The following is a 70512-nucleotide window of genomic DNA, read 5'->3' on the forward strand; positions in this document are numbered from 1 at the left end:
CGGTCCACCACATCTATGATTGGGCGGACTTTCAGAACAAGTTCAGCCAACAGAGGAAATATACTGAAGAACAGTGGACGATCCTCAACTGCGTTAGAGAGGAGGATGAATCTTTACTAGACTTCATCACTCGCTTCAACTCCAAAAAGCTGAGTCTGGGCAACATAAGTGAAGATCTTGTTCGCGCCGCTTTCATCCAGGGCGCCGAATACCCAGAGCTTATCCGCACGTTGACGGGTAAGGACGGCATGCCATCCACATGGGATGCCATCATGACGGCGGCCAAGCGCTTTGCTGAGACAGAGAAGCAACTGGGTAGGGATCTCCCCCAGAGTACACACCTCTACACGCAGAGGACCAGAGAAAACAATGTTCGGATCGCCCGGCAGAACAAAAAGAGGAAGCTAGGTATTTGGCAGTCAAGGGTAAACTTTGACACCTCATCCAGCTCTCGCCCTCTTGTTGGCGGAAGGGATAACACACACCCTTCAAGCCAAAAACACCGGTGGACGCCACTCACCAAAAGCGTCACGAGAATATTTGCCACCGAAAAACTACCATGGCCAAAAGCTCCAATGATCCGGCAGCGACCTAATGCGGATCAAAGCAAATCCTGTGACTTCCACGGGGCAAAGGGTCATAGTACGGAGGAGTGTACATCCTTGAAGGATATTGTCGAAACATTCGTCAAGGATGGAAGACTTACACACCTCGTGGCATCAATCAAGAAGGGAGGAAGGAATGATAACCGGTACAGAGGCAACGGACGAAAGCCCGTTGACATCAGCATCAACATGGTTCATGGCAACATCAGAGGAAGAAAAAGGCGAGCGACAGAACCATGCGCGTGGAAGGAAGCTGAGGTGCGCTTCCCGCGAGTGTCAGGAGGACCCAGCAAAGAAGGCCCTATCGTCATCAAAAGCCAGCTGGGGCACTACATCACTTCTCGCACTCTTGCTGACAACGGCGCCTCGTCAACGGTGATGTACAGGCAGTTCTTCGACAAGCTAGACGACGAAGACAAGGAACGCCTGGAAACGGTCTACGCCTCGATGGAAGGGTTCGACGGCAGCACAAACACCCCCCTGGGTATCCTATCTTTCCCCGTCACTCTTACGGACGGGAATCACTCACGCACAGAAGATGTGGATTTTGTCGTGATGAGGAAGCCACACCACACATACGACATTCTCTTCGGAAGAGACGGGATGGCAAGATTCAACGCCGTGGTATCTTCAGTCCACGGCATGATGGGATGGCCAACAGCTGAGGGTGTAGCGATGATCACCGGCATTCCCCAGGTATGCATCGCATCTGTCTCATCTAAACCCAAACCAAAGATGGCTAAACCAACCATCACCGAACCGGAAAGATGGGCCTTCAATGGCAAATACCCTGACCAGGCCGTTACCATTGGCCCAACAGTTGTTGATCCCACACGCACCTTACTCAAACGCTTACTACAGAAAAACGCTGACATCTTCGCGTGGACACCAGCTGACATGACTGGTGTACCCCGAAGAAAGGCAGAGCATAAGCTCAAGTGCGATCCGGCTGTTACGCCAGTCGTACAAAAGCGCAGAGTAATGGGGCCAGAACAAACTAACGCGTGTAGAACCCAAGTCAATGAACTCCTTGACGCAGGCATCGTACGCGTTAGCAGATATCAAACATGGGTTGCAAATCCCGTTATGGTACCGAAGAATAACAAACAATGGCGCATGTGCATAGATTTCAAGGACTTAAACAAAGCATGCCCCAAAGATTGTTATCCGTTACCCGAAATTGATCTTAAGGTGGATTCGTTAGCACCGTTTCGCCTAAATGCTTCCTGGATGCGTATAAGGGGTACCATCAAATCCACATGGCCGTTGATGATCAGGACAAAACCGCTTTTCGGACGCCCGATGGCACATTTTGTTATCAAATGATGCCATTTGGACTTAAGAATGCCGGGTACACATACCAACGCCTGATGGACAACCAGTTTCATGCCCAAATTGGGAGGAACTTGGAAGTCTACATGGATGACTTGGTCATCAAAAGCCCTGACGCAGAAGCGATGTTGAAAGACATCGAAGAAACTTTCAACACGCTCAGGAAGATAAACATGAAGCTCAACCCGAGCAAGTGTGCCTTTGGAATGGAAGAAGGGAAGTTCTTGGGGGTCATCGTCACTAAAGATGGCTTCAGAGCGAACCCTGAAAAAGTCGAAGCCATTATCAAAATGGAATCACCTACTACCATCAAACAGGCTCAGACACTGAATGGACGACTAGTCGCACTTAATCGCTTTTTGGCAAACCACGCGGATAAGTCGTTTCCTTTCGTGTCAACGTTGAGAAACTGTTTAAAGAAAACGCACTTCCGCTGGACACCAAAAGCGGAAGCAGCTTTTCAGGAGATTCGGTCACGCTTGATCGAACTCCCAACGCTCACAGCACCAAAAGCGGGGGAGGAGTTAATCCTATACCTTTCCGCAACAGATAGAGCAACAGGGGCGGTCCTGCTAGTTGAACGGAAAGGCATCCAGATGCCAATCTATTATGTCAGCCGTATCCTAACAGACGTAGAAACCCGGTACTCTACCCTCAAAAAATTAGTCTTAGCACTTATACACGCTTCACGCAGGTTAAGACGATATTTCCAGGGTCACCCAATCACCATTCTCTCCAACTTCAAACTGGCAAAAGTTCTACGCAAACCCGAGTTATCTGGACGCCTAGCCAAATGGGCAATTGAGTTGGGGGAATACGCGATAAAGTATAAGCCAAGACCAGCCATAAAAGGCCAGGTTTTGGCCGACTTTATTGCGGAAGTGCCTGCATCGCGGGAAAAAGAGTGCCAGGAAGAGGCTCAACCCTCTCCAGCACAGGACATCAATGATGTCTGGCGACTCTACACTGATGGAGCAGCCAGTAACGAGGGTTCAGGCGCAGGGCTGAAACTAACCAACCCAGCAGGCCAAGAATACACTTACGCTATTCGACTGGATTTTCCAAGTACGAATAACGAAGCCGAGTATGAAGCATTCTTGGCCGGGCTGAGAATTGCGCGTAAGATGGGAGTGAAACACTTGGAAGCCCACATGGATTCCATGTTAGTAGCCAACCAAATCAACGGGATGTACACGGCTGTGAACGACACAATGGCCCTGTACCTCGCACAAGCAAAAACCCAAATGCGCGATTTTAACGATTGCAAAGTCATACACGTCAAGCGTAGTGAAAACAAATCTGCGGATGCGTTAAGCAAGCTTGCATCATTAGCCTTCACCCACTTGGGAAAGGACATCCGCATTGAACTCCTCGAGGCACCTTCAGTCCCGCACAAGGAAATTTGTGTCATCCAAACCGGCGCAGAAACGTGGATGACACCAATAATAAATTACCTTGCGGCAGGTACACTACCAGAGTCAAAAACACAGGCAAGAAAACTACGCTGTAAAGCACTGAATTATCAACTCATCGATGACATCCTTTACAGACGTAACTTTCTTGGCCCACTCTTAAGATGTGTGGACAACTAAGATGCTGGCTACCTCCTAAGGGAAGTACACGAAGGCATCTGTGGAGTACACGCAGGTCCACGCGCTGTTGTAGCTAAGCTAAACAACGCGGGATACTTTTGGCCGGGGATGCATACGGATGCGCTGGCATACATCAGAAAGTGCAGGTCTTGTCAGCTCTACGCACCCAACACGCATCGCCCGAAGAATGAACTTGTTCCAGTCACCTCTTCATGGCCATTTCAGAAGTGGGCCATCGATGTGACAGGCCCATTTCCTACAGCAGCAGGAAATGTTCAGTTCCTAGTGGTAGCCATCGACTACTTCACCAAGTGGATAGAAGCAAAACCCTTAGCCCAAACAACCGCGAAACATATCAAAAAATTTATTTGGGAATTTATTATTTGTCGTTTTGGACTTCCACAGAATTTGGTGAGCGATAACGGCACCAACTTTGCTGACAAGAAGCTACAAAAGTGGCTGGAAGAACTTCAAATCACCCACACTTTTACCTCAGTGGCGCACCCGCAGGGTAATGGTGAGGTAGAAAGAGCAAATAAGAGCATCGTCGAAGGCATAAAGAAAAGACTCTTGGAACACAGATCCGGCTGGGTGGACGAGCTTCCGCACGTCCTTTGGGCAAACAGAACGCTGAAAAAGGCCAGTACGGGAGAAACCCCGTTCAGTCTCACTTATGGCACTGAAGCCATGGTCCCGGTCGAAATTGGTTTACCCTCACCAAGGGTCTTGATTCAGCCAGAAGACAATGATGCGGAAAGACGGTTAGACCTTATGCTAACCGAGGAACGCAGAGACTTAGCCGCAGTGCGTGAAGAGAACTACAAGCGACAAATGCAAAAGTACTACAACACGCGGGTAAAACTCTGCAACTTCAATGTAGGAGACTACATACTGCGTAACAACGAGGCTTCGAACCAACAACGCCCAGGAAAACTGGCCCCGGTCTGGGAAGGGCCATACATTATCAAAGAAGTTCTGGGAAAGGGCGCATACCGGCTCGAAAGGCTCGATGGCACTCCCATCCCAAGAACATGGAATGGAGCTCAATTACGCAAATGTTATATGTAGATCAATTCCAAACTTGTAAAGAAAAGGCCTAGAGCCACTTCTAATGGAAATGATTCTCATTTCACAATGTGTTGATAGCCTTACCTTTATACTTATGAACTTCCCACACTGATGTGCCGGTATTCACCGCATAAATATGGGAAGAAGTAAGTCGTTACGTGTAGAAGGCGGCAAAACCCGCATAAACACATAAAACGGTAAAAATTTCAAAAGGAAAACCTTCACGCAGGTCAGTCATAGGTAAACTTTGGTCATCCCACTAAATGAAAGTGCCGGTCCTAACCGCACAAATCATGATAGAGGAAACTGAACTAACCTATTGACAACCGCGCGTCGAACGGTTAACTTATTCAAAATGCTTAGAAAATTTCTAACAGAATGATGAGGAAAAACTCCACGCAGGTCGGATGTAGGCAAAGTTTAGCCATCCTACTAAGTGCAAGTGACAGTCTTACCCGCACAATCACGAATGAGAAAGCAAAACTTCAACCTATTATCTACCACGTTCAAAGGTTAACTTATTCTGAACACTTAGAAAATTTCAAAGGAAAAGATGAGGAAAACTTCCACGCAGGTCAGATATAAGTAAAGTTAAGCCATCCTAAGTGTAAGTGACGGTCATACCCGCACAATCATGAAAGAGGAAGCATAAACTTATAATCTGCCACGTTAAAAAGTTAACTTATCTAAGTACTAAAGAAATTGTTAAGTTAAATCAAAACATGCGTAAAATAAACAAGGCAAGGAATTAGCACATAATCTTTATTCCATCAAAATTCAAATATTACAAAGATTGCTGGGTGCATACCCGCATACAAAAGAAGCTATACAAAAATAAAAATCTACTCTAATGGTGGAAAGGGATCTTCAGGATCAAGCTTCAGGACCACTTCCACTTGGATCCGCACCATCAGTAGAGCGTGGCGGTTCAAGGAAAGCTTTAAGGATAGCTAGCCCATCATCAGCAGCAGCAACTTCGTTCACCTTCTCCACCACCGGATGCGGGAAGACGGCATACTGGTTCACTGCTTGGTCATAAACAGCTTCAGTATCCACATCATACAAAGGGAAGTTGGAAGGCGGGATGCCTTTCTCAACGAACCCTAGACCAAGCAGGAAGCCGGCCTTTTCCCCATCCTCATGAGAAGCGTTGAGGGCTGCGCTCATGGCATCGTCGTATGATGTGTCCGTGAAGACTCGATGCACAACCTACAAGAAAAAATACAAGTGAAAACCTTTTCTATGTGCAAATAAAAGTGTAAAGATATGAAATTACGCATACCTGAGACAACGCTTCTCGAAGAAGCCATTCCTTGGTAACCAGAGCTTCCTGGAGGGCAGCTTGAGCTTGGTTACGGGCGCGTTCAGCTTCACTTTTGTTGAGGTTGGCAAGCAACACTTCTTTAGCCGCAGCCTCTTCAACGCCCTTTAGCTTCCGCTCAGTGTGGTCAAGCACCCCCCTCTGGTCCAAGATCTCTTGGAGCTTCTTGGCGTCTTCCATCACCAAGGCATCATGAGCCTGTTGAAGCGCCTCTAGTTTGGCTTTAAATTCCTTATTCTCGAGGCGTAGAGGCTCAGCAACAGCTTCAGCCTTGGTGGCCCTTTCAGTTGCGTTCCGAGCAGTTTCCTTAGCCAGCCGAAGCTGTTCGTTAACAGCTTGGGCAGCCTTGGAACGGGCCTCGAGACGGGCCTGAACTTCAACTTCAAGGGCCTTGAAGGCCTTCTCCTTCTCCGCAGCAACGGCGGAGAGCCTCCTATTCTCCTCCCGGACAGCCCGCACCTGAGCTACTTCTTGGATACGAGCTGCTTTTAACTTGTCGTTTTCACGACAAAGCAGCTCGACGCGCGGCTGCATCCGGGCCAGGAGAACCCGAAGCTCATTGGTTAGCCTACCCTCCTGGTAGCTAGCCATGGCTTCCCCCAACGCACCACTGGGAGCTGCGTGACGAGCCCACTCCACGCACTCCACAGGCGTGCGAAGGGTTGTTCCTCGGCGGATGTTCCATCGTGGAACATACACTTCATTGGAATCCGACACTGCAAAAAACAAAAAGCACTTAGGAAAAGATGATATAAAAAAAAAAGAGGCCAAAAGAACCCTACGCACCTGTAGGGTCGACAACAGGCCGATAGCCGCCAAACCCATCACCTGAACCCAAGGGAAATCCATCCAAGAGGTCAGGCAGATGGGAAGGAGGCGGAGGTTGGTGAGAAGCCCCAAGCATACCTGAAGGATCGGCCGTAGCTGCCGACGTCGGAGGAGGCATGGAGGCCGCCGCGGTAGAAACCAACGGAGGTGAACTCACCGGAGGTGAACTCACAACCGTGGTCGCCGCTGCGGAAGTACCCGCAGGAATAGTCACCGCCGGCTCAGTAACAGATTCGGTAAATATGGCACTGACAGCCGGCGGAGATGTCACCGCAGTTGGAACAGTTGGCTCAACTGGGTGAGCAACTGAACCAACTGAAGCAGGCGCAACCGCCTGGGTCATCGCCTCAGGTAGGTTGACCAAACCTACCGTCATGGCTCCGGAGGTGCTCCTCCCCGCTCTACCCTGGAATGCGGTAGCATCCACGCCTGCACAAAGAAGATATAAGTATAATGGCGGAAATATATGAAGTTAAAAAGTAAAGTTTGTACTTACGGGTTTTCTTGAGCCTAAAGTGCGAACAGGCGGGGACGAACCCGATGGAGCCGGCCTCTTCATGCCGCTCACCGTCGTTGTCCTGGGCTGCTCGGAGGCGACGGTCGTCTCAGCCTCCGGAGCAGTGGTCTTATCACCACCAGGGTTCCCCGCCACCTCCTCGCTCTCGGTCTCTGAATCAGACCGAGGCACCGGATCGGCAGTGGAGGCAACCTTCGCCTTCCCCTTCCCGCCGGCAGCCTTCTTCTTCCGCACCAACGGAGGACCATCTGCGGATTCCTCATCAGAACACAAGATTAGAGGAATTCCAGCAGAGGTTTCAGCATTGAGGGGTCGAGGGTTGAATAACTCCTTACCTGGCCGCCTGGCGCTCAGGATCTCGTGGCCTGGCGGGTAGACCTCCACGAACCGATCCGCCGTCTGTTCAAGGATGGGCAACTCGTTCTCATCTAGAGCACGAGTACCCATCCGAGCGGGACTATCAGCCTCCCGCGGATGCAGGAGCGACTGCAAGTCGTTCCCCTCTGAAACAAAAGAAACAAACAGTTAGAAGACAAACCTATATAAACAAAGAAGACAGAGCATACCGTAAGGGACAGAATTCAAACCGTATTCGAGGACGATGGGAACCTGTGACGCCTCCTTCCACACCCGGCTCATCCCAAGCATCACCATCCCAGACTCCGCAAAGCGGTATACTGGAGTCTGGACCCGGGAGATCTTGGCGAACCACTCCGCCTCCTGGTAGTTGAGGGCGTGAAGGGCGGGGAGTACTCTCCCATTCTTAAAGGTCATCGCAAGGGGGATGACGCGAGCGGAGATATAAAAAAACTCACGCTTCCACGACCGAAGACTGCGCTCGGTAGAGCAGATCTTCAACCCCTTGATCCGATTGACCAAGGTGTACCACCCGTGGATGCACCTCCAAGAATAGAAGGTCATCAACCGGTCAGCATGGGGCTCCACGCCCAGAATGAGGCACACCCACTCAAAGTGGCGGATCTTGGCGATCGCCATCGGGTGTACCTCCGTCAGATGCACGCCGTGCCTCTCCAAGACACGGTATACAAACTTCGTCAATGGGAACCTGAGATTCCCATAAACGAAGAATGCAGCGTACACCCCTATCTTGCCCTGGGGGGCATCGTACACCGTCTGGTGTGGCTCCGGAAACTCAGGCTCGAACGACTCGAGCATGAACTTCCGGACGACGTACCGATAGAGGTCGGCCGGAAGAGCACACTGGCACTCGCCAGCTGTACTCTTATCGTCCTTATCAGAAGTGGACGAAGGATTCTCGACGAACACGTCAGACTCCTCGGCAAAAGAAGACATGTTTGGATGTACAGAAAAACGATTTCAGAAGAATGCTCGACGGAATAGTGAGTACTCGCCGGAAATCGTTTAGAAGATGAAGAGAAGTGAAAGTGTGGATTGCAAAGGACCCTCTCCCCCTTTATATACTCATCGCAATTAATGCGATGAATTTAATGCGGAAGAGAGAGAAATCGCAGGTGCAATGAAACTATGACACGTGGCAATGAGCAAGCTGGCAACAGCTGTTGAAAGGACGCGTGCCATTAATTTCGCGGCCACGCGCCCGAAAAATCGCGCCCACGCGCCTGAAAAAGCGCCTGGAATGACCATATACTGTCACGTCGCCATAATTTCCTGCACGTCATGACACTGTCAGAAGAAACAGTCGGACGACGTTTCAACAGTTTGGACTTTTCTTATCCTTTCACCAACTCTTCGAATTTCAAAATTTCAAAAAGATTCAAAAGTAAGCGGGAAAATACCCCTTACCTTGGCAACCAAGTAACTATAAGACAGGTGCGAGTACAGTGTTAAGGCAAAACCCTTCACATACTTAGCACCCGCAGGGAATTGACGCCAGGAATACCTTGAAGTAAAGTAACCGTAAGATGAGTTCGGGTACAGTGTCAAGGCAAAACCCTTCACATACCTAGCGCTCCGCGGGGAAGGATCTTCTGGGCCATGCTTGCGGAAACGGGAATAACATCCCCGCACAGCGGGAACGTCGAGAACTATATTGTTTGAAGCTCCAAGATGGAATTGGTGGTTTTAACATAATTGATCACTATGTTCAAAACTACCAAAACCTCATGGAGAATCCACACAAGTGGGACTCAACGCTCCTGACTTGCGAGGAGGTTACAGACCTACCCGCTTCATACCCAAAGATCAAGCAGAAAAGTCGGGAATTTCTGCGTGACATTAGGAAAACCGCGGGAAGAATCCCCACGGAAAACCTTAAAACTAAAAACCCTTTTCAAAACCCCTTGCTAAAGTCCAAAAGTTCACCTCACTTATTAATAATTCATAAGAAGAACATTGGACTGGGGGGACTTGAAGAGGTAGGTCCCAGCAGAGCCCAGTTGGACCCGCAAGACTCACCTTGAAGAGGGACGTCTGCGCAAGGACCAACTGCTTCCGCAGGACCCACCATGCTCAGAGAAGACCTTACGCGCAGTACGCCAGCTGTTCCCGCAGGGAAAGCCTCCCAATGAAGTACCCCGCTTGTTCCCGCAGCTGCGGATACAAGCTATCAGGGAAGGCTACCCGCACTGATAGCAAGGCTACACGCACAAGGCACTAACTCGATACTTCAGTAATGTCACCTGAAGGAATGAGCAAGGCGGGAATACTCCCGCCCAAATGAGCCAGTCCGTATGCTTCTGGAAGATCTTTTGTACTATACCTGCCAAGGTATGGGCAAAATAGACGATCTGACCAAAACAGCCCATGAACCAATCACAGGGTGACAGCTCACCGACAACAGTACGAGGAGGAGCACCCTCTAGTACTGTTTGTCACTATTAGCCGCTGCCACTCACCAACCCTCACTGTGGGACGTGCGTAGCCTACAGTTGGTGGAACAGTGCATAGCCGGCAGTAAAGGAACAGTATACAGCCGGCCTTGTCACTATCGGCCGCAGCCTATCCATCAACCAGGGCTTGTGCGTAGCCCACTGTTGGTAGAACAGGGATACTATTCAGCCGGCTGTACCTTCTTGGAAACCTACCTTCGGCTATAAATACTCCAACACCTTGGAATGGTAAGGATTATCTGATATCTCATTATCTTATCTTCTCTAGCAATCTCTTAATATACACTTATATTCAGAGCAATCTAGTCTGATTCTCACGCCGGAGGGTGGTCACAAGGAGGAACCCCCCCTGCTCAGTGACGAGCTTACGGTGTCTGTTTTGCAGGTCACCTGAAGAACAACTTTCTTTGCTGGATCTCATCCTCGTGGGAAACATCTATTTAACCCCCAGATTGTCCGTAATCTGCCCGGGGTCGATTAGTGTTTCTTCAAGTTATCATTATTATTATTTCACAGTAAGAAGTTTAACACATTATCAAAATTAAATCGGAAATGCCATGAGCAACTTAATCTTGTATCTTTTATTTTAACTATGATATATTAGACAAATATGTAAATATTAACTTTACTGAAAATTGTTACTATAGTCTATTTTATGTTTTTCACTTAAAAATATTATACTTTTGGTCTTATTGTGAGGAAGGTAATTTACAAAAGTATCTTACGAGCATAAAATTAATTCATACAGCGTATAACACGTATTTTATGAACGTTAAGTTAAACTTCTTAATGAATGATTTAGTCGATAACGTTATTTTATAACCAAGTTTTAAACAAAATAAATAATACTAATATTAATAATTAATACAAAAGTATAACAATAATAATAACATTGATATTGATAAATATAATAATAATGTGGGTTAAGATCCAATCCAACTAAACGGCTGTATTTCACGTTCTTGATACTTGGCTGGCTAAATATAATAATACCCCATAATCCATGTCTCAGGATTCTAGCTACGGGACTACTGATCCAGTTTTAACTTTTAAGTATATATTAAGTTAGTTGTAATTATCAAAAAGAATAAATATAATATCAATGATCTTAATCTTAAAAAGATAATATTACAAAATTAAGGAGTCTTTTGGACGTAGGTTAGAGATACGTCTTTCAAAGAAAATCATAAAGCACTTAAACGGATTAATTGTTTTTCATGTGTGTGTTTGAATTGGTCGATTCACCGCTTCAATTGACATATTAATCAGAAATTAAATATGATTTCTTTCAAATCATAGGATTAGAATGTTGATTAATTTCATTATATGTCGGCTTTGGAGTATCGGGCCATCCTTAAGTATCGGCTAATGATTTATTTGTTTCCCGTAGATGAGCCATGCCCAATTTGCCGCAAGGTTTCTTTGGATTCTTTTGGCGAGCATGCAATTCATTGCAAAAAGGTTTAAGTACGAACATGATTTGATGAGGGATATTCTATGCGATGTTCTTAAACGAGCAGGAATTTCGGCTAACAATGAGGGCTCCTTAAACTTTCTTACTGATCCTCTTGAAGGATGTCTACTTTACGACCGACAGATATTCTTGTTTTTGGGTGGGTAGGGGGGACCACGCTTGTGTGGACCTCACAAGAATGTCCCTTCTTGTTGAGCTTAGGGACAATGAGTTTGTAGCAAGCCAGGCAGCGTTGAAGGCAGCATCGGGGAAAGGCTATTAAACACGAGAAAAGTTTGCTTGGAGAATTAGCACGTGTTTATCCCTTTTGACTTTGACACATTTGGTTTCTTAGTTCTGGATGCCGTGGACTTTATGAACAGAGTTCAGTGGGTCGTGCATATTAATTTATCGACCCTTAAGAACCAAAACTTTGTTCTTAGTAGGATTGAACTTGCTATCCAAAAGAGGGTTGTGACGTAACTTGTTGTCCGTTTACATGTCACATTATTGTAAATCGTTTGAATGTTTATTAATGTTTACAAAAAAAATCACTCACTTGAATAAATTGATCCAATTGTTAAATACTAATCGACATGTGTTTAAATAGTCTTAAAAATATTAGCTGAAAACTTTAATAAATTACTGTAGTAGCTTAGGGATCGAGAGGCTGGGGCTGTGAAAACCCAACAACCCATAGGGTCATTTTAACAAACCACTGCCTGCTTTTCGAACTCCGTGATCATTGGCGGCGGTGTTCATGACTACCCGTAAACATTCTCTCTTCTCTTTACCAACCTCTGAGATTTCTCTTGTAGAAATTAGGTTCACATTTTTACTAAAATAGTGATTAAATAAGGCAAATTTGATTTTAATCATCCAAACTTAATGCCGTTGACCGATAATTATTCCAACTTAGAAATAGTTGTCACCAGTTCTAACTTTCACATCATTGTTTTCAGTGGACCTCTGTTGAAAAAAACTTAACGGCGTTAAGTTTTTTTAAAGTTTCAAATTGATGTTTTAAGGCTTTTGATCGAAATGAGAATGCGAATCGATTGATGTAAAGCTTAATTCGAAATGGCGCTCCAAACAACTTGATTTTTGTTAATTAAAAGTTTAAACACCTAAATTGAAGCATCCTTTAGTCGTTTGGACTACCGTTTTGAGGTAATTTTACATCAAATGACTCGTATCCTCATTCCGATCAAAAGCCCTAAAATATCAGTTTGAAATTTGGATAAAACTTAACATCGTTAAGTTTTTTTTAACGGGGGTCCAATGAAAACAAATAGTGTGAAAGCTGAAACCGGTGACAGCTATTTTCTAAGTTTAGATTATTAAAATCCAAGTTGCCTATTATTTAATACAAAGTACTCGCTTTATTCATGTGGAAATTATAGTACGAAAAACGACTAAGTATAATTAAATAAAACTTACTTAAACGTAAAATGATTCAACCTATTATTGTCTTCTCCAAGTTGAGTCCTCAGGTTTGTTCTTGACTACAACAATTGAACAAATGAAATTCATTAGCGTTGGTTGAGGTTTCGTGTTCAACAACGGTCACTTAAAAACATATTTCACCTCTTCTTAAACGAAAGCATATGTCTCCCAATGTGCAACAACCGGAACAATAGGTGTATTGTCGAAGATGGCTCTCGCACCTAGGGATGGCAATGGTTCGGGTCTAGGTATTCCCAAACCCATACTCAGTTATGAAAGTCCATCCCAAACCGTAGGGTTTTGATCGGGTAATTACCCGTCGGGTTTAGGGTTTTCCCATCGGGTTTCGGGTTTCTTATCGGGTTTTGATAAAGTGCCCGTCGGCTATACCCGGCTCAAAACCTGTTAGGTTTCTACCGGGTTTTGACAAAATATAACTAATCGATTACAATGATTGTTACCATAAAGATAAAATGTCTCAAATAGTTAACATAAACAAGTTCCGACAAATAATATATTTGGAATATAGTATATATATATATATATATATAATATAGTAAGCTATATCGGGTATATCGAGTATATAATCGGGTAAATGGGTTTATGTTATCGGGTAATTGGGTCGGGTAATCGGGTATATTAGAAATCCCAAACCCGTCCCAAACCCTAATGAGTTGGTAATACCCGTCCCATTTATGTCGGGTTTCGGGTTTTACCATCGGGTTCGAGTTTTATTGCCATCCCTACTCGCACCCGAGAAAGCACATAGTCTTGGTGTTCTTGATTGATGGAATATGTAATAAGATTAGGAAGATGATAGTTGCACCATTTTCCACAATGGCCATCCTTGGAAATATGAATTATTTGTCCTAACGAACCTAGTCTTCTAGGCTTTCAGCCAACTAGGTTAGGTCTCTTTCACATATCCTTATTCATGGGCTTTAGTCTCATTCCACAACTTGATCTCTTATTAACCCCAAGTTGTTGGATCCAAATCGTTATCTTTGACTTCATCAAGTTTGTTAAGATAATTTTTAGTTGAGATCAGTTGGTGTGATGTGTTTTTAACTCACATGTTATTCTTGCCTATTTGTCGATTCTTATTGTTGTAAACTCAAGATCCATATTTGAATTTAGTTCAACTTCTTGTTGTTTGAATGACATGAAGAAGCACTTCAAGACGTACACATCTTTATTATGCCTTTGGCATGCTATATCAAATATCTAACTAAATTCTGATTTTGACCAACAAGCATGTCAGTCTAATCACTAAATTAGCTCATTACGAGAATTGTGTACTCCACTAGATCAAATATTTGCAATATTATGTTGGATTACTAAAGTATTATTGCCAAACTTTTCACCTTATTGTTGTCAAATGCAAGTCACCCTCAAATATTTAAGTTTTATTGGATATGTAACATCCAAATTAGGTAGTAAAAGGTTTTCATCCCTCTATAGATGGGTTTGAGAAAAAACTCAAATACCATGTCCACAAACCCAAAAAGTTATTTCTTAAATGGTCTCTTTGTTAGTGTGACATTTGTTGTCCGTAAATGTTTGAATAGGCTACATAAGGGTAGTTTAAGGATTTATATGTAATAGAGATGGCCATACGTTTATATTGTGTGTTTGTATAAGGCCATACGCTTAGTAAGTGTACCCTTACACCTAGTTGTAAGCTCATACACCTATGTAGTTGGTGTATGGAGGCTCATTAGCTGGTTAGAGAGCCCATATACTCAGGATGTGAGCATATGGGAAGCCATTCGATGAGTACTAGAGGCAATATGATTAGATGTAAGCATATGACAGCCCATTCGCTTGGTAAAATACTATGTGTATGAAAATGCCTATAAATAGGATAAACCCAATGAATGTAATTAGAGTTTTGGCCATTTTGAAGTTTTATGTCGTGACTATGCCAACATCTCTTTAGAATGATAGGCCACCTAAGGGTGCACATCTAGGCGGATCAAGCTTAACCTAGTATGTATGTATGTATGTATGTATGAATCATTTGTAATCTTTCGGTTATCAATAAACGTAATCATTCGGCTCAAATCATTCTATTACGTCTCGTAGATCAATTAGTTCGTCTCATGAATTGCAACTGGGACTTGCTAAGAATATAATGATTTCTCACTCTCTCACCCATATTTGTTGCATCTTGAACAAGTTGTGCAATCATTCGTCATAAAATCATCCATGACTAGATAAACCACATCTACATCTTTGTGCCATTGAAGTCGTGAAAACAGATTTTTCAGCTCATATTCCTTTTGCTCAAAAAGGTTTCTAAAATGACCAAAGCAACATATACCTTGGTTTCTATTCAGTTTTTATTATTTCCTTTTTTGAAAAAATAACTTACTAAATAAAATAATATGGCTAATGGTATTTTAAGGACACATGCATTCGTATTTAATTAAAAGTTGGAGATTATTTAAGTCTTGGGATCCAATCTGATGTTTTTAAACATCTGTTTTCCTACATTATACTAAAGAAATTCCCCACATTCTAAAAAAAAAATTAGAAGTGAAACCATATTTTTGTATTTACAAATGTAATTTCCTTAAAAAAACAATTACTAATATTACGTGTTCTGAAAATTTTAAAACATATGGAGATAATTATATTAAACTTCTTTTTACCATAACTTTATTGTGTGTTAGTCTACCGCGCTCTATAAATTTGGAGAGCCCTGTTGCCCCATTCCGTCCTGACTATGTTGTCTTAGCTAGGTTTACGCTGACTTCAGAGTTTGGATTTGACGTTCTCCCGGGAAACCATACCGCCATCTGCCATTTAACAATTGTTGTGTCACCACAAAAGCAAAACTCTCTAGTGTATCACATGGTGGGACGAAAATCCGAGTGGGCTCGGGATTCAAACTAACAACGTTTGCACAACGTCTAGCTTAAATCATTCATTGTCATAATCCACACAAAATGACATAAACGAAAATCAAACTTGGATTTCTACTAAAAGATCCAAACCTTCTACCACTAACTCAAATCTCAAATCTCCATTAGCTCAAATCCTTCACTGTATGCGTATTAATTATATGAAACTTTTAATGGATAATTTTTTATGTTTTTGATATATTTAATTTATTAAGACTTACTTAATTATTAAGATGGTATCACCCTCAAACATAGATATTAGAACATTGGTGAGGACCGACGAGTCAATTTACAATTGTGAAAGCAAAAATTAAATTACAAGTTTTTTTTTAGAATGACCAACTAAGTAACGCCGAGCACTTTGTAAGCGGTCCCAAAAATGTAGCCCGAGCCGGCCACGAGTCCGGACGGACGGAGCCCCTAGCGGTCCACCTATTGAGGGATTCCCCGGATAAAACCCGACCTCCACGCCCGCCAAACGGCATGACAGCGAGGAACCGATAAACCGGGTGATATCAGGACTCAAACCCTAGCAAGCCATGGTCATCCCTTATATATCCTGTATAAATTGATGATAGTGAGCTTTGAACCTCCTATCTCTCACTAGTAAAGTAAATACTATATCATCGAGTTAAATCCAATTTATATAAATTACAAGTTAAATAATCTATTTGTACAAACACGTGTAAATTATTATAAAAACATTGAGTTGGTCTAACTGTAGCCATTATTTGAGACTAAAAGAAGCATAAATTATAAGGGTGATAATTTAAACACATTATTAAAAAGTTTAATTTTTTTTTTTGAATTCATAGTTATAAATATTTCATAGAAACATCCAAACGATTTACAATGAAGTGGCAGGTAAGCGGGCAACAAGTTGCGCCGCAACCCCCTTTTGGATAGCAAACCCAATCCGACTAAAAACAAAGTTTTGATTCTTATGGGCTGATACGTTACTATACACAACTTTCTGAACCCTATTCAAAAGGTCCACGGCATCCGGAGCTAAGAAACCAAAAGTGTCAAAGACGAAGGGGATAAACACGTGTTGATTCTTCAAACAAGCTCTCTCGTGTTTAGCAACCTTGCCCGATGCCGCCTTCAATGCTGCCTGACCTGCTACAAATCCAGTGTCCCTAATCCCAACAAGAGGAGACACTCCTGTGAGGTCGACACAAGCGTGTTTTCCCCCTACCCACCCAAAAACAAGTATATCAGCCAGTCGTAATGTAGATCTTCCTTCTTGAGGATCCGTAAGAAAGTTTACGGGGGCTTCCTTTTTAGCCGAAATTCCGGCTCGTTTAAGAACGTCGCATAGAACATCCCTCACCAAATCATGCCTGTACTTAAACCCAGGCAACTCTTTGCAGTGAACCGCATGCTCGCCAAAAGAATCCAAACAAACCTTACGGCAAACCGGGCACGGCTCATCTACCGGAAAAAAAAAATATAGTTACAGATCCATCCCATCATTCACGCATCATTTTAATGACAAAGGTAAAACCTTTAAACATCTTATTTGTAAAATAAAAAAACTTAACCAATGTAACTCTATTAAACTTATTTGTAACTAACGATTAACTCTTTTAATTAATAGATATTACTACTTTATTATTATAATTTATCGTATTAGAAAGAAGAAAACTACATAATTAAAAATTCAACGTTATAACTTTTGACTTCAAACTCGTGACAAAGTCATTAAGTCTAATATAAACATTGAAAGAAATGAGTTGTATTCGGTATAGAGTAGTTTTTAATACTCCAAATAAACATTTATATGAATATTAGATATTGCAAACTAAAAAAAAACTAACTAAATTCTCTTCATAAAAAAAACTGAAGTTTGTTTACGGCAATTTAGATTTTAGAACGAGAATGACCGACCACGAAGTTACTTTTCATCCTCATTTTAAATAAGATTTTCCTAAATATGGTTTTATTAAAATCAATTTGTATCCTCAAAAAACATGTTACTTTATAACACAATTAGGCTTGATTAAAATCAAAATAACATGAACCTGATGTGTATGAACCTGGCATGAGATTACTTTCATACTTTTTTGTTGATACGGATGGGAATAGTATTAGATATACCCGTTTGTTTACCCGTATCGAAACCAAATATATTAACACATTACATAATCTTTAAAAAAATATAATAAATTGTATGTTTAAATTGTTAGGAACTTAAAATTTATTAGAATTATTGAATTTTAAAAAATACATCGGTAAGTATTTGATATTTCAACTCGATTTTTTTTTTCACGTGTAAATTATACTTCATAGAAACATCCAAACGATTTACAATGAAGTGGCAGGTAAGCGGACAACAAGCTGTGCCGCAACCCCCTTTTGGATAGCAAACCCAATCCGACTAAAAACAAAGTTTCGATTCTTATGGGCTGATACGTTACTACACACAACTTTCTGAACCATATTCAAAAGGTCCACGGCATCCGGAGCTAAGAAACCAACAGTGTCAAAGGCGAAGGGGATAAACACGTGTTGATTCCAGCAATAAGCATTCCCACGAGTAAATGTAGCCGCATAAGACCCAAAACATGTATGCACGCTTTTCTAATCATGCGTCTCGAATTACAAAATACCCGTCTCATACCGACATTGTCATCCTTTCTTTCCAACAAGGTGAAGTGCACAAGAGTGAGGCATGGACCATACTGTCTGTGGTGTTGGTATGCATGTACCCATAAATAACATGCTGCTGACCCTGCTACCCATACAATGTTAATTGTACATATATGACTTCTAATAAAAAAACTTAGAAATATTTTAAAAATTATATATGAAAAGATGAGCATATTTAAACTTAACTACACCAAAAAAGCATATTTTGAATAATGAGACCAAAATCATAGAATTTTTTCTTAACCGCCGTCATGTGTTAGAACACGATAATTTAGTCATACAAAGCATCAGCATTACAATGATTTAGGTTCGGATTAAATTTGCCAGTCAATAGGAGTCGCCTTTGCATCCTCCAAGATCCGATTGGTTTGAGAAAAATGCCTGCAAATCAATATTTCAACCTCTTATTGCCATTTTCTTTATCAGCAATAACATTATACGAATAGGCTTACTGCATCATCTAACCGAAATCAATAACTTGTTCCAAAAAAAAGGAATTAACACGGCTCAAGGACCACAAACTGTTTAGTCATAATTTCATATATTCGTCTAAAAAGTTTGGTACAAAATATCCTATTTACCAAACAAAAACATTTATCTTTTACAAAATTTTGACATTTATACCTTTCTCTTAAGGCTTGCAATATGAAAAGAAAGTTTGGAGTGTAAAACAAAAGAGAAGGATATAATGGTCATGATATAAGTTGTAACATACTCACCATTCGCTAAAGTACACAACTTATTGCGTTAAATGGTAAAAACATACGGTAAGTATGTTGCATTAAATGGTTTTATGAAATAGAACAGACTGCAGAAAACAAAAACTGCAGCCGAAGAATCCCCTATGAGCAGATAAACCAGAGGGATGTGCAGCCTTGAGAATATGGTGCTTCTTTTCATCAATTAACCTGTAAAATGTTTCCCCAAAGAAGAAAAACAACCCCCGTTTTCTTTTTAGAAATCGTCTCTATTACCGAATCAGTGAACTGTTCCCACCCTTTCTTTGCGTGAGAATTTGCTAGATGCTGCCTAACTGAAAACAATATCAGCCATTTATATAAAAACCATATCAATTCGGGTTAAATAAACTTATATTCAATTGATTTGCTGACTACAGTATCTTACCAGTAAGAACAGCATTGAGCAACAAAACACCCTGCATATAATAGCAGTATTGTCAGATAATACATGGTTTTTGGATTTCAAACTTCATCGTTCCAAATTCCCGTGAGACGGAATTGAACATCCCAAATCCTGTTGAAGTTGTTTATAAATAAATGTTTAACAAACTTGAAGGTATTTTTATTCCTTGTGGAACAGAGAAAGAAAGGCCCATAGCTTGACCCGGTCCATGATATGGACAGTGTTAGTATTCATACGCGATGATCATTCATGTTCAAATATATAAATTTAGGAATCAAGTAAACACCTGACCAATGATTACAGCTTTGACTTGGTCAAATGGAGTAGAGTTTAAAGCATTAAAGATCAAATGCTGTGGAGGGTTTCTCAAATTCACAAGGAATGGCTTCCAACCATGTTTCTTCCACCAACAGTTCTTCTAGTTTTAACCCCTTACCTAAACAATGAAGAAATATTATCTTGTTTGACTCTTCTTCATTGTGTTTTGAGAGTGATTTTGTGATTATTGTCTTCTTAAGGTGCAAATACTGAGCAGGGGTGTAAACAAGCAGAGCAGAGCAGAGCAGAGCAGAGCATGAGCTTGACTCGTTTAACTTATAGAGAGCTTGAGCATGAGCTTTATTTCTAAAGCTCGAGCTTGGCTCGTGAGTAGTTTTTTAAGCTCGAGCTCGGCTCATTTATTATTTAACAATTAATAAATAGGGTTTGGATCAAATGCAAATGAAATTAGCGTGCTAAACGTGAGAATCAAGTAGAGTAATTATATATAGAAGTAGAGTAATTATGTAATTACTCTCTGATAATTACTCTATGATGTAATTACATAATTACTCTACTTGTATATATAATTACTCTACTTGATTCTCACGTTTAGCACGTTAATTTCATTGTACGTTAACCTTCCCCTTAATAAATATATATCTATAATTAGTTTTTATATTTTTTAATTATAAATTTTTTATGTACGCATATAATAAATATATATTACGTACGCCTTGGTTGTGGTGCGCGCATATTATGTATTTATGTTTGGGCCCTCGGGTGGGCAAAAGTGAAATTGCACTAACTTTGACATTATTTTACTATTTTCGTGAAAATAACGTTAAAAGTGGCGGAAGGTTAATCAGGCATCATGCGCCAATCAGCCGGTGTCCGGATGGTTGAGTGTTATGTGCCTTATGCCCAAGGCTTGATGCAAAACTACTATCGAGCCGAGGGTCTCACCAAAAACAGCCTCTCTATTCCTAAGGGGTAGAGGTAAGACTGTCTACATCTTACCCTCCTCAAACCCTACCATAGCTTTGCTAATGGTGGGATTTAATGAGTACGACGATGATGATAATAAATTTTTTTATGTAACATAATGTTTATTATTTAGTTATTTTTATCATCACCTTTATATTTAATAATAATAATTATTATTATATAAAATAATATTAAAAGGTTAGATAAATAATAATCTAATTTAAGCTAATTAGCGGCGATCCAAACCCAAAAACATCAATAAAACCAAACCAAAAAAATAAAAAAGAAACGACGGTTTGGATTTATGTTTTTGTAAAAATCAAACTTACAGTGTTGTTTTGTTTTTTCATGAAATAAAAACCAAAAACCCAAATTTTAAGATTTTCATTTTATATTTTAAGTAACTTATAAAAACTTAATATATAAGTAACTCAAATATTTTAGCCCAAAATCAATCAATCAATCAATCATACCCAGTGTAGTCCCACCAACAGCAAAGCTATAAGTAGGGTCTGGGGGGGTAGGGGTGAGATGTAGGCACACCGTACCTCTATCCAAAGGGATAAAGATGTGGCTTCCAGAGAGACCCTCAGCTCTAAAGTACATATGTATGAAGCAATACAAAGAATTCAAAGTTCGACAGTAATATAAACACTAATAATAATAATAATATATGTAAAGAAAATATCATTATGGTGTGTGACAAAAAAAAGGAAAAAAGAAGCCCTAGGGTAATCATTTATCCCTAAAAATCCTTAACTTTAATTATACTTCTCCAAGAATTCATATCCTCAACCATGTCCTCGGAGAGGTTTAAGTCTATCAAATCATGCCTAATCCTTTCGTCCCAAGTCAACTTAGGTCGTCCTCTACTACCCTCCTTCCCCTATATATTAATATTTTCTACGGTTCTTAATAATAATAATAATAATAATAATAACCAATTAGTTATTATTTAACAAAATGATTTAAGCTCAAGTTCATTATTTTAGACCAAATTTTATTTCCGGCACAAAATTTTCAAGCTCAAATGACAAAAAAAAAACCCGAAAAAAGCCAAAACAGAGGGCTTTTAAAAAATTCAAATACCACCAAAGTTTTGATTTTTGGTGCAGTTTTAGCCGGCTAAAACTGTTCCAAACCGAACCGTGCACACCCATACCAAAACCCCCCAAATTATAAATCAGCTAAAAATAAGAAACCCTAAGCTCAATTAAATTGATCCGAAGTCGAATTGGAGACTCTTTCAGCACATATTTTAATATTACGTTTAGCTTTGGCTAACGACTGATTAAACTGAACCCTACGTTTCTGTTCCGCAGTGAGACTCGACGTGGTGGTGGTTCCGTCACCGTCAATCGATTCCGGCACGGCGGATAGTTTAGAGCGTTTTGATGGCGGGAAGAAGTCGGTTATGGGTTTAGATGAAGCCATTCGGTGACTGCCGGAACTTGGAAATGATATTATGGCGAGAAATCTTCTAGCAAGGGAGGTCATGGATTTGGGTATCTTGGTTTTGGTCTTAAATTAAGACCTAAATAATATTATTATGATAGGAATACATTTCCGTTATGAGTCGGTTAATCGTAACCAGAATAATGTAATTGGACATAAAAGTTTGTTACCGAATATTTAAAAAAAAATGTAATTGAACATAAAAGTCTGGTATCGAATATTAAAAAAAAGTATATGACATGATATAAGTCAATAAAATATATAATCAATAAACTAAATGGTATATCTGAGTATTTTTAATAAACTGAATGGTACACCTAAAATATAAGGGTATACCTAGAGGTGCTCAAAACTATCTGAATCCGTATCCGAATTATCCGACTATCCGTATCCGAATTATCCGAATCCCGGATATCCGAAAATTTGGATTCGGATAGCAGTTTTCAGATTTTTCGGATATCCGAATTATCCGGTATTTTAATTTTAATATTTTTTAATTTTATTTTATATCATTATACATAATAATACAAACCCTACCTACACACAAAAGTCATAACACACAGCCCAAATAGGAAGCAACGACCATCTTTCTCTCACACTAACCTTCGCCGTCGCCAGTCGTAACCCTCGTTGTCTTTGGTCACACAAACCCTAGATCACACACATCCGTCTTCGTCGCTTTCTCTCACACAATCGCGGCGACTCTTTCCCTCACACAATCACGGCAGCACCTGTCCGTCTCCGTCTCCGTCTCCAGCCAGTCATCTGTCTCTGTCTCACGGCGGTCCTAGGTTGAGGTGTGACACGAGTATAATGGATTTTTAAAACTCTATTTTAAGTATAGAAAGTATACCACTAATTCTGTCACAAAACAACACCACCACTCAATAAATCCCACAAATAGCCATAGCTATTAGCAGAGTTCCATATAAGCAAACCTTATCTTTATACATAAGGATAAGAAGGTTGCTTTCAACGAAACTCTAATTACATAAAAAAAACATCGTAATAGTAAAACATATAAACATAAAATGATATATTAGGATATTGTAGTATTTAGGACTGCTAAAAAAAAGGAATTTATTTAAATATAATTAAATAAATAATAATAATAATAAAAGTAAGGAATACTAAGTAGCTAAAGTTATGACCTGGTTCATAACCAGCGGGGCTTGCCCCTGTCAACGATATGGGATGATTTCCCATATCTCACTTTATTTTATGTTGATTGTATGAGTTATTATATTGATACACTTTCTGCAATTATGCTTCCTGTACTATTATATATAGCTCTTGTAACTATTGTAAAATACATTAATAAAATTCCAAGGTTATACCTCTTATATGGTATCAGAGCTATATATAATAGTACAGGAAACATAATTACAGAAAGTGTATCAATATTATGGTATCAGCCAAATAATACGGTCCTAACCCTATTTTTTCTCTCCACCGCCGCTCTTTCTACCCCTCTTCTACCATCTCCTACGGCATCTTCAGCCCCTGAAACAACTCTATCCATAACCACCCTCCTTCATATGATTACTATTAAGCTCTCCTCCACCAATTATTTGCAATGGAAAAACCAAGTTTATCCCCTTTCTTTCTCACCAAAAACCTGTCGGTCATATTGATGGCACATCTCTCTCACCCTCGCCGGATATCACCACTGATGGCAAAATATGCCCAAACCCTGCTTATGCCACTTGGATTGAAGAAGATCCACGCATCTTACTTCTTCTTTAATCTTCTTTAACCGAGGAAGCCATGGCAGAGGTAATCGGGGTCACCACTGCCCGTGATCTCTGGACAACTCTTGAGCGTCCCTACAGTTTTCATTCAATTGAACGTGCTCAAAATCTTCGGGATGCTTTGCGTCAATTAAAAAAACGTACCCCCTCCGTTTCGGATTATGGGAAGAAATTAATTTTGTTGTGACCAACTTGCAGCCATTGCTGAACCGGCTACCGAGTCTGACAAGTCTCATTGGTTTCTTTGTGGCCTCGGGCCTGCCTTTGAAGGATTCTCTACTACCCAACGGGCTGTTTATCTTCTACCTCCATTTCGGGATCTGCTTTCCCGAGCCTAGAGCCATGAGCTTTTTGTCGTTTCGTTACATGGTACTTCCACGCCTAATGTTGCCTTTAATGCTCAGTAGCATTCTTCTCGCAGCAACAGTTCCCCATCTTGTAGTCGAGGACGGGGCCGGCGTACTTTCTCGGGAGATCGCGGTAGGCGCCCTCCTCACTGCCAGCTTTGCCGAACCGAGGGTCACTATGCCTCCTCGTGTCCCCAACTAGAAAATTTTCAACAACAAGCTGCTCACTATACTAATGCAAATCTTGCACGCTCTCCTTATTGTCAGTTATGTCGAACTAATGGTCACTATGCCTCATCATGTCCTCACCTAAACACTCTTCAACAACACACTGTTCCTCATACCAATGCAAATCTTGCACAAGCTTTCCACTCCATGTGCAATGTTAATGATCAATTGCCGGATTGGTGCGTTGATTCGGGGGCTACCGCTCACATGGCTCCTTCCACTCACCATCTAGATCATGCTCAACCCTACACAGGTCAAAGCAAGGTTGCATTTGGTAATGGTAATACCCTCTCGGTCTCTCATATTGGAAATAAAACTATTTCAAACATTCCTTTAAAAGATATTCTTGTCATTCCTCATTTGTCTAAAAACCTACTCTCGGTTTACAAACTAACTGATGACTATCCTATTGATGTTTTATTTTCTCGTCATTTTTTTCAGCTCCGGGATCGTCTAACCGGGAAAATCTTGGGCAGTGGTAGACGTGAGGATGGCCTTTATATCCTAAGTCCTTATTTTCAAGCGCATGTAGCCACCACACCTAAGCTCCAATCATCTTTTGAGTTATGGCACAATTGTTTAGGCCATACAACTTATGATGTTATTTCTTTCTTAAATAAAAATGGTTGTTTGTCTGTAACTTCGATATTACCTAATCCGGGTGTTTGCTCTTCTTGTCAAGTTTCTAAACAACATCGTTTGTCTTTCGATATTAATGGGAAACGAGCTTTACATGTTTTAGATTTGGTACATTGTGACTTATGGGGACCGGCACCATTATCCTCAGTGGATGGTTATCGTTATTTGTGCATTTTCATCGACGATCACTCACGATTTAGTTGGTTTTATCCACTAAAATTTAAAAGTGAATTTCCACAAGTCCTAAAAACCTTTGTTGCCTTTGTCCAAATCAATTATCCACCAAACTAAAAATATTTCAAAGTGACGGTGGCAGAGTTCATGAATCATCATGTTCAATCATTATTCAATGAAAATGGTACTCATCATCAGATTTCTTGTCCCTATACGCCTCAACAAAATGGTAGGGCCGAACGCAAACATCGGCATGTCACCGAAACCGGACTTGCAATATTATTTGATGCCCATATTCCAGCTTCATATTGGGTTGATGTGTTTTCAACAGTAACCTATCTTATAAATCGTTTACCGTCACAAGTTTTACAACATAAATCACCTTTTGAGCTACTTTATAACTCAAAACCGAACTATGCGAATATGCGGGTTTTTGGTTGTCGTGTTTATCCTTTTCTACGGGATTATTCAGCCCATAAACTTGCTCCTAGAAGCATTCCCTGTGTGTTTATTGGTTGCCATTCCAGTTATAAAGGATATCGGTGCTTGGATCCTACTACTTCTCGCATCTATATTACTTGACATGCAACTTTTGGTGAGACATGTTATCCTTTTCTCTCCTCATCTCTTCCCACTGATCTCACTAAACTTCTCCTTACTACCTACAATGAAGACAACTCTACTGTTACTCAACCAATAACACCCCTTGCCTCATTATCAACCCCAAACCCAAAACCACTCAGCCCATGTCCTGTTTGCATAGACCCACACTCTACACCACTACCCATGACACATTCTCACTCACCTACACTAACCACGACCCAGCCTCACCTACCTGCAAACTCAATTTTCCCAAACCAAGCTGCCCAACCAAATATTCCTACATCACCTTAATCCCCGACCCGCCATCCACAATCCCCAAACCCTACAACCCAATACCATCAAACAACACCACCACCATCAAACACTACCTCGTCCACCTCCCTCCACCCCATGGTCACCCGTGCCAAGGCAGGTATTTTTAAACCAAAACATCGAGTTAATATCACCATTGTCGATATTAAACGCGGTTCTAAATGGTTTTCTAAGTGAGATGGTTTACATGGAGCAGCCCCTGGCTTTAAAAGTTTGCAATTTCCAGATAATGTATGTCGTCTTAAAAAAGCATTATATGGTCTAAAACAAGCGCCATGCGCCTGGTTTCAACGCTTAAGTACTTTTCTCCTTGCTCAAGGTTTTGCTTGAAGTCAATCAGATCCCTCTCTTTTTGTATTTTCCAGGGGCTCATGTCTCTTATATTTGCTTGTTTACGTTGACGACATTATTCTCATGGGAAATGATGAACTCTCTATTAAAGGCTTCATAAAACGCATGCATGCTGAATTTGCTATCAAAGACATGGGAACATTGAGTTATTTTTTAGGGCTTGAAGCCTCTCATACTCCTACAGGCTTGTTCTTAAGTCAATCCAAATATGCTCATGATATACTTACGCGTGCCGGTTTACTCCACTCCAAACCAATTGCAACACCATTGAGTACACAATATGTTTTTCTTTCCGCTGGCACTCCGTTTCATGATCCAACCCATTATCGTTCTTTAGTCGGAGCATTACAATATCTCACGATCACTCGTCCCTATCTATCTTATGCTGTAAATCAAGCAAGTCAATTTCTACATGCTCCCACGGTTGATCATTTTCAGCTTGTTAAGCGAATTCTTCGTTATGTCAAAGGGACTATGACTTATGGATTAAGTTTTTCTAATGCTCCTACGGGTTCGTTACTGGGCTACTCGGATGCCGTCTGGGCTCATTGCATCGAAACTCGTCGCTCTACATATGGCTACTCCATTTTTCTTGGTGGAAATCTTGTATCATGGAGTGCTAAGAAACAACCCACAGTTTCTCGTTCCAGTTGTGAGTCAGAATATCGGGCCATGGCCAACACTGTTGTTGAGCTCATTTGGGTTACTCATCTTCTATGTGATTTAAATGCTTTACCGACCAGTCGTCCGACTATCTTATGTGACAATCTGAGTGCAATTTTTCTTAGTCAAAATCCGGTTTCCCATAAGCGTGCCAAACATATTGACATTGACTATCACTATGTTCGCGAGCTTGTTTTATCAGGGATGCTTCACACGCGCTTTGTTCCTACCAAGCTTCAGGTGGCGGACATTTTTACTAAACCATTGTTGAGACCTCTCTTTGATGATTTTTGGGACAAGCTTCACGTATCTCCTCCGCCTGTTCGCTTGAGGGGGGGGGGGGTTGTCAACGATATGGGATGATTTCCCATATCTCACTTTATTTTATGTTGATTGTATGAGTTATTATATTGATACACTTTCTATAATTATGCTTCCTGTACTATTATATATAGCTCTTGTAACTATTGTAAATTACATTAATAAAATTCCAAGGTTATACCTCTTATAGTCCCAATGGCCAGGAACATGATGGATGACCAGGATGTCCCGGGTTCGAATCATGATTCCGACCGGATTTTACCAGAGCATTAAAACCTGGCGTGCCTTCGGGCGGGGTGAGCCAACTGGGTTTTACCGGGAACGCCAAGCCAAACTCGGATGCCAGCGTGGATCCCGATTGTGTCAACATAGTTGGCATGAGTGGGGTGGCGGGGCGCGATGTGTTTACGCAGTGAGATAACTTAAATGTGAAAGTCACCGTTTGAAAAAAAAATTATGACCATACCTTAATTATATTTCTTTAAAAAGTCGTATTATCAACCATATCTCTGAGAGGTGTAGGTTTATCGTTTCATGCTTAATCCTCTCAATTTTGGAATGCCTCTACCCCTTTATAGTAGTGATTTCTACAGATCTAACATGAGTCGTCAGCTGTCTTCTTTTCACATGTCCAGACCATCTCAATCTCCATTCCATTATTTTATCGGATATGTCGGTCACCCCTAATCTCTCCCGAAAAGTGTCGTTTCTTATTTAGTCAAACCTAGTGTGCCCACACATCCACTTTAGCATTCTTATCTCTGTCACATCCTGCTTACGCACATGTGTATTCTTGATGCCCAGTAATTTGTTCCATATAGAATCGTCTAACGACGACCCTATAAAATTTTCCCTTTAGTTTAGTTGGGAACCTCTGTCGCACAAAACTCATGTAGCTACTCTCCATCTACACCATCCTACATGGACGCGGTAGGCTACATCATCATCTATGTCCCCATCGCTCTGGACAAACGATCACTATCTAAATATTTGAACTTCGTTGACATTGAAATCACCTTATCTTCAATGCTAATATGGACCTTCTCCTCGTTTACCCCACCAAAGTCATAGTTGAGATACTCTGTCTTAGAGCGACTAATCCTCAAACATTTCCTCTCTAAAGCTGCTCACCACTCATCTGGCTTCATGTTAAAATCTTGTTTTATCTTGACAACTAGCACAATACCATTTTTGAACATCATGCATCACAAACCGTATCTTGAATCGACGTTGACAACTCATCTACTAACATTACTACTACAAACAGAAACATGCTAACGTTACCCATTAATGAAAGCCTACATTCACTAAAAAGAAGTCAGTATCCTCACAGAAGCACAAACACTTTATTTTAGACTTTTAGTCTTGCCATATATCTTGATAATTATCTTTACATAATTCCGTCGCAAAGTTTATTAACGAAGTTAGGGCCCGCTAAGTTAGGAAGTGACAGAAAAAATAAGGTGAAAATTGAGAGTGATGGATAACTAATCAAATGTTGAAAGTGTTATTAACCGACGAGTAAAAGTTTGAAGGATTAAAAACCTATTAAAAACCAATATCCTATTTTTTGAATTGTTAATAATAATAATTATAATAATAACAATAATAACAACAATTCTTTTTCTCACTTCCAAAACTAATATATTATTTTCCAAATCCACAATCAAGGCCCTACCCGATACCTAAACCCGGTCAAATACCCGACTATAACCAGTATCGGTTCTTATTCGACCCGGTTATAACTTTAGTTAACCATACCCAAAACCAGTTCTTACATAATTCTGGTTTTAAAGAAACCGATTTGTGCACCTATAATAATAATAATAATAATAATAATAATGTTATGAATCACCACCGACAACCTTGCCGACAATATTGTATGACACCAAATTTCAAAGGCCAATTATATGACCTTGTCTACCAATTATACAATCTTGTCTTCTAAATAGTATAGTTGTTGTAATATATATATAGCATGTAAATGTAAGGGTAAAGATTATCCGAAACACATTCTCATATTTGCTATTATCATCTTTCTTTCATAATCGTATTCAATATTCTTATAATTGTGGTGATATTATAACACGTTATCAACACGAGCCGCTCATATCCTAATCAAGAAAGGTAATAGACACAAAGGTATCTACATAAGCATCATAAACACTTCTTTAATTATGTACATTGAAAATATATCTATGCATATACATATACTAAGTAATAACAATAATGTGTATAAACATTGTTATTAAAATTTGATAACCATTCTAATTTTTATATGCACACTAATATATCATTTAAAAGTTAGATTTATTTACACTAACAATTTTATTCTTATTATTATGCATAATAATTATATATTTTATAAAATAAACTGTATTTATTATCTTGTTTATTATCTTACTTTAAAATAATTAATATTATATATATACACACACACACACATACAAACGGTAATGTTACCGTTATAAAACGGTAATATAGCCGTTGTAAAACGGTTATAAATTTTCACTATAAATAACCAATTATTAACCCCATTTCATTTACAACAAACATTCTTCTTATTAAATTTATCCAAGATAAAGTTTTCAAAATGATTCACCCGGTTTTGTTGTTGGTCACTATAATGCTTATACTACTTCTCATTCTAATTTTTAATCTCTCATCTGAAGATTTCGGCATTTTCTCTTTCTTTTATATGTTCATAGCTCTACCAATGTATTGTATCTCATTGTTGATTGATATGTATGGATTCTAATATTTATCTTATTATTTGCTCTATTATGTTTAGCAACAAAATGTCAAATATAGCAAAACTCGAATTCCCTGCACTCAACATTTCTGGAGAAAATTATATGTCTTGGACAGCAAATGTCAAAAGACATTTAAAATCTATGGATGTGTTAGAAACAATCCAAGAATACAATGATTGCTCTGACCAGGATAAAGCAAGAGCTGATGTTTTAATCCATAAACATATTGATGAATTACTACAGCATGATTATTTTAATTATGATAACCCATATATGATATGGGAAGATTTGAAAAGCAGATTCGGTCATCTAAGGGAAGTTTTACTTCCTACTTCTAGAGATGAATGGAATAGTCTTAGGTTCCAAGATTTTAAGAGGGTAAATGATTACACCTCTGCTTTATACCGAATTTGCTCAAAGCTAGAATTTTGTGGGTATCCCGTAACAGAGGAAGAAAAGTTAGAGAAAACTCGTTTCATGCATCAAACATAAACTTGCAAACACGTTATCGTTTGCAGAATTTTAGGAGATACTCTGATCTAAATGCATTGCTCCTTGTAGCAGAGAAAAATAATGAATTATTGATGAAAAATCATCAATCTCGTCCCACGGGTTCATTAGCAATACCAGAAGCACATGTTGCTCACAAAAGTTCTCATAAAAATTCTGGTCATAAATGGGAACAAAGTCGAGGACGAGGCCGTGGACGTGGCCGTGGTCATTTTGACAAAAGACATTTTAATGATCGTAAGCTTTCATTCAAATGGAACAATAATTCTTACGGTCGTGGTCGTGGCCGTAACCAGAGAGCCAATAATTATCATGTCCCACACAATACCAATTCCAACCACCAAAATAAATGGAATGAAGCTGGTAGGTCCGAAAACAATGGCACTTCATATTTTAGATGTGGAAGTACAAACCACTGGGCAAAGGCTTGTCGCACAACTCCACATCTGTGTGAACTGTACCAAGCCTCTCTAAAAGGAAAAGAGAAAGAAGTAAACCATGTTGATAACTTTAATAATATCAATGCTGAGCTGAGCGTTGAAGACTTTGAGGTGGAACTTTGAAACAAAGTTGCTTGACTACTATAATTAGATGCAATTATTAAGTGTGTTCTCATTATCTTTAATTATGTAGTTCCTCTTTTATGTACTACTTGTGTTTCAATTAAATAAAGTTCTTATTAAAATATCACATGTCTTCGTTATACACTTATTATTTTTTCTTAATATTTTTCAAGATTTAAAATGAAAATCACCGGAGCACAAGATCAAACAAATGAAGAAGATATATGTATAGCGGATAGTGGAGCCACACATACTATACTTAGATCTAAAAAATATTTTTATAAACTAAAACCAACAAAAGGGATCATCACTACAATATCAGGTCCTTCAAACTTGATAGAAGGAGTGGGAAAAGCTAATTTAGCATTACCAAATGGTACAAAGCTCAAAATAGAAAATGCTTTATTTTCCCCAAAATCAACAAGAAATTTGTTGAGTTTCAGAAACATATATCATAATGGATATGATACTCAGTCAAGGACTGTTAGTAATGAAAAATATTTGCATATCATAAGCAAAGATCAAATATTGGAAAAATTGCCAATGCTCTATTCTGGTTTGCATTATACATATATAAATGTGCCTCAAACACATATGGCAGTCAAAGAAAATTGTTGCGATTCTGGTATCATAAACTTATGGCATGACAGATTAGGCCATCCAGGATCCACAATGATGAAAAGGATAATTGAAAATACACATGGGCATCCACTGAAAGGTCAAAAGATCCACAAAATAGATAAAATGTCTCAATGTACATCTTGTTCTCTTGGAAATTTAATTACAAGGCCTTCGCCATTAAAAGTAGATAAAGAAACACCAATGTTTCTTGAAAGAATTCAAGGTGACATATGTGGACCAATTCATCCACCATGTGGACCATTTAGATACTTCATGGTCTTAATAGATGCATCCAGCAGATGGTCTAATATCTCTTTATTATCGACTCGTAATGTTGCTTTTGCAAAATTTCTTGCTCAAATTATCAAATTACGTGCACATTTTCCGGATTATACCATTAAAAGAGTAAGGCTTGATAATGCGGGAGAATTTACATCACATGCTTTTGATGATTATTGCATGTCTGTGGGGATTGTTGTAGAACACCCTGTTGCTCATGTACACACACAAAATGGCTTAGCCGAGTCGTTGATCAAACGCCTACAGCTAATAGCTAGACCATTAATAATGAGGACAAAACTCCCTGTTTCTATTTGGGGTCATGCAATTATGCATGCTGGATCATTAATCCGTGTGAGACCAAGTGCAAATCATAAATACTCTCCCACACAACTTGTTTCTGGAAATGAGCCAAATATCTCTCATCTTAGAATTTTTGGGTGTGCCGTGTATGTTCCTATTGCACCGCCACAACGCACAAAAATGGGTCCCCAAAGAAGGTTGGGAATATATGTTGGATATGAAACGTCTTCCATCATAAGATACCTTGAACCTTTAACAGGTGATGTATTTACAGCACGTTTTGCTGATTGTCATTTTAACGAGACAATGTTCCCCACATTAGGGGGAGAAATGAAAAAGCAAGACAGAGATATATCATGGTGTGTGCCATCATTGTTACACCTAGACCCAAGATCAAAACAAAGTGAGACAGAGGTTCAAAAAATAATACATCTACAAGAAATTGCAAATCAGTTACCTGATGCATTTACTGATATAAACAGGGTCACTAAATCTCATATACCAGCTGCTAATGCTCCAGCTCGAGTTGAGATTCCAAGCAAGCAAAACCATAATAATGCACTTCATGAATCTCAAAAACGTTTAAAACGTGGAAGGCCAATCGGTTCAAAGGATAAAAATCCTCGAAAAAGAAAGGGTTCTGAGAAGGATACTGACCCTAAGGAAGGAATGATTGACAAAACCTTCAATCAGGAAAGAATAAATGATATAACATTTCCTCAGAAAGAAATAAATGATTCTAATAAAGAATTGTCAATAAACTATGGTAAATCACATATAACGTGGGATCGAGATGAAATGGAAAATATTGATGATATATTTTCTTATTATGTGGCAAGTGATATCATGGAAGAAAATGATGACCCTGAACCAAAATCTGTAGATGATTGTAAAAATCGACAAGATTGGAACAAATGGAAATATGCCATGCAAGCTGAATTAAATTCCCTAAATAATCGAAAGGTTTTTGGACCTATTGTCATTACACCAAAGTCAATGAAACCTGTAGGATATAAATGGGTTTTTGTGAGAAAACGAAATGAGAAAAATGAAGTTACAAGATATAAAGCAAGACTTGTAGCTCAAGGTTTTTCTCAGAGGCCAGGAATTGACTATGAAGAAACGTATTCTCCTGTTATGGATGCTATTACGTTTAGATATTTAATCAGCTTAGCAGTCTCTAAAAAGTTAGAGATGCGTCTTATGGATGTTGTCACAGCTTACTTGTATGGATCACTAGATAGTGACATCTATATGAAAATTCCCGAAGGATTTAAACTCCCCGAAGCAATAAGCTCAAAGCCTAAGGAAATGTATTCCATCAAATTACAAAGATCCTTGTATGGACTGAAACAATCTGGAAGGATGTGGTACAATCGTTTGAGTGATTATTTGATAAGCAAAGGATACACAAATAATTTTATTTGTCCATGTGTCTTCATCAAGAAGACAACATCAGGATATGTGATCATAGCCGTGTATGTTGATGATCTAAATTTAATTGGGACACAAAAAGAAATTAATGAAGCAATTGCTCTTTTAAAGAAAGAATTCGAAATGAAAGATCTTGGAAAAACCAAATATTGTCTTGGTTTACAAATTGAGCATATGCATAATGGGATACTTGTGCATCAGTCAACTTATACTGAGAAACTCTTAAAACGTTTCAATATGGACAAAGCAAATCCTTTAAGCACACCGATGGTTGTTAGATCACTCAATGTTGACAATGATCCATTTCGTCCTTGCAAAGATAATGAAGAGATTATTGGTCCCGAAGTACCATACCTCTGTGCAATTGGAGCACTTATGTATCTTACTAACTGTACAAGACCTGACATTTCTTTTGCAGTTAATTTATTGGCAAGATTCAGTTCATCCCCTACTAAAAGACATTGGAATGGCATTAAACATATTTTTCGGTATTTAAAAGGAACTGCTGATTTAGGTTTATTTTATCCTAACGATTCAAAAGAAGGGTTAATTGGTTATGCAGATGTAGGTTATTTATCTGATCCCCATAAAGCAAAATCTCAAACTGGATACGTATTTAAGAATGGAGGAACTGCGATTTCATGGCGTTCTCAGAAACAAACACTCATTGCAACATAATCAAATCATGCTGAAGTCATTGCATTGCATGAAGCTTCAAAAGAATGTGTATGGTTAAGATCTATGTCACGACACATATTGATTTCTTGTGGACTAGAGAAAGATCGAATTCCAATTCCTATCTATGAAGATAATGCAGCTTGTGTCTCGCAAATGAAGGAAGGGTATATCAAAAGTGACAGAACAAAGCATATACCACCAAGATACTTTGAGTATACTCGAGACCTTATTAAAGACAATCAGGTTGAGATGAGATATGTCCAGTCCAACAACAACTCAGCTGATCTTTTCACAAAAGCACTTCCCACAACAACATTCAGGAAACATGTTCATGATACTGGCATGCGCCATGTACGGACAATGTAACGACCTGCAATATGAGGGGGAGCAATATACTGCACTCTTTTTCCCTTAGCTAACGTTTTTTTCCATTGGGTTTTTCTCTAGCAAGGCTTTTAATGAGACAATACTTTAAGACCCCGAAGTTTTGAAATGGTGTCATCCAAGGGGGAGTGTTATGAATCACCACCAACAACCTTGCCGACAATATTGTATGACACCAAATTTCAAAGGCCAATTATATGACCTTGTCTACCAATTATACAATCTTGTCTTCTAAATAGTATAGTTGTTGTAATATATATATAGCATGTAAATGTAAGGGTAAAGATTATCCAAAACACATTCTCATATTTGCTATTATCATCTTTCTTTTATAATCATATTCGATATTCATATAATTGTGGTGATATTATAACAAATAACTCTTTACTCATTTCCAAAAAGATAACTCCTCAATTAATTGGGCGTAAATAATATAAACATTCTAATAACAATAATAATAATAATAACACTACCAAACCGGTAGCCGGTGACCACCACACCACCACCGATCACTCAGCATGGCCGGCGTCCACATCGCCGCCGAGTGGCAACTTCTCGGCGACAAATACTACCGTAAACCCGAAATCTATCAATTACAATGGAAACACATCGATCTCGCTCGCAACAAAGTCGCCGCATCCCCATTCGCCGGTCCAATCGCCATCATCCGCGACGACTCCAAAATCGTCCAACTCTACGCCGAATCCGCCGTCCGAAAACTCCGTATTTTCAACTCCGCCGGTAAACCCATCTCCGAAACCATCTGGCGTAACCCGGGTGGCCGCTTAATCGGGTTATCTTGGACCCATGATCAAATCTTGGTCTGTATTACACAGGACGGTACTGTTTACAGATATGACGTGCATTGTAAGCTGATTGAACCGAGTATTAATCTGGGTGTGGAGTGTTTTGAACATAATGTGGTGGAATGTGTGTTTTGGGGGAATGGTGTTGTGTGTATGAATGAAGGGTTTGATTTGTTTTGTGTCCCCGATTTGAATAACCCGAAAAGTTTGAAGCTTGCGGGTGCGGGGTTGGAGGAGTTTCCACTGTGTATGGCGGTGATCGAGCCGCAGTATACGATGTCGGGGAATGTTGAGGTGTTGTTGGCGGTTGGGGATCATGTGTTGGTGGTGGAGGAAGATGGGGTTCAGACGGTTGGCGATGGGTTGGGCCCGTTGCAGAAGATGGTTGTTTCGGGTAATGGGAAGTTGATGGCGTCGTTTACGCATGATGGGCAGCTTCTTGTCATGCCCACGGATTTTTCGAGTATTATTTTTGAGTATGCTTGTGAGGTTCGTAATGTGTTTGCTTTGATAGTTTGTTGGCGATTAGGTGCCTGTTTAATACACGATAAGACATGTTTAGCAGAATAGTATAACTGCCACGCTCAAACCACCAAAGCCAAGTGCTAAACGAGTCGTTTTCACGTTTGATACTTGTATTAATCACGTCGTCTCTAACCTGTTAAACATGATAAGACACGATTTGCCTGCCCTAACTTTGTTTTTATTGTATAATATTGTTTTCGAGTATTATTTTTGAGTATGCTTGTGAGGCTTGTTTGGTTTCGTTGTATTGTGTGAATTTGCATAATATAATCTTGGTTTTAAAAAGCATGAGGTGAGGCCTAAAACCGAAGCACAAGGTGCACGCTTTTCGTACGCGAGGCGCAAGGTTTTCGTATAATTTTTTTTATGTATATCATATGTTTTTAGCATCCACGGCTGAAAATTTAGATAATCATATAAATAAGTATTATATATGATTTAGTGTATAAATAATCTACATAGGCATAAAGCGGCATCAGCTTCGTCTCAGGCCGCTTTTTTGCTTAAAAAATCGTGCCACACTCGTTACCTTTTGAACATTGATCGCCGTGAGTAGCCAAAAGCAATAAGGGCTTCACTTTAGGCACACTTTTTAAAACCAAGAATATAGTAAAGAATGTGATGATTTGATGAATAATACTATAATGTTATTGTTTAACTGTATATGTATAGTCTGCTCTTGCTCCGGAGCAGCTTGTTTGGTGTGGAATGGACAGTGTGTTGCTATACTGGGATGATATGCTTCTGATGGTGGGCCCATATGGTGATCCGGTTCGTTATCTTTATGATGATCCAATTATCCTTATTCCGGAGTGTGATGGAGCGAGAATCTTGTCTAACTCAAATATGGAGTTTCTGCAACGAGTTCCGTCTTCAACCGAGTCGATCTTTAAGATTGGGAGTACAGAGCCTGCAGCTTTGTTGTATGATGCGTTGGATCATTTTGACCGACGGAGTGCAAAGGTAGGAACTATATGCAACAATTATTCATGTAACCTATGATCATAATTAAATTTATTACCGTCAATTTATTGTAGGCTGATGAAAATTTGAGACTGATACGCTCATCACTGCCTGAAGCTGTTGAAGCCTGTGTTGATGCTGCAGGTCATGAATTTGATCCTATGCTTCAACAGACACTACTTAGAGCTGCAAGTTACGGTCAGGCGTTTTCTAGGTTAGTTTTGATGTTAATATATTGGAATTATATATGTGTATAACATGATATGGATTATGGAACTCAAAGCAAAAAGGTATAGTATAACTAGCAACAATTAGTTGGTGTAGAGAACTTATCTGAAGAATATTAGTTGATGTAGAATTTGAGTTATTTTATTAGCAACTACCGAACATAGTAAGCACCAACAGGTGCATTAATGATTTAACTAGTGAATGCAAACTAGAATCTGCAACAACTACTGCAATAATAGGATTGTTTCAAACGTAAGCAATTTCAATGTTGCCTTGGGGTATTTTTTGAACTAGAGGACCATACATAAGCAAGGTTACATATTAACTAACCGGCTCGTGTATTAGATTTTAAGTTTTTTCTAATTTCTGTTTACGGTAGTGATATCCAGTTGGCTTTGGCAGCCAATTTCAGCGTGAAAGCATTCAGGAAATGAGTAAAACGTTGCGAGTTTTAAACGCTGTGCGCAGCCCAGAGACTGGTATTCCACTCAGTATACATCAATACAAGGTTTCTAACCACCTTAACATGATTCAGTTACATGATTGACTTTGAATGTTATTCTTGTGATTAATATATTTATGTTTGATTTTAGTTACTTACACCATTGGTTTTGATCGGTCGATTGGTTAATGCTCATCAACATCTGCTGGCACTCAGGATATCAGATTACCTTGGAATGAATCAAGTAAGTTTTATCTTTTCAAGTGTTATTTATTTAACCAATTAAATTAATTTCTTTTTGAGTTTTTTGCAGGAAGTAGTTATTATGCATTGGGCTTGTTCGAAGTTAACAGTATCGTCAGCAATTCCTGATGCTACCCTTCTTGAAATTTTACTTGATAAGGTGTGCAAACTGCAATGTTTTATAAACAATTAAATATGCAGTCTTTGTTATTGTAGTTTAAATGTAATAACTAACTGTTTGGGAATTTCAGTTAAAGTTGTCCAAAAGCATTTCGTATGCTGCAGTTGCTGCTCATGCAGATCAGATCGGTCGCCGGAAATTAGCTGCTATGTTAGTTGAACACGAACCTCTTTCCTCTAAGCAGGTAATCTACTTTTGTTTGTTTTTTTATTTAAAATAATATTTTACAGTATATATTATATATATAGTGTGTGTTACACATAATAATACAGCTGACTTTTCAGGTTCCTCTGCTACTCGGTATAGGGGAAGAAGATACAGCGTTATCAAAGGCAACTGAAAGTGGTGATACTGATCTTGTTTATCTCGTTCTGTTTCACATATGGCAAAGGGTATTCATTAAAAAAATTTTATTTTACAATTATGATCTTTTAGTTCGTATAATGTTGATTTGTCGGTTTAATATTAATATGATATTGACTTATATAGAGGCCAGCATTGGAGTTATTCGGAATGATACAAGCTAGACCTCTTGCACGCGACTTATTTGTACGTTATGCGCGGTGAGTCAAAATTGCTCAAGAATTCTTGTTTTACTTTATTCTGACCTTATTTTAAATGAAAATTTGAACAACTTTATTAAATGCAGATGCTATAAACACGAGTTTTTGAAGGATTTTTTTCTTTCCACTGGTCAACTTCATGTAAGCCTGCATTCATAATTAAACTTGATTTCTTTCTCATTATTTACAGTTGTGTAATGAGTTTTTATTTCATGTTATAGGATGTTGCCTTTTTATTGTGGAAAGAATCATGGGAAACCGCCAAGAATCCAATGGCGAGCAGAGGATCTCCACTTCACGGCCCACGAATAAAACTCATTGAAAATGCCCAAAATCTTTTTGCTGAAACTAAGGAACATGTTTTTGAGTCAAAGGCTGCTGAAGAACATGCAAAATTATTAAAGTATTAATTGTTTTTTTAAAAGACAAGAATACGTTTTTTATTTATATATTTATACATCCCGTGTCATTTTTTACATTTAATGCAGGATGCAACATGAGCTGGAAGTAAGTACAAAACAGCCAATATTTGTTGATTCAAGTATCAGCGATACGATTCGGACATGCATAGTATTGGGAAACAATCGGGCTGCTCTAAAAGTTAAAACAGAATTCAAGGTAAATCTCTTTACGGCTCATATTATTCAAATTATATTATTTTCGACATACTTTAAATGATATTATTCAAAACTCGAATTATCAGGTTTCAGAGAAACGATGGTATTGGCTCAAAGTTTTTGCATTGGCAACAATTAGAGACTGGGACGCCTTAGAGAAGTTTTCAAAGGAAAAAAGGCCTCCAACTGGTATGGTTCTTATTTATGATAATGATAATGATAATGATAATGATAATAATAATAATAATAATAATAATAATAATAATAAAGTAAATGTGTTTTTAATTTTTGTGTGAACATTTATAGGTTTTAAACCGTTTGTGGAGGCATGCATTGATGCTGATGAAAAAAGTGAAGCCGTTAAGTATATTTCAAAGCTTGCAGATCCTCGGGAAAAAGCAGAGGTATTTTTATATATGAAATGCATTTTGGTTGACTTTTAACCCATTTGACCGACCCATTGACCGATTGTCTTCATAGGCGTATGCACGAATAGGCATGGCAAAAGAAGCAGCAGAAGCTGCATCACAAAGTAAAGACGGGGAGTTATTGGAGCGTCTTAAAAACACGTTACAACAGAACACAACCGCCTCATCAATATTTGATACTCTCAGGGACCGACTGTCATTTCCGGGTGTTTCATAGTCTTTATGACACGAAAAGTGTGTGTTTTGATCTTTATTTGTGAGTTATTAAATCGTCAATAACAAGTAGTGCTCGTGTAAAAGTTTGTTGTATAGACAAATTATCGATTCGGGAATTTTCTGCTTCATAATTGGTGTGAATGTGTGTGTTTGATTTATATTTTGGCTTGTAAGTTCTTCAATAGAATGAATAAGTTTTGGATTTCGGTTTTAGTCTCTTGGTCTTGAAAGGCTTGTATTGAATGAAGTTGATGTTGAATTTGATTACGTTCCAATGTCTCTTTACATCAACTCCTTCGGCTTTGAATGATTTTATATGCCGCTAATGAAGATAGAAACCCGACATCAACCTGGAAATTATAAACGACTTTCTAAATCATGACACGACAAACGTATTAATGTTTATAAAAAATACAAATGTTTATAAACAGTTAAGCTACAAAGACTGATTATCATCTCTCTTTTAACATTTAAACAAGTTAAACACGCCTGCGCCACAAACCTAGTTCATTTAACTAAATGCATGAGCAAACCTGCGAAATTCATGTTCGAATTTCACATCATGTAACAATGCCCTAGCTCCAACAAGAGTGCTAATTAAATGTGATGAACCTGTAAGCATAATAATCACGCAGAACTCAAAACAATACCAGTAAAGAAACCAATTTATGAGCCGAATTAAAGAGAAGCAGAAGAGAGAGAACACCTGAATTCCTCACTTATTCTAGTAACTCTTACAGACATCAAAACAACCAAAAATCCGCTTTTTAAACCTTAAATATTAAATTCACTCGGTTTCATTCTGAACCTTTCCCAACAGCATCGGTGACCAAAGTCAACGGTCTCTCATCTATAACCTCATCTATGATACCAAACTCCCTAGCCTCGTGTGGGGTCATAAAATAGTCTCTATCCATATTCTTCTTAATTACATCAACAGGTTGTCCAGTATGCTTTGCATATAATGCATTTAATGTATCCCACATCCGAATGATCTGTTTTGTGTGGATAGTCATGTCTTTGGCCTGCCCGCTGTAACCGCCTGACGGTTGGTGGATCATGATGCTGGCATTAGGAAGAGACCGCCTTTCACCCTTGGCACCAGCCGTCAATAGCAGAGAAGCCATTGATGCAGCTTGACCTAAACATATTGTGTTGACTGGAGATCGAATGTATTGCATTGTGTCGTATATTGCAAGGTCTACAAAAGAAAAAGTCACAAACATTATGATTTTCATCAAGTCATCAAATAACAACAAACTTCTAAATCTTCAAAATTATATATGAAATCATGTCTAAATGCAAAATATTGGGATAAAGAGTAGTTCAAAACAGTTCATTTATTCATCCATTATTGCATTTTAACAGTAGAAATGCTATATATCTAAAGACAATTTGTATTCACACCGTATTCGAGTACATTGTACATAAACAGAAATATTTTTTTGAAACAATACTAACACCAACTTCAGCTAACATGGATATCATAACTTAGGGGATTCTAGCCTAAGTATTTAAATGCATAGCATATGCAGTAAGACAGTCAAGAATTCATTCTTACAAGAGCCATAAACTCCTAAACAACAAAAGGATAAAAACCTACTTGTGCAGCAACATCTAGTGCATTTCTTTCATCAAACAGTGCAGAAATTTTCAAACAATCACATATTCACATACATACAAACATCAAATAGGTTTGTCGGTTCTCATGCAACTATTTTTTTTCTTTCTTAGTTTAATTTTCTTTTACTATTTTACTTTGATTTTCTTTTTCTCCAATTCTTTTTGCTTCTTTTAGTATATATTGTTCCTAATACATAGCATTAAGTTAATGTTCCGCCACCAACAAATTGAACCGATACCGATCACATTGCAGCCGTTAGGGGTGACCGGAAACAAAACACCAAAAGAATCTACCATTGACAGTAGGGATGAGCATACCGGTACCGATTTTGCTCATCCCTAATTGACAGTGATGAAGATTGGGTCTAAACTTTGAAGATGATTAAGATAATGAATGAAGATTCGAGCCAAACTTTTAGTGTTTTTTTTTTATTAAGAACTTTGTTGAATTCCATACTCTACTACTCAAACAACTTTGTATTTGTTTGGTTCCATGTAACACGTGCCTATTTTTTATTTTGAATTCAATATATACGAGGTACTTCATTTTTTTAAGTTCTTTTTTTTTTCTTTTTGTAATGTCTACTCACAATAAAAATAACCGAAAACCAATCGGTTGGTATTCTAAAATAACCGATAGCTTCGGTTTCACCCAATAACCGAACCTAACAGAACCTAACAAACTGCCAAAATAAACCTAATTTGCATATAAAAATTATAATTAGAATTTTAAGAAAGCTGCAGTGACAGCACCACCAGGGGAATTAAGATACATGTTAATCGGCTTCGACGGGTTCTCGGACTCAAGGAACAGAAGCTGAGCAACGACGACGTGTGAGGTGTCATCGGAAATAGGACCGTTGATGACAACAATCCGTTCTTTGAGGAGACGAGAGAATATGTCGTAGGCTCTCTCGCCACGAGACGAGTGCTCGATCACCATCGGTATTAGACTGTACGGACGCAATTGATTATTATGATGATGGTTTATATTATTATTATTATTAGGTCTTGTTGCAGCAGCTGCACTTCTCAACAGTTTGGTGAAACTGCGAGTGATTGGATTATGCATTGTTGCGATCGAATTGAAGAATTTGGGGATTAATTAATTAATTAATTAATTTAGGGTTTGTTTATGGAATTGTGATTTGAGTAGGAATGTAAACGACTAAAGTTCGGTAAACTGTTCGTGAATTGTTCGGTCGAAAGTTCGTATATGTTTGTTTATTTAATAAACGAACGAACATGAACAAAAAGTGTGTGTTCGTTTAATTAAACGAACGAACATGAACACATGTTTCGTTCGTTCATTTATGTTCATGAACGTTCGTTTATGTCTCTTTATTTATGTTTGTTTATGTATTAATAAAAAATAATTAAATATTATTTGAATGACTCATCTAATTAAAGTTTTAAATTTGTTAATTTGTGTTTATTTAAGTGTTTTCATTTATGTTTGTTTGTGTTCATATATGTTCTTTTATCTTTGTTCAGTTATATTCGTTTAAAATTTAACCAAACAAACATAAACGAACACAAATGTTCATTTTTTAAATAAACGAACTTGAACATATATATTTGTTCGATTAAGTGTTCATGTTCTTTTAAAGTTAAATGAATGAATACGAACATGCCCTTGTTCGTGTTCGTTCAATTCGTTTACATGTTTTATTATTCATATTGATGAACACATCGGTCTTAATCTCTTGGCTATGCCGATTTTATTTGTGTCCGTTTGTGTTCGTGAACCGTTCGTGAACACATTAATTTCCTTAATGAACGAACATGAACATAAAACCTCGTTCGGTATGTGTTCGTGAACCGTTCGTGAACACATTATTTCCTTAATTAACGATCATGAACAAGGCCTTGTTCATGTTCGATCGGTTCGTTTACAGCCCTAGATTTGAGAGTTCAGTTGCTTCTGCAATAATAATAATAATAATAGTAATAATAATAATAAAATAATAATAATAATAATAATAATAATAATAGTCATGCTCATGTCATTTTTATTTTATTTTTGTCAACCACCAACTAACAAAAGGCAGCTATGGGATCACCTAATGGCAAAATACAATGTTATAAACTTTACGTTCACGATAAGTTTATAAATTTGAGTCTTGAGCTCCTCTGTTTACAATTTTTTATACTTATTTTTGTCCACCCCCTCCCTCGCCTATCTTTGTCCAAGCTTCACCGCTGGGTAGCCCAAGCCAATCATTTTCTATTCTGGGGAAAACCCATCACCAAAGTCCCACTACGGTAAAACCCGATTGAGATTGGATTCGAACTTCAATACCAGTTGAACTAAAACTCATTGGCCAAGCTTATTTTGTTATTTTTCGTTTTCATGGAGCAGTTATATTAATTAGTAAATGAATATACATAACTTTTTGTGTACCGTTAAGTCTAGATAGTCTGGAATCACACCTGAAAAAATGGCAAGATTAAGCTATTGATCATTGAATAAAATGATTTGTGTGTTTGGGAGAATTGTTGTGTATTTGCCACATTAGTTTACACTTAAAAACAAAAAATAAACACTAATCAAGTAAAGCGTACTAAACATCTTATAACGACTTAATTAGTTTATTTGTTAGTTATTTAACTGATTGTAACTGGAACACTTTTCAGGTCAGTACTAACCTACCATACGCGGCAATTTTCTATCACGAGTCACCCGTTAGCTATAACTTGCATAGCAAGTTTGACCATCAATATTTCATTCATTCATATTATAGCTTCATTTTGGACACAATTTAATTTGTTGTGTAACTCTCACTTAGTAGGACACAAACCACATAAATAGTATTATATGTAAGTATTTATGTCCAATGCTAAACACTTTTGATTGTAAACCTTTTTTTCTTACTCGCGCTCCCACCCGATATTACCAAACGACCAAAAAACTCAAATGTTGAAAAGAGAGGATGAGGAGACCGACGGTAGTTTAGTATTTAGCCATAGATCGTTCGTGTTAAGACAAAAGCGAACAGAAGAGAGGACGATAATGACGCCCTCTCTCTTTCAAAAAAGAATATATAAATACAGTTTCAATTAGAAAATAAAATACAAACAAACATATAAACATCATCTCTCCATTTCTCAAACACACAAATCCTTAATATACAATTTTTTCTATCTAAATGTATATTTTTAGCCCCAAAAATTAATATATTTATTATATCAATGGCTTCCTTTATTCCTATTTTATTTATTTTTATTTTTATTTTTATTTTTCTCTATTATCATTTCATTTCTTTCTATTTCCCCTTGTCCCATGAATTCAATTCTTCCAAAGACCATATGTACTAATCAATAGCTGCTTTGTTCTTTCGGCCGCTTATCGGCTTCGGCAACCCGTCAAATATCGGTCTCGTGATGGCTGCAGTAGACAATGCGTCAACCGTCAGGTTCAACACCGAAGTTGGCCAGATCGATGATATAGACGAACCATTATTATTATTACTATTACCGTTACCGTTACCATTACTGTTACTATTATTATTATACGAGTCGTAAAAGCTTGGTGAGCTAGAAGACTTTTTCACACCAGAAGCGTCGGTATCAGAGTCACTGACGGTTTTGCTAGCGGCTTTTGGTCTCAAGGCTAAGCCTTTTCCGGCTGCAGCTGAAAACGCACTAGCAGTGTTGGTGGTGTCGGGTTTAAGCAACATTTCAGGAGTGTGAGTTTGCAGGTCGACTTCTGATAAACGCCTTCTCATTAACTTATCGTACCACGTACTGGAATCCGGCTTTTTCCCGTTTGAAACGGGCCCGTTACTAACGTCGTCGTTTTCTGACAGCCCGTTAGCTAAGCTTTTACATTTTCTGTGAAGACCGTGTGGCGGGTGGGAACTTTGGGGCGGTTTTGGCCCGTTCTCTGTGTTATAAGAACCTGCTTTATTGGGCCCGAGTCTTCCGTTAGTACCGTTTTGATTGGTCGGTTTAAGGCCGTAATAGTCTCGTAACGCATCCATCGACGGCGAAACGGTTTGCGGGGATGATGATGACAATTTTAAGGATTTTATCGAGTCGCATAAATCCGAATGCCTACGGTTTGGTGATGTTGTTGACTTTTTTTGCCTGCAGGTCAAAGATAATACGTCAATAAAACATCAATGAATAAGTCAAAGATAATAAGTCAATAACACACCAATGTGAATACATATCATATGCATACATGTATATTATTATAGTCATACAACATGTTTCCTATTAAATATAAGGTGAGATTCCCTTATGATTAAAAGGTAGGAACCAGACAACCAATAAAGAAACATAACAGCAACCTATCTATAAAAAAACATTTTCATTTTAATTCTTATTATTTTAAAATCTGTTATTATTTCATTTTCATATATAGGGTCCGGATCACGTACAAATAAGATTTAACGTACAAACTGTACAAAGTGAAATATTTTTTGCATAGTAGCAAATTCTTAATTACTAGAGTAATTGCACCGCAACAAAAATATAAGTACATTAATAATAAACTTGTAAAGTGTAGCGTAATTATTATTACGCTACATCAAAATACAAGTTGTAGTGTAATTACTCTATTCAGTATAGAGTAATTACGAAAATACCTCTGTCCTTTTTTTCTTCACTTCGTATGTTCACACGGTAAAAGTTTTGTATTTGATTCAATATTAGATGGTTAAAATAAATTAGCATAGAAGTGATGTTTACCCTTGAATATCATATCCATTTGATATGATGGGAGAGGGCGGGTGCCTTCCTGGTAGAGGTATATAAAGCGTCTTGCGGGAAAACATTTGCAGATCGGTTGTCAACCCGTTCATCCTTTTTATATCAGCCACCTGAACACAAAATACAATTCAACTTCAAATACAAAATAATAATAATAATAATAATAATAATAATAATAATAATAATAATAAAAATAATAATGACTTCATGAAGTCAATGATTCTCCTTTCCAATGATGAATATAATCAACTTATATAGTGATTACAAGTTAGTTGATGTCATCAACCCAGAATATAACCAGCTATATTTACAATTTGTCCTTGTCCTAAAAATAGCTAACAAAATCCAAACTACAGTAAATGTTTGATGTTCCTAACACATCATTCATTTGCCTACAAGGATTTAGTGAAGTCACTTTTATTCATCATTTGGTTTTTCATGTTTTGCACCAGTACCAGTACCAGTACCAGTACCAGTACCAGTACCGTATTGAACACAACCAGCAGAGACGAAGCTTCATGCTACTTTTTTTTTACCTAGTAGTGTAAATTTACCTGTTTTTGTCTGAAATTATTTATACGTAGTGTAAACTTATCCGTTTTGCCTGAAAAATGTGAGCCCGGCCCCCCTCTATATGAAAATTGAGTCCGCCCCCCTCAGCGTTTTCGTCCAGGCTTTGCCACTGGCAACTAGTACCGGTATTCATTTTTCATGGTTTAGGTAATGGTACCATCCGGTTTCAGTATTTTTTATGGTACCCAAGGGCAAAGCTTCCTTTAGGCCCACCTATGTTTTTTGCCAGTTATATAAATTTACCCGTTTTCAGCCGAAAATTTTATACGCAGTGAAAATTTACCCGTTTAATCCGAATTTTTTGAGCCCGGCCCTCCCGGTTTATGAAAATTTTTATATGTATAAAGTCTGCCAGCGCATTTTCGACCAAAGCATCACACCGATGGTACCGGTACCGAACGAATAAAATCGGTACGGTATTCGGTTTCTACTTTCACTCGTTTTCGGTATCGGTACAGTATTTTTCCAATCATTTGACCCTAAAACTACAATTTTTTCATCAAAATTATAAAAATTTATGCAAAAGCATGAAATTAAAAGAAATCAAAGGGTACCGTACCGTACTGAACCGATAAAATCGGTACGGTATTTTTAGGCTCTCATCCTTGCTAATTATGCATTAAAAACTAAATTTAACCAACCATTTGACACTAAAAACTACAAATTTTTCATCAAAATTATAAAAAAATATAAATTTTTCTTTAAAAACATGAAATTAAATAAAAATCAAACAATTTTCAATAATCAATTTGCCACAATTCACAAATGTTTACCTCAACGCCATACTTAATGGCAACACCAGCAAGCGTATCAAATTTGGTGACCGTATGCTCAATATACCCATCACCGACACTCGAATCCGACAACCGTTGCATCAAATAATAATAATAATAATAATAATAATAATAATAATAATAATAATAATAATAATAATAATAATAATAATAATAATAATAATTATAATTCGAATTCAAAGATTCCGATTCCGTACAAAACCCCCAATCCGATTGCCGGTTCCAATAACTATTATCCTCTCTCTGCATATCCATATCCATATCCTCCAATTAACATCTTCACCACATTACGCAATTAACCCACCAATTGAATCGAATTGAATCGGAAACGAGATGAAATTGAATAAAGATTAGTGGGTTTTGAAGAGAATCGAAAATGATTAATGGGTTTTGAAGATCTTGGCGAATGGATTGGAATTGATTGGTTGATTGATGATGTTAATAATATTATGCGTATGAAATTGAAAGAAAGCGTGTTTTGGGAAAAAGAAAGTTATGAATATGGGAGAGGAGGATGATGATGATGATGATGATGATGATGATGATGATGAATGTTGCTGCTGCTTTGCCTCCAAATAAGGCACGTTAGAAGATGTTTATGTTATGTTATTTTGGAGTATTGTGTTGGATAAAATTAATTAAAGTTACTGAAGGGGCATGTCCCAGCAAAGCCCAGTTGGACCCGTAAGACTCACCTTAAAGAGGTACGTCTGTGCAAAGACCAACTGGATTCGCAGGACCCACCATGCTCAGAGATGAAGACCTTACACACAGTAAGCTAGCTGTTCCCGCAGGAAAGCCTCCCTTGGTACAGTACCCTGCCTGTTCCCGCAGCTGTGGGTACAAACCAAGAAAGAAGGCTACCCGCACTAACAGTAAGGCTACAGGCATAAGGCACTAACTCTTATACTTCAGCAATGTCACCTGAAGAAAGAATGAGCAGGGCGGGAATATTCCCGCCCAAAAGAGCCAGTTCGTACGCTTCTAGAAGATCTTTTGTACTATACCTACCAAGGTATGGACAAATAGACAAGATCTGGTAAAAGCAACCCATGAACCAATCACAGGGTGACAGCTCACCGACAATAGTACGAGGAGCAGCGCGCTCCAGTACAAAATGTCACTATCAGCCGCTGCCTACCCACCAACTCCCATCGTGGCACGAACATAGCCCGTAGTTGGTGGAAAAGGAATATTATACAGCTGGCCGTACCTGCTTGAAAACCTACCTTCGGCTATAAATACTCCAACACCTTGGAACGGTTTCATCATCTTCTCTCTAGCTATTTCTCTCTATATACACTTATATTCAGAGCAATCTAGTCTGATTCTCACGCCGAAGGGTGGTCACAAGGAGGAACCCCCCCTTCTCAGTGACGAGCTCACGGTGTCTGTTTTGCAGGTCGAGAAGAATAACCATCTTTGCTGGACCTAACCCTCGTGGGAAACATCTACTTAACCCTAAGATTATCCTTAATCTGCCGGGGTCATTTAGTGTTTCTTCTTTGGCGCCATCCGTGCATTAAGCTAGAAATAATTCTCTCAGTTTTTTCAAACTTCTGGAAAGATGGTTAAGGTTACTCCGACGCCAAGGCCACCGAGTGACCAAGAAACTCCGGTAACCACAACCCCAGCTACTGGGGGGAACACCGGTGAATACACAATTTTTACGAACACTACCCCGGTTACCCAAGCCGGGGCAAGTGCAGTAAACAATCCTCCCCTGGGATTCATTGATACCCAGGTAGAGAAACAACAGACGAGACTTCCCCAACAAACACTTGAACAAGTTAAAGCTTGGGCGGAAGCACGTCAGAAAGAATTCCAAGCTGAGTTGGACGAACGTTTACGTTTACTCCAGCAGGCCAATGACAAATTCGGAAGCACTCGACAACAGCTCAACATGAGCAACGATTGCGAGTATGTGGATGATGAAGATTGGGAAGAATCTGACAGTGACGCAAACCCTCGTCATAAGGCGAAAGGGAAGCGTAAAGAAGACTTCCACTCGAAGAAAAATTTCGAGGAAACCTTCAAACCAAAGAACACGGGGGGAAACCCACGTGACTTCTCCAAAAATTTCAGACCAACTGTTGCGAATGCGGGAACGTCCAAATTTGCAAGGGACATTGCGGAAGCAATTGCTCCAAAGAGTGCCAAACAGATGTCCAACATAGGCACTTACGATGGCATATCTGACCCGGACGATCACTTGAACAGATTTATAGCGGGGGCAACCGTCAGTAATTGGACGGAACCCACGTGGTGTTACATGTTCCAAATGACGCTCGTCGGGGCAGCCAGAGCGTGGTTTGATCGTCTACCGGTCCACCACATCTACGATTGGGCAGACTTCCAGCACAAGTTCAGCCAGCACTTCAGTCAACAAAGAAAATATACTGAAGAGCAATGGACGATCCTCAACTGCATCCGAGAGGAAGACGAATCTTTGCTAGACTTCATCACTCGCTTCAACTCAAAGAAGCTAAGTCTGGGCACTATTAGCGAAGATCTTGTTCGCACCGCTTTCATCCAGGGCGCTGAGTACCCAGAGCTCATCCGCACGTTGACGGGTAAAGATGGCATGCCATCCACGTGGGATGCCATCATGACGGCAGCTAAACGCTTCGCTGAGACAGAGAAGCAACTGGATAGAAATCTTCCCCAGAGCACAAACCTCTACACGAAGAGAACAAGAGAAAATAACGTCCGTACCGCCCGACAAAATAAGAAGAGGAAGCTTGGTATTTGGCAGTCAAGGATAAACTTTGACACCTCATCTAGCTCTCGCCCTCTCTTAGGCGGAAGGGACAACACGCACTCGTCGAACCGGAATCCCAGATGGACGCCACTCACCAAAAGCGTCACCGAGATATTTGCCACCGAGAAACTCCCATGGCCAAAGGCTCCAATAATCCGACAGCGTCATAACGCTGATCAGAGCAAATCCTGTGACTTCCACGGGACCAAATGCCACACCACGGAGGAATGCACATCTTTGAAGGATATCGTCGAAACATTCGTCAAAGATGGGAAACTCACACACCTCGTGGCGTCAATCAAGAACGGAGGGAGGAATGACAATCGGTACAAGGGCAATGGACGAAATCCCGTCGACATCAGCATTCACATGGTTCATGGCAACGTCAGAGGAACAAAACGACGAATAACAGAGCCAAGTGCGTGGAAGGAAGCTGAAGTGCGTTTCCCGCGTGTGCCAGGTGGGCCCAACAAAGAAGGCCCCATAGTCATCAAAAGCCAGCTGGGGCACTACATCACCTCCCGCACTCTTGCTGATAACGGCGCTTCGTCAACGGTCATGTATAGGCAGTTCTTCGACAAGCTAGACGACGAAGACAAAGAACGCCTAGAAACGGTTTACGCCTCGATGGAAGGGTTTGACGGCAGCACAAACACCCCCTTGGGTATCCTATCCTTCCCCGTCACTCTCACGGACGGGAAGTACTCCCGCACAGAAGACGTAGACTTCGTGGTAATGAGGAAGCCACACCACACATACGACATTCTCTTCGGGAGAGATGGGATGGCAAGATTTAATGCCGTGGTGTCTTCGGTCCATGGTATGATGGGATGGCCAACAACTGAGGGCGTCGCGATGATCACGGGTATTCCCCAGGTATGTATCGCATCTGTCTCATCTAAGCCCAAACCAAAGATGGCTAAGCCAACAACCTCTGAGCCAGAAGAATGGGCATTCAATGGCAAATACCCTGACCAGGCTGTTACCATTGGCCCAACGATCACTAACCTCACACGCACCTTACTCAAACGCTTGTTGCAAAAAAATGCCGACATCTTCGCGTGGACACCAGCTGACATGACTGGTGTACCTCGAAGTAAGGCTGAGCATAAGCTGAAGTGTGACCCGGCGTTTGCGCCGGTCATACAAAAGCGTCGCGTAATGGGTGCCGAGCAGGCTAACGTGTGTAGAACCCAAGTCAAGGAACTCCTTGACACAGGCATCGTACGCGTTAGTAGATATCAAACATGGGTTGCAAATCCCGTCATGGTACCGAAATCCAACAAACAATGGCGCATGTGCATAGATTTTAAAGACCTAAACAAAGCATGCCCCAAGGATTGTTACCCGTTACCCGAAATTGACCTTAAGGTAGATTCATTAGCACCGTTTCGCCTTAAATGCTTCCTTGATGCATATAAAGGGTACCATCAAATCCACATGGCCGTTGACGATCAGGATAAAACCGCATTTCGAACGCCCGATGGCACATTTTGTTACCAAATGATGCCATTCGGACTAAAGAATGCCGGATCCACATACCAACGCCTGATGGACAAAGAGTTTCATGCCCAAATCGGGAGGAACTTAGAAGTTTACATGGATGACTTGGTCATCAAAAGCCTTGAGCCAGAGGCGATGTTGAAAGACATCGAAGAAACTTTCAACACGCTCTGAAAAATAAACATGAAGCTCAACCCGAGCAAGTGTTCCTTTGGGATGGAATAAGGGAAGTTCTTTGGAGTCATCGTTACCAAAGATGGCTTCAGAGCGAACCCTGAAAAGATCGAAGCCATTATGAAAATGGAATCACCTACTACCATCAAACAGGCTCAGACACTGAATGGACGACTAGTCGCACTTAACCGCTTTTTGGCAAACCATGCGGATAGGTCGTTCCCATTCGTGTCAACATTGAGAAATTGCTTGAAGAAAACGCACTTCCGCTGGACACCAGAAGCGGAAGCAGCTTTTCAAGAGATTCGGTCACGCTTGATCGAACTCCCAACGCTCACAGCACCAGAAGTGGGGGAGGAATTAATTCTCTACCTCTCCGCCACAGACAGAGCAACCGGGGCAGTCTTACTAGTAGAACGAAAAGGCATCCAGATGCCCATCTACTATGTAAGCCGCGTCTTAACGGACGTAGAAACCCAGTACTCTACCCTGGAAAAATTAGTCTTAGCGCTTGTACAGGCTTCACGCAGGCTAAGACGATATTTCCAAGGTCACCCAATCACCATTCTCACCAACTTCAAACTTGCAAACGTTCTAGGCAAACCCGAGTTGTCGGGACGCCTAGCCAAAGGGCAATTGAGTTGGGGGAATACGCGATAAAGTACAAGCCAAGACCAGCCATAAAAGGCCAGGTCTTGGCCGACTTTATTGCGGAAGTCCCCGCATCGCGGGAAAAAGAGTGCCAGGAAGAGGCTCAACCCTCTCCAGCACAAGACACTAACGATGTCTGGCGACTCTATACTGATGGAGCAGCCAACAACGAAGGTTCAGGCGCAGGGTTGAAACTAACTAACCTGGCAGGCCAAGAATACACTTACGCTATTCGGCTTGATTTCCCAAGTACGAACAACGAAGCGGAGTACGAAGCATTCTTGGCCGGATTAAGAATTGTGCGTAAGATGGGGGTGAAAAACTTGGAAGCCCACGTTGATTCCATGCTAGTAGCCAACCAGATAAACGGGACGTACACGGCCGTGAACGACACAATGGCCCTGTACCTCGCACAAGCAAAAACCCTTATGCGCGATTTCAACGATTGCAAAGTTGTGCACATCAAGCGAAGCGAAAACAAATCTGCGGATGCGTTAAGTAAGCTTGCATCGTTAGCCTTCACCCACTTGGGAAAGGACATCCGCGTTGAACTTCTTGGAGCACCATCAGTCCCGCACAAGGAAAGTTGTGTCATCCAAACCGGCACGGAAACATGGATGACACCAATCATAAATTACCTTGCGGCGGGTGTACTACCAGAGTCAAAGACACATGCAAGAAAGATACGCTGTAAATCACTGAACTATCAACTTGTTGATGACATACTTTACAGGCGTAATTTTCTTGGCCCACTCCTCAGATTCGTTGACGACCAAGATGCCGATTACCTCCTAAGGGAAGTACACGAAGGCATCTGTGGAATACACGCAGGTCCACGCGCAGTTGTAGCTAAGCTAAACAACGCGGGATACTTTTGGCCGGGGATGCACACGGATGCACTGGCCTACATCAGAAAATGTAGGTCCTGCCAGCTTTACGCACCCAACACGCATCGCCCGAAGAACGAACTTGTTCCAGTCACTTCTTCATGGCCATTTCAGAAGTGGGCCATCGATGTGACAGGTCCATTTCCCACAGCAGCAGGGAACGTTCAGTTCCTAGTGGTAGCCATCGACTACTTCACCAAGTGGATAGAAGCAAAACCCTTAGCCCAAACAACCGCAAAACATATCAAAAAATTTATTTGGAATTTATTATTTGTCGTTTTGGACTTCCACAGAATTTGGTGAGCGATAACGGCACTAACTTTGCTGACCAGAAGCTACAAAAGTGGCTAAAAGAGCTTCAAATCACCCACACCTTTACCTCAGTGGCACACCCGCATGGTAATGGTGAGGTGGAAAGAGAAAACAAGAGCATAGTCGACGGCATAAAGAAAAGACTCTTGGAGCATAGATCCGGCTGGGTGGACGAAGTTCCACATGTCCTTTGGGCAAACAGAACCCTGAAAAAAGCAAGAACGGGCGAAACTCCGTTCAGCCTCACCTATGGCACTAAAGCCATGGTTCCAGTCGAGATTGGTCTACCCTCACCAAGAGTCATAACTCAACCAGAAGACAATGATGCGGAAAGACGGTTAGACCTTATGCTAACCGAAGAGCGCAGAGACTTAGCCGCAGCGCGTGAAGAGAACTACAAGCGACAAATGCAAAAGTACTACAACACGCGGGTAAAACTCTGAAACTTCAATGTCGGAGACTACATACTGCGTAACAACGAGGCTTCGAACCAAGAGCGCCCAGGAAAGCTGGCCCCGGTCTGGGAAGGGCCATACATTATTAAAGAAGTTTTGGGAAAGGGCGCATACCGGCTCGATGGCACCCCCATCCTAAGAACATGGAATGGAGCTCAATTATGCAGATGTTACATGTAGGTCAATTCCAAACTTGTAAAGAAAAGGCCTAAGGCCACTTCTAATGGAAATGATTCTCCTTATCACATTGTGTTGATAGCCTTACCTTTATACTTATGAACTGACCACACTGATATGCCGGTATTCACCGCATAAATAAGTGAGGGAGGAAGTAAGTCGTTGCGTGTGGAAAGCGGCACAACCCGCATAAAAACAAAAACAGTAAATATTTCTAAGGGGAAGATGAGGAAAACCTTCACGCTGGTCAGATATAGATAAAGTTTGGTCATCCTACTAAGTGAAAGTGACGGTCCTACCCGCACAATCATGATAGAGGAAACAGAAGATTAACCTATTATCTGACACGCGTCGAAAGGTTAACTTATTCAAAACACTTAGAAAATTGCTAAGTTAAACTAAAATATGCATGAGCAAATCATATAATGTTTACAAGGCAAGGCGTTAACAAAACATTTATATTCACAATAAAAGTTGTTCAAACATTACAAAATGGCTAGGTATCTACCCGCCTACAAAAAATACAAATCTATCCTAACGGTTGGAAGGAATCTCAAGATTCAAGCTTCGGGACCACTTCCTCCAAACCCACTTGAACCCGCACCATCAGTCGGCTGCGGCGGTTCAAGGAAAGCTTTGAGAACAGCTAGCCCGTCATCAGGAGCAGCAACTTCATTAACCTTCTCCACAACCGGATGCGAGAAGGCAGCATACTGGTTCACAGCTTGGTCATAGGCAGCTTCAGTGTTAACATCGTGTAAAGGAAATTTGGAAGGCGGGATGCCTTTCTCTGCAAATCCTAGACCAAGCAAGAAACCAGCCTTCTCCCCATCCTCATGAGAAGCGTTGAGGGCTGCGCTCATGGCATCATCATAGGATGTGTTCGCGAATATCCGATGCACAACCTACAAAATATATATATATATATATATATATTAAAAACTTTTCTAAGTATAAAGAAAAGCACAAAGCAAAAAATTATGGAGCTATGTGTACCTGCGACAACGCTTCTCGTAGAAGCCAATCCTTAGTGGACAGAGCTTCTTGAAGGGTAGCTTGAGCTTGATCGCGGGCGCGTTCGGCTTCATTCTTGTTTAGGTTGGCAAGCAACACGTCCTTGGCAGCAGCCTCTTCAACGCCTTTAAGCTTGCGATCAAGCACAACCCTCTGATCCAAGAGCTCCTGTAGCTTCTTGGCATCCTCTAAAGCCAAAGCCTCATGAGCCTGCCGAAGCTTCTCCAGTTTGGCTTTCAGCTCTTCATTCTCAGCGCGCAGAGGCTCAGCAACGGCTTCAGCTTTGGTAGCCCTTTCGGTCGCATTACGCGCAGTTTCCTTGGCCAGCCTAAGCTGTTCGTTAACAGCTTGAGTAGCCTTGGAACGGGCCTCATGCCTGGCTTGGATCTCGGCCTCAAGATCCTTGAAGGCCTTTTCTTTTTCAGCAGCGGTGGCGGTAAGCTTCTTGTTCTCCTCCCGCAGCGATCGCACCTGAGCCCCTTCCAGGCTACGCGCAGTCTTTAACTTGTCGTTTTCACGACAAAGTAACTCGACACGCGGCTGCATCCGGGCGAGAAGAATTCGAAGCTCGTTGGACAACCTGCCTTCCTGGTAGCTAGCCATAGCCTCCCCCAATGCACCGCTTGGAGCGGCATGGCGCGCCCAGTCGACGCAGTCTGCAGCCGTCCTGAGAGTCGTGCCTCGGCGGATATTCCACCTTGGCGCATAGACCTCATTGGAATCTGAAACTGCAACAAAAAACAGTTAAGAAAAAATGAATCAGGAGGAATAACAGGCCAAAGTAACCCCACGCACCTGTAGGGTCGATAACAGGCCGATAGCCGCTAAACCCATCACCCGAACCTAAAGGATATCCATCCAAAAGGTCAAGGAGATGGGAAGGAGGCAAAGATTGGACTCCCTCATCAACAGAGGTAAGTCTAGAGGCCCCAACTCTAAACATACCTGAAGAACCGGCCAAGGACGAGGTAGTCACTGATGCCGAACGTGACAATGCAGAAGCCATTGAGGTAGACACCATCGGAGATGAACTCATTTGAGATGAACTCATAACCGTGGTAGCGGCCGCATATGAGCTCGCGGAAAATGTCACCGCCGGTCCGGTGAAGGATGTAGTAAAGATGGCACTGACGGCCGGCGGAGATGACGTCACGACCGGAACAGTTGCTTCAACAGTATGAGCAACTGGACCGGTACCAGAAACAGGCGCAGCCGCCTGGGTTATCGCCTCGGATAGGTTGACCAAACGTATCATCGTGGGTCCTGGACCGCTTCCTCCTGCACCACTCTCGAAGGCAAATAAGTCTACCCCTGCATGAAGAAAAACAAGATATAAAAAACAAAGGCGGAAGGAAATGCGGAAAAGGTACACAAAAAATATACTTACTGGCTTTCTTGATCCTGAAAGACCTGACAGGCGGAGATAGACCCGATGAAACTGGCCTCTGCACGCCAGTCACCTTCGCAGCGCTTGGTGGCTCGGAAGTGACAGCCGTTGTCTCAACCTCTGAGACAATGGTCTCGTCACCACCACCAAGGTTCCCCGCCGCCTCCTCACTTTCAGTCTCAGAATCAGACTGATTCCCCAAGTCAACGAAGGTGGCAACCTTCGTTTTGCCCTTCGCGCCAGCCGCCTTCTTCTTCCTCACGATAAAAGGGCCATCTGCGGATCCCTTATCAGAAGATGACAAGATCAGAGGAATTCCAGCAGAAGTTTGAGCATGAAGAGGACGAGGATTAAAGAACTCCTTACCTGGCCGAGTGGCGCTCAAAATCTCGTGGCCTGGCGGGTAGACCTCTACGAATTTATCTGCCGTTTGCTCCACAATGGGCAACTCGTTCTCATCGAGATCACGAGTACCCAACCGTGCGGGACCACCAGTCTCCCGCGGATGCAAGAGCGACTGTAAGTCGTTCCCCTCTGAAATAAAAAAGATAACAATGTTAGAAGAAAAACCCTAAACCAACACAAAAGAGAGAGTATACCATAAGAGATATAGTTCAAACCGTATTCAAGGACACTGGGTATTTGCGGCGTCCCAGACCCGGCATCCTTCCACACGCGGCTCATCCCAAGCATCACCATCCCAGACTCCGCGAAGCGATAAACCGGAGTCTGAATCTGGGAGATCTTGGTGAACCATTCCGTCTCCTGGTAATTGGAGGCGTGAAGGTTAGGAAGTGCCCCCCCATTCTTGAACGTCATCGCGATGGGGACGACGCGAGCGGAGATGTAGAAAAACTCCCGCTTCCAAGAACGAAGACTACGCTCAGTAGCGCAGATCTTCAAACCCTTGATCCGAGTAACAAGGGTATACCAACCCTGGATGCACCTCCAAGTGTAGAAGGTCATCAGGCGGTCGACGCGAGGCTCGATACCCAAAATACGGCACACCCATTCGAAATGACGAACTTTGGCAATTGTCATTGAGTGCACCTCCGTCAAATGAACACCGTGTTTCTCCAAAACACGGTACACGAACTTCGTTAATGGGAATCTTAGATTCCCATATAGGAAGAACGAAGCGTAGACCCCTATCTTGCCCTTAGGGGCGTCGTATACGGTCTGGTTAGCCTCCGGGAACTCTGGCTCATACGGCTCCAGCATGAACTTCTTGACGATGTAATGGTATACATCGACAGAAAGAGTACACTGGCACTCGCCAGCAGTACTCTTATCGTCCTTATCGGACGTGGACGTCGGGTTCTCGAGGTAAACGTCGGACTCCTCGACGTTAACCTCGGGATCATGAGTAGAAGAAGACATTTTTCAAATGTTAAAGATGACAGAAAGCGGTTTTAGGAAAATGCTCGCCGGAAAAGATGAGTATTCGCTAGAAATCGCTTAAAAGGAGGAAGAGTGAAGTAAAGGTATGGGACGAGATACACCCTCTCCCCCCTTATATACTCATCGCAATGAATACGATGAATTTAATGCGGATGAGAAAGAAAGCGCAGACGCAATGACACGGCGACACGTGTGGATAAAGCAAGCTGGTAACAGGTGTCGGAATGGCGCGTGTCATGAAACTCGCGCCCACGCGCCTGAAAAAGCGTCCTGATTGACCACATGCTGTCACGTCGTCATAACTTCCTGCACGTCCTGAAACCGTCAGAAGACGCCAACGTCCCTTCAACCGTTTGGACTGTCCTTATCCTTTCACCAACCCTTCGAATTTTAAAAAGATTCAAAAAGATTCAAAAATAAGAGGGAATATACCCCCCCTTACCTTGGAAAGTAAGAAACCATAAGACAAGTGAGGGTACAGTGTCAAGGCGAAACCCTTCACATACTTGGCACTTGCAGGGAATTGAACCCAAGATGGATCTTATGGGTCATGCTTGCGGAAAGGGAAATAACACACCCGCATGGCGGGAACGTTGAGAACTAGATTGTTCGAAGCTTCAAGGTGGAATTGGTTGTTTAACATAGCTGATCACTATGTCTAAAACTACCAATACCCCATGGAGAATCTACACAAGTGAAACTCAACGCTCCCGACTTGCGGAGAGGTTACGCACCTACCCGCATCATACCCAAAGATCAGGCAGAAAAAGTCGGGAATTTTCTGCAAGTGACATTAGGAAAACTGCGGGAAGAATCCCCACGGAAAACCTTAAAAAACGAAAACCCCATTTTCAAAACCCCTTGCTTAAAGTCCAAAAGTTCACCTCACTTATTAAAAATTCATGAGAAGAACAATGGACTGGGGGGACTTGAAGAGGTAGGTCCCAGCAAAGCCCAGTTGGACCCGCAAGACTCACCTTAAAGAGGTACGTCTGCGCAAAGGCCAACTGGATCCGCAAGACCCACCATGCTCAGAGATGAAGACCTTACACACAGTAAGCCAGCTGTTCCCGCAGGAAAGCCTCCCTTGGTACAGTACCCTGCCTGTTCCCGCAGCTGTGGGTACAAACCAAGAAGGAAGGCTACCCGCACTAACAGTAAGGCTACACGCATAAGGCACTAACTCTTATACTTCAGCAATGTCACCTGAAGAAAGAATGAGCAGGGCGGGAATATTCCCGCCCAAAAGAGCCAGTCCGTACGCTTCTAGAAGATCTTTTGTACTATACCTACCAAGGTATGGACAAATAGACAAGATCTGGCAAAAGCAACCCATGAACCAATCACAGGGTGACAGCTCACCGACAATAGTACGAGGAGCAGCGCGCTCCAGTACAAAATGTCACTATCAGCCGCTGCCTACCCACCAACTCCCATCGTGGCACGAACATAGCCCGTAGTTGGTGGAAAAGGAATATTATACAGCTGGCCGTACCTGCTTGAAAACCTACCTTCGGCTATAAATACTCCAACTCCTTGGAACGGTTTCATCATCTTCTCTCTAGCTATTTCTCTCTATATACACTTATATTCAAAGCAATCTAGTCTGATTCTCACGCCGGAGGGTGGTCACAAGGAGGAACCCCCCCCCCCCTTCTCAATGACGAGCTCACGGTGTCTGTTTTGCAGGTCGAGAAGAATAACCATCTTTGCTGGACCTAACACTCGTGAGAAACATCTACTTAACCCTAAGATTATCCTTAATCTGCCGGGGTCATTTTCTTCAGTTACTTTTAAGGTCAAAAATAATTAATAACTTTTTGTCTTCTAATCATTTATATGCAATGAATTATTTATTTTCTTGTATAAGGTGATAAGGTTATCAATTTTTTGTAATGTTTTTGTTTGGAAGTTGTTAACTTACTATTAGTAGTAGTTTTGTGGGTTAAAAACTTAAAATATAGGAAAAGTCTATGAAATTGTTATATATTGCTATGTTTTTGTTTTATAAAATATTAGTATTTGTTAAAAAACTCAACAAAAATAGCATTTATTAGTTCCATAAACTATTGGATAAAATTTAAGATACTTTGTAAGTCAAAAAAAAGGAAAAAAAAAATACTTTTGCCATATAATCATTTATATGTAATAATAATGTAAAACAATGGATTTTTGGATGTGTGTGTATAAGGTGATAAGGTTATCAGATTTTTGTAATTTTTTTGTTTGGAAGTTGTGAAGGTAACTTGCTATTAATAGTAGTAGTTTTGTGGTGAATATGCAGGAAAAGTATGTAAATTTGCTTACTTTTTTTAATATGTTCTTTTATAAAAATGTAACTTGGTATAAGTTTAATGAAAAATTGGTATAAGTTTAATGAAAAGAGCATTTACCGTATTTCAGTAAGTTTAATGTAAAGGTTACTTTATGGTAAAAAAAAATTAATACTTTTTATCTTCTAAAACAATGGATTTTTTTATTTTGATTTTTTGTTTTTTGGTATAAGGTGATTAGGTTATCATTTTTTTATAACTTTTTTGTTTGGAAGTTGTGTAGATAGCTTGCTATTAATAGTAGTTGTGGTTAATATGTAGGAAAGGTATGTAAAATGGGAATTTTTTTAATATGTATATCTTATAAAATGTAACTTGGTATAAGTTTAGTGATAAAAGCATTTAATTTCGTGAGTTATTTGTTACGGGATGGGAACGCCTGTGTTTGTGTTTGGTGTCATAAAATGGCAAATTATAAACGTGCCCCGTGTTATCGTGATCACATTACATTATTGGATTATATACATGTTAATCATGTAAGAGTCGTTGTTGATGTTACAGGCTCATGCGTCACGCTTAAGAAACTAGATAGGTTGACTAATTTGACGGATCTTATTTTGATCATAGATAAGGAAAATTTGTTTTTGTTTCATTTGATATTTCATAAGTGTGATGTTCAAAAGCCTTGTAAGTTGTAACACAACAATATGTGGGTGCACATCGAAGGACATAATGTTTGTTTCGTCAAACATGAGTATAATCTCGCCAGTATTCACTAATTTGACCAGGAGGCTCACTTAGAAAAGACACCTTATGTCTTTAAGGAGGTGTGTTCATCTTTACTGTTATTACATTGTTTTAAAATCAATTGTTTTCTTTGGTAAAAGATTCTAACTTCAATTGAATGATATCAAACATAAACAAAGAGAGTACCATGTGAAAGGGTGACATACACTTCATTGCGTTCTACGACCTCGACACTAGCTTATACTTTACGACTAACATACATTTTTGGAACTTCACGACTATACTGACAAACATATGTTCATTAGTTTATTTGTTCCTTGTAGAACAATATCGTAGTAGTTTCGAGAGTTGGAGATGGCCATATACAACATTTATATCATTTGTGTTTATGAAACATGCATACTTTAGATTATGATACATACCGTACGAACCATTTTTCTTGATTACATAAGTAGTTAGACAGAAATGAGATACTATAAGAGATGATATAACCACATTCAGCACAATCAAGATTGCTCGTAACATGTCATACACGTGCCTCGGGCACATGGGCTCATTAGGGAATGTGGTGTGTTTGTTAATATGTTTTCAAGCGATTAGTTTTATGTTATTTGTTGATTAAAAAACTCTGTGAAAACATTTTGACTTTTTTTTAACTGTATGTGGAAGTAGGTGATATTTATTTGAAATTTTATAGAAACATATTATTTATTTAAAAAACATGTTGAGAATGATATATTGATTATTTCTCTAAAATATGTGCTTAATCACGTGAAAAGATTGTGTGTAATATAAAAACGGTTACATAATCGTCAACCCCTCTATCTTATTAAATCGTCAATATACTATGTAAAATTGGTTTATGTGGTTTTTGTAGTTTCAACATAAAACCGGTTATGAAAAGAAAACGTCTAATACATATACATGACAAAACGCTAGACCTCTTAAAATTGTTGAAATAAAAAATAATCAAAACCCATGTCACATACACACACACACACATACACACACTAGTTTTTATTCCCCCCGTATTACGGGGGTTGTTTTATATTATATGTTTTTAATATTTATTTATTTTTTAAATTTTTATTTTTTTTATTGTATGAAAGTTAATAATATACTTATGGTTTGATGATAAATTGTTTCACAAATAAATGAGATGTTATAACCCGGTTTAAAAATTGTATGGGTTTGATGAGACCCAAGACCCGTTTATTTTTTTTACTATAAAATCGGTTTTTTAATTATAAATTATATATATCTTTTTTTAAATAAATCATATATTAATTTTTAGTATATTCTTACTTTATAGGATTTTTATATCAAATATTTGGTGAGTTTAGTTTTTAATTTAATGAGATGTTATAACCTGTTTAAGAAATATATGGGTTTGATAAGACTCATACCCGTGAATTCAGGTTAAATGCATGAGAAGCCTCTATGTAAAAATTAAGCAAATCTGGTGACTCAAAAAAAAGGAGCGACCACATCGTAACACATAGGATTTTTATGTTTTCGTTTATATATATTATAGATAGATATAGATAGATAGATTGGTCATTAAAAACATTTAAATCAAATTCAAATTAAAACTTTGTTTGATAAGTTAAGGTAAAGATCAATGGTAACTTTTTATCGAATTATAAACATTATTTGAATTTTATGTTTTTTTTTTCAATTACTAATTGGTGATACAAAGTCTACGTACTATTACATCATTGACATATATCATATCATACAAGTACACCATCTCTGCTCATGGTCCTACTCTGTCGGTGGCTCCCTATTTGGCCCACCCACGAGTTTTCTTTCCCTTTGCCATCTCTAGGGGTGCAAACGAGTCGAGCCGAGCCGAGCCGAGCCGAGCCCAAGCTCGACTAGGCTCAAGCTCGGCTCGTTTAACTTACACAGAGCTCGAGCTCGAGCTCGGCTCGTTTCGAGCTCTATTTTCAAAGCTCGAGCTCGGCTCGTGAATGGATTTTGAAGCTCGAGCTCGGCTCGGGCTCGACTCGTTTACTATTTATCAATTATTTTTTTATATAATTATAATTATTTTATATATTTTTTCTATTATAATTTTATGTATAAAAGAATATATATTATTCGGTTATTTTTATTTATTTTTTCATAATATTATATTTATTAGTTAATAATTATTAAATATATATTTTAAAAAAATTATATAAATGGCAGGCTCGCGAGCCTACTCGAGCTCGATAAGTAAAGCTCGGGCTCAGGCTCGTTTATTAAATGAGCTTATTTTTAGGCTTGAGCTCGGGCTCGAGCTCGAGCTCGATAAAGCTCGGCTCGAACGAGCTTTTTAACGAGCCGATCTCAAGTATCTCCCGAGCAGCTCGGCTCATTTGCACCCCTAGCCATCTCATATATTTTTTTTTGAACAACCATCTATTATTAAAAGAACAAATCGGGAGAGTAGCAAGAAGTTAACCCCAATATACAAACACCAAACAAAACAAACACCAAAACAAGGAAAGCACCTAGAACAAACTCAAAAAGAAAATTTACACCATTCTTCCCAATCTAGCCCGACCATCTTCCCCCTATGTTTCACCCACAAAAACGAGAGATGTTTGATATCGTCCTTTAATCTATTCACCGAAATTCTAGTCTTATTAAAGAGAGAATCATTACGTGCCTTCCACAAGCACCAAAGAGCCGTTAGTATAATAGTATGGATGACTTTCTTCTTTTCTCTTTCAATCCTTGGATTTAAGTGTTCTTTTAATAGATCTCTAACCTCGAAAGCATACACCGGGGGGATTCTACACCAATTACTTATAAACTGCCAAATAACCGAAGCCACATAGCACGAGATTAACACATGTTCCGCCGATTCAAGTTCATCTTCACATAATGGGCAAACGTTAGTCATTTCTAGAACACCACGTCTTTGGAGAGCATCCGATGTTTGGATTTTACCCATTTCTGCACGCCAACCGAACAAGTTTACCTTGAGGGGAACCCACTTACACCACTCCATTGCAAAAATAGAAGTACTTGGGGTGTAAACCTCAAGAACCGATCTGCAAGAACTAGCGGAAAAGACCCCATTCGTTTCTAATTTCCACTTCCAATCATCCTTACCGGTCCCAAGTACCAAGCCCGGAATCAAATCCAAGCATTCCCATAATTCTTGAACTTCACAAATACCAAAATTCTAGTCCTCGGTGCTTGTGGAAGGCACGTAATGATTCTCTCTTTGCCATCTCATATATGACTTTGAGACGGTGTTTTTCATATTAATATGTTTATATTATTTAATATAATATATATAGTATTATTAAAAATTGAAAGTTTAAAATAATGTGCGTGTAAAAATAGCGGACACAAAATATGAGACATCAACATCATCTTTCTTTTTTCTCCTTTTTTAACAAATACCTTCGGTATGAATGGGTAGTTGCATGTTGGCTTGTGGTCGACCCCGGTTTGAAACTCTCAGAAATTTTCTCTCAAAGGGCATAAACCTAGTTCTCGAGGTCCTCCCCGCATCTTTGGAGGAACCTTTTCCTCTGATGAGTGATGCCACTTGGCACCAGTTGCGCTGCTATAAAAGTCGAAACCATCTGATGCAACGCAAACAGGATAAAACCCTCGCTCGGATTCGAACTGACGACCTTCCAAAAAAGTCTTGTTCATATCTTCATTGTCTTAACCAACTGATAGTAGGTTTCAACATAATCTTCCTTAACATTTCATTATTGAAACATCTTTATTTTATATCTTATAAATATAAAAAATTCACTTCATAAAAATGTTATAATAGGTACATGCAAACAAACTTAGCTAGATTGAACTACTCAAGGGTTACTTATGATGTTCAATCCACTTCGATGTTAAAGCCTCAAAGCAATTTTGATAGAGAATTGTGATTAAAAGACTTCAATTGATGATTTGATATTTGAGGTAACATAAGTGGTTGTGTTTTTGTTTGGTCATTTGAATGTTGGCCTACACCAATTATTAAAATTGAAGGGTTTATGAATCGCCTCTTGATGTTGACTAAAAACGTATGTAGGGGTCATACATGGACCGTTTTGTTAGAATGAATAACTATATGCACTGAATTGGTTTATAAAAGACGCCTCAAATCCCTTCAATTGATGGAAGTTGTCGTTGATTTGGTGTTACATGACGCATGGTATCTCCTCAATTGATGGAATTTGTCTTTAGTTTAGTATAACAAGATGTATTTGATTCCGTGCCCTTTACATAGGTATGTTTGGTATCGGGTAATTGAATGGATAGAGAATGAAACGGATAACATGATGAAATAGATCATTATCATTTATTTATCATGTTTGGTTAACATGTGGGAATGAAATGAATCATTATTTTATGTTGTTTGGTAGACATAAAAAGGGTTAAAGACACATGAATGAAAAACAATGACAAAAATACCATTACCTCAAAATAAAGAAATTATCAAAATAAAAAAAAGGCAACGGTGAGGGTGGTGGCAGCGTGATGGTGGTAGCGATGGTAGCAGTGATGGTTGTGGTGACGACGACGGTGGTGGCAGTGGTGGTTTCGGTGCAGTAGTGGTTGTTTGCAGTGGCGGTGTCGGTAACGATGGCAGTGTTGGTGGTGGTGACAATAATGGCAGGTGGTGGGGATGTTATGATTAACAAGTTTTAGCGTATTGTTTGATGTAAATGAAATGACATTTATATTTGATACAGATTAAATTTTATATTTATTTATGGCAATGGTTATTCACACATCCTTTTTGAATATTCACACACCCTCTTAACACACATATTATCTTTATATACACCCTAAATAAAATGTATGAATAACACATGCCCTTATTTATAGATAAAAATAAATAGGATGACATGATGTATTTAAATTGATATTGAACATTTTGTACTAGAGTTTAATAAGTCCATAAAACCTTTTAGAATTAAAAATTGGGAAAAACACATTGATTTGGGTGTAAATGGAATACTTGAAGTGTCACTAGAATATTATAATTCCATAATTTTTGCTGGACATTGTTAATAAACAATGAAGTTTGATATGATTAAAGTACTATGTTTTTTTCTCTTTCTTCTTTACAACTATTGATAACTAATTATAGTTGTAACCTTTTTTTCTCTATATTTAAAATTTATTTTTAGTATACATATACAGACACCATTTTTTCTCTTCTCCTAATTCTAGTTAGAGTAGGAGGGGTGTTTCACTATGGTAACTTAAGTTCTACCGGTCATGCAATGTCATGTTATTTAGATCATACTGTACTCTAAAACATGTACCACAAGCAACACTCCTATCAAATACCCGAAAACCGTTTTTTGTTTATATAAAGATGATGAATGATTGGTGAAGAAACACGGTTCTACTCCCCACTAATGCGTCCTAGATCCGATGAGTCCACAGGGTAGGATATGGTTAACTGCTGATACGATATGAACCCAATTGCCCAAAGTCCAGTGACGTGAACCTGCAAAACAGACACCGTGAGCTCGTTACGGGAAGAACAAGAGGGGGGGGGGGTCTTCCCGTAACCACCATCCGGCGTGAGAATAAGTACAGTTCTTGGTGAGAGCAAAGGTACTTAAGTAAATTGAGAGAGTACAGCGGGAGTGAATGAATGCCTCATGACGATCGAGAGGGTATTTATAGCCGAAGGGTGTGGGAAGGTAATTGGGCCAGCTGTCCCTTAAGAAGATACCTGCATAACCGTCTGGACTCGGTCCTTATGTGATTGGTTCAGTTTATATGTTGCATATGCATGTATAACAACCTGGACACGTGTCTCTTTATCCTTGGTTAACGGGGGAATATTGATCATGTGCACGGTTATAACAACCTTGCCAGATGTCACTGGTTGATTGGCCGAAAGATCACATATTGCCTAAGAAAGCATCTTGGCAAGTCTTCTAGAAGATAATTGGTTATTGACAGCTGTCCAGGAGCATTACCTCGTGGTCATTTACGCGGAAAGGTATTCCTTCTTGCGGATGACTTTTGAGGGTGCTATGATGCTTCCGCATGTGCTATGAGAGTGTTTCTTCCTCAAATGATTATGCGGATGACTTGTATGTCTCGCAGGTGTCTTATGAGGGACTTCTGAGTGACCCACGGGTAGTCCTTAAGGGTATTTGGGTCTTTTTGGTACCCTACCTCTATAAATCTCCCTAGTCCAGTGTTTCTTCCGTGTGAAGTATTTTATGCGGGTGAAATTCTGGACTTAATGTGGATTTGGAGGTTTTTGACTTTGCAAGTTGGTGAGAAATATCTTTTGTTGTTTGTGGATAATCATGAAAAAGGACAAGTTGACCACTCGCATGCGCGTGTGCAGGTGATAGGACGTTTTTGACGGCTGTTACTGTACCCGACTGTACAACTTTTTCTCTTTTTCGAATTTCCCGCGTGACGTGGCGATTTGTTACTAGATGGTTTTTTCTCTCTCTACTGTTCATATCCCATCGCATTAATTGCGGTGGGTATAAATAGAGAGAGTTAACTTCTTTTTGAAGTTTTATCACCTTTGAATTCTGTATACGAACGTGCTTTCTTTCTTTAATCCTTTGATCTGTCGTTTGATTCCTTTGAACTAATCCAAATATTTTTACCAAGTGTTTGTAATGGCACATGCTCAATCTGAAGTTGATGAGATAGAAGTCCAATGGGACTTGGATGAGTATCAGAAACTCATCACGACCTACGGTATTCCACCAGAATGGGAACCGGGGTTCCCTTCTGCTGGATCTATAGCCAGCTTCCCGCCTCCTGTGAAGATGGCTTTGTATGATGATTACTTTGTCCATGGAAATTTCCGTCTTCCTGTCACAAAGTTTTTTCAACGAGTGGTCAAGGCGTTTGGGATTCATTTATCTCAAATCCACCCTCGTGCCGTCATGCGAATTCGTCACTTCGAGTTTGTGTGTATGGCGCATGATATAGTACCTCGGTTAGACCGTTTCGTCGTATTTTACAAAATGGCGAACCGGAACGGATGGTATACTTGCCATAGTTTGCCGGATAGAACTATTGACAATGTTATTGAAGAAACTTCCAAGGATTGGAAGAGAAAGTTCTTCTGGATCTCCGAAGATGTGATACCGGAGGCCATGGTTCGCCGCTCTTCGAACGACGCTCTTATTGACATCACGCCGGCTGCTCATGAGAAGCGTGATTGGTTTCGCAAGCTCACTACTCCACCTACACCAATGCGGGCACTTCCTGAGGAAACCCTCGTGTGGGCGGGCATGAGCCGTTTGTGGCCTTGTCCTTTTATGGATCATGTTTTTATTGGACTAGACGGCCGTGAGTTCTAACGTCTTGTGTCCCTATCTTTCTATATTTGAGTTCTTGTTGTTAACGTGTGCGTTTGCTTTCCAGGTTTTGGATCAATCTTGAACGCCCTAGATGATGGTAAGGGATGTGTTGGTAAGGCTGTTCGTGATGTGAAAGACATGCCTATCCTTGAGAAGACTGCTCAATACTTCCTTTTTCCTGTCAAGTACGTGCCGAGACGGTTGTCTCGGAAACTATCTTTGAAACAGGTGCGTATTTTTTAAACCCTCCTCCTCTTAACGTGCTGACCTCCGACGGGATAATCGTCATTCCAAGTGACGATTCTGCCATTCCTGAGGAGGAAAGCTCAGATGATGCTTCTGAAGTTTCATCTGTCTCTCATTTGTTGGCAGAGCTTTATCGGAAGAGGCTCTTCCATGTATCTCAGGCGAGTGACGCAGGTACTCGTGCTGCTGACGCCGGGAAGGAGCCAAAAACGAAGAAACGCCGGACACATCGTTCGAGGAAACCACTGCCACCTAATCTTTCAGAACGACTGGGAACCGTGACTGGTGAGTTTGTATGTGTTAGCCTTTTGTTGTATATGATAATGAAATCTGACTTCGATTGTGTTATGTAGATCCGTCCATTGTTAAGGGTCACACATTTGGTAGGCTATCAACGCCAAAACCAAATGTTGAAAAGCAATCGTCGCCTCCTCCGGAGAAGGAAACGGACAAACCTGTTATCCCTCCTGTTGAAACAACCGTGGAGGGGTCTGATGTTCGACTAACGACTGCTGGGTCGTTGGATTATCTTTTTGAAGGCGGGGACGGCACTGGTACTCAACAAGATAACCCTGAAGTCACTACAGAAGGCTTCAGGGCTAATGAACCTCTTACGCAACCTGCCCAACCATTCTACTCCACTTCCTCGCCCTTTACGTCGGGTGTGGGAAGTGAGTTTTTCCTTGGACCATCTGTCCATGATGTTGGGGGAGGTTCTTCACAGGGTGGCCCACAACAATCTTTCTCCACTCCCACTCGCCTTGGGACCTCACGTTCTCAATATCTTGAGAACGTTCAGTTGGGGGGAGATTACGACTTGTTTGTTTCGTCTTGGGACCTTGTCAACGGGTCTCGGGTTTCCAATTCCAAGATCTGTATGAGTTTCGTTGAGCACTGCATGCCACTTGCTGAAATGGCATATCAACGAACTCGCTCCCGCCAAGACCTTCATATTGATCTGGCTACTTCCTTGACTAACAGCTTGGCT

The 70512-nt window shown here is 39.9% G+C and overlaps 3 protein-coding genes and 1 pseudogene across 3 annotated transcripts; 1 reads left to right on the plus strand and 3 right to left on the minus strand.

The window, feature by feature from the left end:
- Positions 1-19332: 19332 nt before the first annotated feature.
- Positions 19333-22373, minus strand: LOC143531098 (uracil-DNA glycosylase, mitochondrial-like; annotated as a pseudogene).
- Positions 22374-35809: 13436 nt separating this feature from the next.
- On the plus strand, positions 35810-40795 carry LOC143531134 (protein VACUOLELESS1-like). Its single transcript, XM_077026504.1, has 15 exons — positions 35810-36603; positions 37312-37602; positions 37677-37816; positions 38233-38338; positions 38424-38516; positions 38586-38675; positions 38767-38880; positions 38981-39088; positions 39186-39259; positions 39346-39400; positions 39481-39662; positions 39748-39877; positions 39963-40065; positions 40183-40280; positions 40357-40795. The coding sequence occupies exons 1-15, from the start codon at positions 35827-35829 to the stop codon at positions 40519-40521; spliced, it is 2526 nt and encodes an 841-aa protein (XP_076882619.1). The 5' UTR covers positions 35810-35826; the 3' UTR covers positions 40522-40795.
- A 345-nt stretch (positions 40796-41140) lies between these two features.
- Positions 41141-43290, minus strand: LOC143531115 (ATP-dependent Clp protease proteolytic subunit 2, mitochondrial-like). The gene is made up of 2 exons (XM_077026489.1): positions 42881-43290; positions 41141-41720 (listed from the first exon to the last, which is right to left on the minus strand). The coding sequence occupies exons 1-2, from the start codon at positions 43213-43215 to the stop codon at positions 41318-41320; spliced, it is 738 nt and encodes a 245-aa protein (XP_076882604.1). The 5' UTR covers positions 43216-43290; the 3' UTR covers positions 41141-41317.
- Positions 43291-45391: 2101 nt separating this feature from the next.
- LOC143531116 (uncharacterized) lies at positions 45392-48333 on the minus strand. Its single transcript, XM_077026490.1, has 3 exons — positions 48206-48333; positions 46839-46969; positions 45392-46232 (listed from the first exon to the last, which is right to left on the minus strand). Exons 1-3 carry the CDS (start codon positions 48305-48307, stop codon positions 45458-45460), a joined length of 1008 nt encoding a protein of 335 aa, XP_076882605.1. The 5' UTR covers positions 48308-48333; the 3' UTR covers positions 45392-45457.
- Between the last annotated feature and the right edge of the window lie 22179 nt (positions 48334-70512).

The sequence above is a fragment of the Bidens hawaiensis genome, unplaced genomic scaffold (assembly GCF_021521415.1).
Source record: "Bidens hawaiensis isolate Kalapana, Puna unplaced genomic scaffold, B.hawaiensis_p1.1 tig00009085_1, whole genome shotgun sequence".
NCBI lineage: Eukaryota > Viridiplantae > Streptophyta > Magnoliopsida > Asterales > Asteraceae > Bidens > Bidens hawaiensis.

Excerpts from the sequence above, each read along its gene's own strand:
- LOC143531134 (XM_077026504.1), top strand. The coding sequence starts at position 35,827 with ATGGCCGGCGTCCACATCGCCGCCGAGTGGCAACTTCTCGGCGACAAA. Across the intron at positions 38,517-38,585 it reads ATTACCTTGGAATGAATCAA|GAAGTAGTTATTATGCATTG; the intron begins GTAAGTTTTATC and ends AGTTTTTTGCAG. Across the intron at positions 38,676-38,766 it reads TTGAAATTTTACTTGATAAG|TTAAAGTTGTCCAAAAGCAT; the intron begins GTGTGCAAACTG and ends TGGGAATTTCAG.
- LOC143531116 (XM_077026490.1), bottom strand. The coding sequence starts at position 48,307 with ATGCAACGGTTGTCGGATTCGAGTGTCGGTGATGGGTATATTGAGCAT. Across the intron at positions 46,970-48,205 it reads CCATTAAGTATGGCGTTGAG|GTGGCTGATATAAAAAGGAT; the intron begins GTAAACATTTGT and ends TTTTGTGTTCAG. Across the intron at positions 46,233-46,838 it reads AATGGATATGATATTCAAGG|GCAAAAAAAGTCAACAACAT; the intron begins GTAAACATCACT and ends TTTGACCTGCAG.
- LOC143531115 (XM_077026489.1), bottom strand. The coding sequence starts at position 43,215 with ATGCATAATCCAATCACTCGCAGTTTCACCAAACTGTTGAGAAGTGCA. Across the intron at positions 41,721-42,880 it reads GGTGGTGCTGTCACTGCAGC|CCTTGCAATATACGACACAA; the intron begins TTTCTTAAAATT and ends TTCTTTTGTAGA.